General features: G+C 38.8%; 2 protein-coding genes across 2 annotated transcripts; one reads left to right on the forward strand and one right to left on the reverse strand.

The window, feature by feature from the left end:
• Positions 1 to 12,375: 12,375 nt before the first annotated feature.
• LOC145051459 (protein RGF1 INDUCIBLE TRANSCRIPTION FACTOR 1-like) lies at positions 12,376 to 15,052 on the forward strand. Its single transcript, XM_078999433.1, has 4 exons — positions 12,376 to 12,467; positions 12,601 to 12,846; positions 12,988 to 13,128; positions 14,450 to 15,052. Exons 1-4 carry the CDS (start codon positions 12,465 to 12,467, stop codon positions 14,795 to 14,797), a joined length of 738 nt encoding a protein of 245 aa, XP_078855559.1. The 5' UTR covers positions 12,376 to 12,464; the 3' UTR covers positions 14,798 to 15,052.
• Positions 15,053 to 18,176: 3,124 nt separating this feature from the next.
• Positions 18,177 to 21,137, reverse strand: LOC145050198 (uncharacterized). The gene is made up of 3 exons (XM_078998487.1): positions 21,038 to 21,137; positions 20,042 to 20,827; positions 18,177 to 18,541 (listed from the first exon to the last, which is right to left on the reverse strand). The coding sequence occupies exons 1-3, from the start codon at positions 21,135 to 21,137 to the stop codon at positions 18,177 to 18,179; spliced, it is 1,251 nt and encodes a 416-aa protein (XP_078854613.1).
• Positions 21,138 to 72,089: the final 50,952 nt, after the last annotated feature.

The raw sequence follows: 72,089 nt of genomic DNA on the forward strand, positions 1-72,089 counted from the left end.
TCTATCCGTACTTTCCTCAGGAATGGCTTTGACTCTACCAGGTCCCTTAACCACTACTACTGCTCCCAGCACTATCCCCAGGCTGTCTAAACTATGATGTGTGTCATGCGATCACCCCGAGCTCTTCCCTCCGCTACCGGAAGTACCTGAAACCAAAACTGAAAACCGTAAGCACGAAGCTTAGTGAGTTCCCCACCCTACCACATACCATGCATAACCACATACTGCACATACTGGGCCACGCCCGCTATCCTGGGCCTCGCCTGCTACAATGGCCCCGCCGCTCTAGGCCCCGCTCAGATACAGATCTGTTTCACTTAGGCCTCGCCTGTCACAGGGCCCCGCCCACTAACATATAATAGCACATAAACATATCTCATATGCTAAACACATACTAACGGATCTGGTCCTAAGGCCTCGCCTGTCTCTGGGCCCCGCCCCTGACCTGCTACTGATGAGTCACAGAACCCCGTCCATGCTCCTACTGGTAGTGAGATACGGGCCCGGCCCACAATCACTCTTTCCCTAACTTGGGCCTCGCCCCTGATCTGCTGCTACTGAGATGTGGAACACCATCCACACTCTTCTATTGGTGAGATACGGGACCTCGCCCATACTCACCTCCCTACCAGGCACATACAAGTATCACACAGACAACAAGTAAAAACTACCACACAAACCATTCCTTGGGCACCCGCCCTCTATCATTGGACCTCGTCCCGAATATCATACTAGCATACTGTGCCTAGGGCTAACCCCCGGGTCTTCTACTCATAACTACATGGGCCGACATTGTGGCCGTAGACCCATTCATACAAAAGGAAACTCACCTGCACTAGCTGAACTTGCTGATGATCCCACTAGCCGCTGCCCGACAACTCTCTGAACTCCTGCTCCACCCGCTCCCCGAGCTACCAATAACAATGCAACACTGAGTCTAACTGACCCCCGAAAGACAACCAAGTCAACTCTGGTCAAAGTCAAAGTCCTAGTCAAAGTCAACCTCCCAGGTGAACCCTACTCGCCGATTCACCCTATTGACTCGCCGAGTTCATATGTTCAGAGTCCTTCTATTCCCAACTCGACTCGCCGAGTCAATCCATGACTCACCGAGTCTACCGATTACCGAGTCCTGACCTGTCCAACTCACCGAGTCTCCATTCGACTCACTGATTCGAGTCTCAACTCGAAGGGTTTGGGGTTTCGCGACTTGACTCGTCGAGTCCAGCACAATCTTCAACAGGCTCGCCGAGTTGTTCTGCCAACTCGCTGAGTTCCTGCCCAACTTCATCTAACTCGACGAGCTGTTCATCCCACTCGTCGAGTTCCTCCAAATCTTAATGCTACTCGCCAAGTCCACTCAAAGGACTCGCCGAGTCCATTCAGATCTCCATACATGCAGAGGACTTTTGAGTCATGCATGGACTCCAAACTGTAGATCTACCCTTCCCAAGCCCATTCCTCAAGGGCTGCTACTTTATGCTTCTCAAGACCATAATATGCTTAGATCTGAAGTAGCAACTTCAGCTCTGGCTTCTAACTCAAAATAATAACTTTATGGCTAAAAAGCCTCAACATGTTGGAATAGTGTCTAAGGCTGCAACTATATTAGGCAAGTATTTGACCCGGTTGTGCATGGTCCTTTTGGGTTGCCTTCACCATAGCAACTTGATAGGATGATTTATTAAGAGAGAGTAAATATTATTAATATATTATGAGAATAATATAAAGAATAATATATTGTTATTTGATTAATATAAGTCATAGAATTAATTGGAATTAATTTGGTGACTTAAAGAGATTAATTAAATAAAGGGGTATAAACTATCAATTGTTTGATAGTTAAGCTTTAGACTATAAATCCTTATAGATATATATTGGACGGATTCTAGAAGCTAGGATAGCTTCAAAATCGTCCATGACTTATCTATGGACAGGATTTGGATAGCCTTAAGAGAAGATTATCCAATTAGGGTTTAGGTTGTAACCCTTAAGGAGTCTACAAGTATAAATAGACCCCATAGCCAAGGCAAATCGGCACCTCACCTAAAGTAAGAGAACCCTGGACGATTTCCTCCCCTCTCCTCTCTCCTAAATCATCTTTCTTGCTATTGGTGTTTGTAAGCCATTAGAGGAGTGACATTTGTGACTCTAGAAGCTCCAGGACTACAAGATCAACAAGGAATTCAAAGGTATGGTTCTAAATCTGTTTCAATGTTGTTATTTAACCTAATTAGCCATTAGAAGTCTTGGATTCAAAGCATGTTTAATTAGAAAGCCTAGATCCAAGCATTAGGGTTTTGCATGCGCACATAGGAAAGTTCTTATGGCTAAAACCCATCAGTGGTATCAGAGCCTAGCTTGGTTTTCATTAAATTGTTGCTTGATTAACTGAAACAAACCTGCAAAATTCGATTTTTTGGTTTCTGAGTCATGGACTCGGCGAGTCCCTTTGTGCACTCGGCGAGTCCAGGCGTCAGGAATGGCCAGATTCGGGATTTTTTCATAATTATCTTATGGAAACTTACCTTAATCATATTAGATCAACCCTAATCCGATTTTTTGATATATATGACTATTATCTTGATCTAATTGAAGATATTTATCAACTAATAAAATATTTAATTTCCTTATATGATAATTAATTAATTATTTTGATTATTTTGGTAATTATCTTAAAAAGAAATTTTGAATAAAATCGAATATAGATAATTAGGATATTAAATGTTAATTGGAATTATTTGTTATTTGATCCTCCATGTTTTAAATATTTAAAACTTGCCGAAGTTTTGAAATTTATATTTTGTAATTAAAAGTTCTAATTTAGACAACTTAAATTTCAAAACCCTAGATTTTAAAAGGTTTAAAATACAACCCTATACTAATATGATATTACTAGAATAATATATATATATATATATATATATATATATATATATATATATATATATATATATGTATAACTAAATGCTAGTCTTACCGTTAGTAGGCCTCATTCACGAAGCCGATCTATAAGGTGGGTATAAGGTTGCGGCCTATAAAATGGCGCTTAATGGGTGTACACTCACACCCACCGCTTGCTTGATTGGTGGAGGGTCGTTAGCCGAACGGGTAGGATAGGGCAACCTCATCCTCTGATTAAAAGTATAACAAGTAATACAAAGTAACTACACATATTTTAAAATTTCCCAATCTTAGTTACTTTAGGAAAAGTGAATTGATGCAATCCCATGAAATTACACTTTGCACCATTGCTAAGAAGTTAGTGGAGCGTGTGTGGTTTACCGGCACACTAATTGGTTCTAAGTAAAGGTGGCAAAGGGTGATTCATTGTTTATCATAGTTCGATGGAGCGTGTGTGGTTTACCGGCACATCGAATAGGTGATCGTTACAATGAAGGCACCATGTGAATTTGCATGGTAATTCACACCCGCTTTGTGATCCTCGGTATCCCAGTCACACACAAGAGGGGCATATCGAGATTTAAACATGCCATTGAATAGTTTCAATGAATCTCATCCGAACCTAGGAATTCTCAATACATTTAGGACTTATAGTTAGTTTTTATGGTGGAGAATTAGTGAATCGTCATTCACTTACCTTCAATTTATTTGCATATTAGATTACGGCATCCCTTTTCTAATATATAAATGTTGTTGTTGGATCCTAGCCCTAATTTTTCTTATTGGGTGATAATTAGGGATTCATATTCTAATGTATCTTTGTCCTTTCTACCTGTAGATGTCGAACGCAAACAACGCTGCTGCTAGTTCTTTCACGTTGATGAGACTTTGCCAAAAGGTCACCTTCGATGGAACGAACTTTAGCGAATGGATAAGATACATTCGCACCATTGCTCGCTATGAGGATAAGGAGTATGTCCTCGATGAGAAGCTCGAGAAGATCAACCCTGAAATCGCTAATCCGGCCGAAATCACCGCTTTTGAAACTCATGAGCGAGATGCAACGAAGGTACACTGCATCATGATTGCCACCATGAACTCCGAATTCCAAAAGTCCTACGAGGACATGTACCCGTACGAGATGCATCAAGACTTATTGGTGAGATACCACCGAAACGCGAGACAAGAGCGTTATGAGATTTTCACCAACATGATTTCCGCTAAGATGGGTCATGGAGAATCTCTTACCGTGCACTTGCAAAAGATGCAAAGGTATGTCGACCGGCTTCGCAAGTTAAATGTTGACTTTGGGGAAGACTTGGCGATCGACATGGTGCTTCACTCTTTGCCTCCGATGTACAACCAATTTAGGATGACCTACCACATGAACAAAGAAGAGGTCCCCCTAAGCAAACTCCAAGGTCTCTTGAGGGTTGCTGAGAGCAACTTCAAAGACAAGTCTGTTGCACCAACTCCCAATCCGCCTACTGCTCCTGTCTTGGCTATTGGTCAAGGAAAGGGAAAGAAGAGGAAGGCTTCATCGAAGAACTATCGCAAGGTCAAAGCCCGAGATGGTGCCTCTTCTAGTGGGACCAAAGTTGATCCCGCTAAGCCCTGTCCTAACCCGAAGGAGGCAGAGTGCCACCACTGCCACAAGATAGGACATTGGAAGAGAAGCTACCCAAAATACCTTCAAGCAATCAAAGAAGGAAAGATCAAGCCATCTTTCGTAGGTACATACACAATTAAATCTAACGATTCTAATCAAGCTATTTCTTGGGTTCTTGATACCGGTTGTGGTTACCACGTTTGTTCTAATGTGCAGGGACTAAGAAGAAGTAGGGATGTGGAGCAAGGAAGGATTAATCTAATCATGGGGAACAGAAGATCGTCGCCTGTGACTAAGATTGGAGTGTATTCTTTAGTGCTTAGGAATAACTTGTGTTTAGATTTGAACAATTGTTGCTATTCGCCAGAAATGGCTAGAAACATCATTTCATTTCATGGTTTATATAGACAAGGTTTTAGATTTTCTTTTAATAATAAGAATGGTTCTATTTTGGCTTATCTAAATGGTGTCTTTTACTTTGAAGCTATACCATGTAATGGAATTTATGAAACTGTTATGATTATTGATAACTTAGGAAATGATGTTTTGAACATAGATTCTTCCACTAGTATGGATAAAGCATCTTTGTGGCATTGTCGTCTTGGACATGTCAACAAGAAACACATAGCCCAACTCCAAAAGGATGGAGTGTTGGAGTCATTCGACCCTAGGGAAGATAACACGTGCGAGTCTTGTTTACTTGGAAAGATGACTAAGTCACCCTTCACGAGTACGTGTGAAAGGGGTGAGGGTCTATTGGACCTAATACATACCGATGTATGTGGACCGTTTAGATCAACCACGAAGGATGGGAACCGCTTCTACGTGACTTTTACCGATGATTATAGTAGATATGGGTATATCTACTTAATCAAGCAAAAGTCAGAAACCTTTGAAAAGTTCAAAGAGTTTAAGAATGAAGTGGAGAATCAATTGGGCAGGAAAATCAAGATGCTTCGATCCGATCGAGGAGGAGAGTACCTAAGTCTTGAATTCCACGATTATCTCAAGGAGTGTGGAATAGTTTCGCAATTGACGCCTCCTAGGACACCGCAGTTGAATGGTGTGGCAGAAAGGCATAATCGAACCTTATTGGATATGGTTCGCTCTATGATGAGTCGTGCTTCACTACCTATCTCTTTCTGGGGGTATGCCTTAGAGACTGCCGCCCATATCCTTAACCGAGTCCCTACCAAGAAGGTTGCCAAAACACCTCACGAGATGTGGACAGGGAATGCTCCCTCGTTGGCACATATCAAGGTTTGGGGTTGCGAGGCTTTCGTAGGACGAGATACTCACGACAAGCTCGAACCTCGAAGTGAGCGATGTATTTTCATCGGCTACCCGCAGACATCCTTTGGATATCTCTTCTATAGACCGAAGGACAATGTTGTCTTCATTGCGAGGAGGGGAGTTTTCCGAGAGCGAGAACTTATAAGCCAAGGAGACAGTGGGAGGTAAATCAAACTTGAAGAAATTCAAGAGTCGATAGATGAAGGAACCTCTACCGCTGGCACTCAACCCGAGGAGGAAACTCCGGTTGAACCAATTGACGAGTCCTTACCTCTTAGACGTTCCGATAGAGTTAGAGTTCATCCCCAGTTTTATGGTTTTCATATTACTACCGAAGGGGACACGTATATTAGTGATGGTACACTAGTAAATCTTGATGAACCTAATAGCTATAAGGAAGCCATGGCAGGCCCGGATTCTGCAAAATGGAAAGAGGCAATGGATAGTGAGATCCAATCCATGTATGACAACAAAGTTTGGAATTTGGTTGATTATGTGCCCGGACGTAAGACCGTTGGGTGCAAATGGATCTTGAAGAAGAAGACCGACGTGGATGGAAAAGTACACACACATATAAAGCACGATTGGTTGCGAAGGGCTTTACTCAAACTCCCGGAGTTGACTATGATGAGACCTTTTCACCAGTGGCGAAGATTAAATCTATTAGAGTGATGCTAGCGATTGCTGCATTTCATGATTATGAGATTTGACAAATGGATGTCAAGAGCGCTTTCCTTAACGGAAAGTTGGCTGAGGATGTTTACATGGCTCAGCCAGAGGGGTTTGTGGATCCGAAGCATCCAAATAGAGTGTGTAAGCTTGAGAAGTCCATTTATGGACTTAAGCAAGCGTCTCGCAGATGGAATCTTTGCTTCGATGAGAAAGTCAAAGAGTTTGGATTTGTACGAAGCGAAGACGAATCATGTGTATTTGTCAAAGCCAGTGGGAGTATAGTAAGCTTCCTCGTTCTATATGTCGATGACATACTACTCATAGGAAACGACATCCCGACTCTGCAGGAGGTTAAGTCCTGGCTCGGGAAGTGCTTCGCTATGAAGGACCTCGGAGAGGCTTCTTACATTTTGGGAATAAGGATAGTAAGAGAAAGAAGTAAGAGACTAATTGGACTTAGTCAGAATACTTACTTGGATAAAGTACTGAAACGATTTAGTATGGAAAACTCGAAGAAGGGAGAATTACCAATACAAAGTAATGCCAAGTTGAGTAAGACTCAAAGTCCGAGTACCGAAGCTGAGATAGCAGAAATGAGCTGAGTACCATACGCTTCCACAGTTGGCTCAATCATGTACGCTATGACTTGTACTCGCCCTGATGTAGCCTTCGGTTTGAGCATGGTTAGCAGATATCAAGGGAACCCTGGCAGAGCACATTGGATTGCGGTGAAGAATATCCTTAAGTACCTTCGGAGGATGAAGGAATGGTTTTTAGTCCTCGGAGGGAGTGATGACTTGAAGGTGCGAGGGTATAGTGACGCCAGTTTTCAGACTGATAGGGACAACTACCGTTCGCAGTCGGGCTGGGTCTTTACCCTAAATGGAGGAGCAGTGACATGGAAGAGTTCCAAACAGGAAACCGTAGCTGATTCAACGTGCGAATCAGAGTACATTGCAGCGAGCGAAGCGTCGAAGGAGGCAATATGGCTAAAGAACTTCATCGGTGATCTTGGAGTCGTACCTGCCATAAAGGAGCCCATGGAGATTTTCTGTGATAACGAAGGAGCGGTTGCCTTAACCAAGGAACCAAGGGATCATGGCAGATCAAGACATATCGACAGAAAATATCACTTCATTAGACATCATGTAGAAGAAGGACAACTCGTAGTGAAGAGGATATCATCAGAAGATAACCCAGCAGATCCGCTTGCGAAGGGACTGAGTAGGGTTAAGCACTTGCAGCATGCTAGGAGTATTGGGCTGAAGGATGATATTAGCATAGATTAGATAGTATTAGAAACGTGTAATAGATAAATGTAATTAACATTTGATGATTAAATAAAGGAGTTTTATTTATGAGTAATGTTACTGTCTTATGTTAATTGTTTAGCTATTGTTTCACTTTGCATGTTTTGACTTCCAGAATAATTAAGTTTATTAGGAATAATCAAATTGTTCAAATTGTCCACAATCGTTCATATGTTGGAAGTAGATATGAATGAAGATTGTCATGAATTGGTGTGTAGATTGTCTAAATGGTTTTAGACATAGCAAAGGGTTGCTGCAACGTTCATGAGTGCTTATGAACTAGTTTTGAGCATTGGAAAAAACCCGCGCTTGCTAGAATCACCTTATGGAATATGATATAAAAGGGTGATCGCAAGACGATAATATCATATAGTCTTAAAACCTAGATATATGGTTTGTTATTTGTTAATTGATTGTACATTGATAATGCAAAAACGCATCAGTAACTCGGTGTTATAAAAGGCATTGTTGTGTATAGTTGATTTGGATAGCCTTAAGAGAAGATTATCCAATTAGGGTTAGGTTGTAACCCTTAAGGAGTCTACAAGTATAAATAGACCCCATAGCCAAGGCAAATCGGCACCTCACCTAAAGTAAGAGAACCCTGGCCGATTTCCTCCCCTCTCCTCTCTCCTAAATCATCTTTCTTGCTATTGGTGTTTGTAAGCCATTAGAGGAGTGACATTTGTGACTCTAGAAGCTCCAAGACTACAAGATCAACAAGGAATTCAAAAGTATGGTTCTAAATCTGTTTCAATGTTGTTATTCAACCTAATTAGCCATTAGAAGTCTTGGATTCAAAGCATGTTTAATTAGAAAGTCTAGATCCAAGCATTAGGGTTTTGCATGCGCACATAGGAAAGTTCTTATGGCTAAAACCCATCACAACAACCATACATAGATCTAGGTGCAAAAAGGGTCCAGGAACTAGTTTATTACCTCCAAATGCTCAGAATGAACTCACAATCCCATATCTATAGTCCCTTCTTGCTCTTCCAAGTTCCTTCTTCCTTCTCCAAGCTTTAATGCACCTTCCAAGGAAACAAATGGCTCAAATAGAGGATATGGCGGCTAGGGTTTAATGTTCTGGGTGAAAGAGGCAGTAAAGGAACCCTAGGGGAGAGAACGGGGCACTTAAATAGGCTCCAAGTCCCGAATTTAGGGTTTTCCTCGCACAGACCAGACTCGCCGAGTCCACTTGGCCGACTCGCCGAGTAGGTCACTTACACCTCGACCCGGATCCCGCTCGGACTCGCTGAGTTCCTCCTTGGGCTCGTCGAGTCGCCCCTAAAAATTAGGGTTTTCTTTCCTTTCTTGTCCTTCAAAACTTTGGGTGTTACATCTGTAATGTGTGATAATTTATATATGTATTAAGCTGTGAAGGAGCTAATTATACACTGAAATATGAGATTATAGTTGTCACATATTAATATAATAAATTTACAATTTAATACACAAAAATTCCTCCAGATATGAACATATAGATATGAGTTTTAAGTTTTAAAATATGGCTTTGAATATATAATTTTTGTGTATTAATCTGTGAATTTATTGTATCAAGCTGTGAATTTTGTGTATTAAACTGTAATTGACTATATTAAGATGTGATTTTTTTTATGAATTTTGTGTTTACCTCTGAAATATGTGATAAAAAAAGAAGCATTATACACAATATTAAGCTGTGAGTTGACTACATTTTGCTGTGATTTTTTTATAAATTTTGTGTTAAAATATGAATGATTTATGTATGAGTTTTTGTATATATATATATATATATATATATATATATATATATATATATATATATATATATATATTGTGTTGTATACTTATGTAACAATGCTTTAGTTTTTATAATTGTTTTGTATTAAATTCAAATTGAGTAAATTAATAGGTTTATTAAACTATGATTGAAGTATTTAAGTTGTTATTGCATTACCTTTATATGCAAATCTGATTTTAAGGAAGAATAATTGTGATGCTAGCACATGTGGTTCGTGGCGGTGTGTGGTGGTTGAGGTTGGGTTTGACAATTCTCTAAATTTATGAATTAGTGTAAATTTGATTGTATTAAGTTGTGAGTTTTGTGTAGTAAAGTGTAAATGGACTGTATAAATTTGTGTTTTATATAAATTTTTTGTTAAAATACTATGAATGAATGCATGAATGGAAATATTAAACTAAAAAAATTTACAATTTTACCTTTTTCTTACCAAAAAGACAAAAATTTGGATTTTAACATATTTAGTATTATTCACAATATATATTTACTTATGAAATGAAGGTTCTTAGGGTTCTTAGTCTTTTATGGTTCTCATTTGAACCACTTATATATATATATATATATATATATATATATATATATATATATATATATATATATATACTAGGCGAATGTCCGCGCATTGCGAAGAAACACCTATATAGTTGAAGTATTTACAAATATATGATTTTTTGAATATAACAATAACGTTGTTGTTAAAGTTGATATAATAATTTGTATATACTAAATTGATATAGTATATTGATTGTTTTGAATTATATGATAATATATACATTTATTATAACTTCATAATCTTAATCGTTTGAATGACTTTTACCCGCGAGTTACACTTGAATAAAATTAAATATAATATATGATTTGATGTTGTTTATAGTTGTTTTTATTGTTAATTAATTTGTTAAAATTTATTTGCTTAATGTTTTAATTTCTATCATTATAATTATTTAAAACATCAAACATTATTTTTTGATTTTAAAGGTAACAATATAATCATATATATAGAGTTATTTTAACTATTGTTATTATAAGTTATTTTAAGCTACTTATTTGAAAATTTTTAACGATTATATAAATATATTTAGGAAATATTTTAGTTAAACTGATATTACAATTTAGTTTTTTGCATTTATCACTATAATTTATCACTTTTAACTATTTACAAAATATTATTTGGTTTTTTTAGTCCAACTGAAATTTATTTTTAAGTTGACACTGTAATGTTATATTTAAATTAACAATTTAAGTATTTTGTCCAAACCGTTTAAAAATTGTAGCTTTAAACTGATAATGGTTAAATGCAACAACATTTTAAATTTAATAAATTAAATATAATATGTTAAAATTTAAAGACATAATTTTATAAATAGAAGTAAAGATATTATTTTAAAATTGAAATTTAGTCTATTTATGATTACACTTTAGGTTTGATATTTATTTAACCTTATTAACCAACTTACAATTATTATTAGAAAGACACTACAATTTATCACTTTTAACTATTTATAAAATAATCTATGGGTTGTTTAAGTTAAATAAAATTTACATTTAGGTTGAGCCTATAATGTTATATTTTAATTAATAATTTAAATATTTTATACAAATTGTTCAAAAATTATACCTTTAAAATGATAATGGTTACATCCAACAAAATATTAAAACTAATAAATTAAGTATAATATGTTAAAAGTTAAAAAATATAATTTTATAAGTAGATTAAAGATATTATTTTAATAATGAAATTTAGTTTATATATGAATACACTTTAGATTTGATATTTATTTAACCTAACTACCAAATTATAATTATTATTATAAAGAAATTGAAAAGTCATGGGAGTTTCAAATTAATGTGGTGAAAGAAAAAAAGAATGAGGGTTTCAAATGCATGAAATTCAAGAAAAAATGCTAGCTTTATATATATATATATATATATATATATATATATATATATATATATATATATATATATATATATATATATATATATATATATATATATATATATATATATGAGAGAGAGAGAGAGACCGCTCGTAATCCAAGGCGACTACATTAATTTATATTAACCTAAAAGACTAGTTCAAGAAACGAAGCCAATATCGTGAAGCATGGGAACAATACCCACGTTCTCGCTCTCATATTTTACTCTTTCACTTAATTACTTTGCAAATCAAGTTAAGGGGTTTCCTTACCGCCACCGTAAAATTAACTAGAACAAGACTTTTGCATGTAGCTAATTTTGTTTCGGTTAAACTCAAATTTTACTCAACTGGGTAGTCATATTTATATATTTTTTGAACAGCAATATGAAAACGTAATAATTAATGATTATTTTATTAGTATACTTTCTTGTTGGGCGCACATACAACGTTAGCTAGATATGAAAGTTTTCTATTTTTTCTTAATGGTTTCTAAGCTTTTGGTGATTCTTATTTGAACAATTCCCCATATACATACATGTATGTATTTGCACATTTGAATATTTTGAAAATATATACAAATTACTTTTCACACATTGTCTATATTTCGAAAAAAAAAAACATAATTTATTGGAACTAGCACAACATATGTATACATTTTATTCAACAAAACTAATTTATTTAAGCGTTTTAGAGGTGAATAAATATCTTTTAACAGAAATTTTTAGAAAAAAAGTATTCTTGTTATGGTGAAATTATGCGTTTGTAAAAGATATCTTGAATTGAATATATATATATATATATATATATATATATATATATATATATATATATATATATATATATATATATATATATATATATATATACCCCACACACACTTCCTGTAATAAATACTCATCCTCTTATCACTTCTTTCTTTTGCTCAACACTATTCTTCGTATAACTATTGCTAGAACTACAGTTTATGTGATCATGGTATAAAGATATAGAAGTAGTTATATATATAAAAGTTTACTCAATTCCTATTATTTTTAATTGCTTATGTGTTTCTATCTTTTTTCATTATTGAAAGTTTGTATGAGTTGTGTATTATACTCTATGATTGCAGGAAAATCGCAAGCCGGCTTGGTTAGAAGCTCTCTACGTGCAGAAATTCTTCACAGCATGTTCAACTCATGAACACTTAAAAAAGAACGAGAAGAATATATGTTGTTTGGATTGTTGCATCAGTATCTGCCCACACTGTGTTCACTTTCATCGATTACATAGGCTTCTTCAAGTTCGTCGTTATGTATATCATGATGTGGTAAGGCTGGAAGAATTAGAGCGACTTATTGACTGCTCAAATGTTCAGGTATAATTCGAAAAAAAAAAAAAAAAAAACCCAAAACATATTAATTGAGAATTGAGCTTTCTAAGCTAAATTAAATTAATTAGAAGGGTTTACATCATAATTCAATCCAATATTTGTTAATTTGGCTCCTAATTTTTTTAGGCTTATACCATCAATAGTGCAAAAGTGGTGTTTATCAAGATGAGACCTCAAAACAGGCAACTTAAGGGCTCTGGGAATTTTTGTACTTCTTGTGATAGGTGCCTTCAAGAACCTTTCATCCATTGCTCTCTAGGGTGTAAGGTAATTTAGCTCCTATTTCCTCTATTTTAACTAAAATAGCATGCACAATTTTCATGATTCCAAACTCGAACAAATTTGACGGGAATCATTATTTTCTGATTTATTGTCATGAAAGAAGTTGATGGCCGTTAAAAATATGAAAGGAAGTTGATGGAACAGAAAATATTAATGATAAGTAGGAAGAAAATTGGACAATTAATGCTCTATTATTACAATTCTTTGATTCCGTATGGCTGTAGTTACTAAACGTTTCAAGTATATAATTTTTATTTTTTAATATGCACAATCTTTTTTGAACGTTGGATTTTGTTAAAAGTTACTTGCGAGATGCTAGAAGGAGGCAAAAGAAGCTGTTACCCTAATGGTAGAATTTAGATTTTGTACGTTAATTAAACCTTTAGATATTCTAGAATTCATCGATTATCAAAACTAAAAATTTTTCTAACTGGAATTATCCAGAATTTAATAGAACATATCATAATTAACCTTCACTATTTGCCTAGTCGGCATTGGAAAATAGTAAGCGCAATAACATCAAAATAATCCAATTCAAACATAAAAATCAACAATAAGATAACATAAATTAAATGTTGATGCATAATTAATCATACAAAAAACCATAAACTTTGACAAACAAAGATTAATATCACGTCAAAATTGAAACATTAACATGACACGGTTTGAGGTCCTGTTTTTTATACTAAAGACAAACAGAACATAAACACAAAACTGATTCAAATTTTAAAAAAAGAAAATTCTCGGTTTTGTTTCGTGTCATATATTTCTGTTGTGGGTTGTCATCAATAATCCCAATAATTTTACAAAAGATAATTAACATTGAGTTTTGACGATTACTCTATTATGCTAAGCTCAATAGTAAATGCATCCCTCGTTTTTATATGAGTGTATTGATTTTATATGAGTGTATTGATATAACTTACTGACGAAGTTTTCATAGAACTTTGACTTAAAAAATATTTGTGGCAATGAACGTTGCAACGTACTAAAACTAATACTATAACATTTAATTTGGAAATAGAGAGCAATGAACTTTGCAACGTACTAAAACTAATACTATAACATTATCAAAACTTAAAATTTTGATCATGGGTGTTGTGAATTGACAATTAACTTTGACATGGGATGTGTATTGTCTTTGTTTATATCAAATATTTAAAGGTAAACTCTAGCTCCAAATTGGAACATATACTAGCGATCTTACGAAGGCAAGAAAAGACGTTATAGGAAAATAAATCTGACTGTATAATTTCATCTTGCAAATTGAACTATATATGAACTTAATTGAATTTGAATGTTTTAGGTGGACTTTGTGCTTAAACATTATAGAGACCTCACACCATTCTTAAGGGTATGCAATTCCTTACAACTAGGTCCAGATTTCTTCATTCCAAATGACAATGGAGATGATGATATGACAAATGAAACGCCTCATTCGACCATCATGGATTATGATGACCCGATGAGCTCATGCTCAGGTTCATCGAGTTCAGAAAACATCAGCGTGATGTGCACCAAATTTGTTAGAAAAAAGAGAAGTGGACTCTACATTTGTGGAAGAATATCATCAAATCCCGTTCATTCTGAAGAGGATATGGCCTCAAGCATAAGTAGAAGAAAGGGCATTCCCCAAAGATCACCTATGTGTTGAGACGTGAGAGAGCTCTAATAAACTGAGGTGCTTCCATTATTTATTTATTTTTCTGAAGTTTTGGAATATTATTTTTTAACTACTGTAGCGTCCAGTATCTCTATAATTAAGATGTTTTATGTTATAGTTTATTAATTACTTGGTCGGAGTAGGTTTTTGTCTTAATCACATCACGTGATTCCCAATTCCAATCCATGGTATTGTACATTTTTCTAAGAATTTCTCCATATTTTAATGATGATTATGATTATAAAACTGAAACTTGCATACAATCGAGGCCCTTGTTGTTCTATTAATAAACTTTTTCCCATAATACATATAACAATTTCTTCATTTCCGTACATGCTCAATTATAAATAAATAAAAGGTTTATTTTATTATTATTATTATTATTATTATTATTATTATTATTATTATTATTATTATTATTTTGTAAAATACACATATGGCAAAAACAAATAAAACCCATATTATCATGAATCTATTCAAATTTGGTAGTTAAAATTGATTGAATAATTAAGACGACTTCACACGGGACAGTACTTCGTAAGTGCGGCTTTAATTCCCAATTCCAATGCATGGCTTCTTTATTCCAAGTGATTTTTTAAATTAATACAGGTAAGATCATAATAGGCACAACATGTGGGTTTCATTCTTAATTAATCTTGATTAACCATGTTATTGTATATGGTCATCAAAAAATATGACCTCCATATATACCATATTATATATATAAGGCTTTTGGAAGTGGTGACTCATTTCCACCTAGGAGTGGTACATTTTCACCTTAATTACAAAAGGAATAGGGAGAATACAAAGAAGTGGCAAGAATGGAAGAAAAGTGGAATGAGAGAGTAGGCATAAACATGCCGAGGTCGACATTCAGTGAGAGAAGGTGTTTGTGTGGCACATTACTAGAAAGGCCCCTTATGTCCGACAAATATTACGAATGGAAATTTATGTCGGAAAATATCAATAGGATTCTAACGGATTTATGACCAAATAGGAAATTCTAAATTACTAACACAATATTAATACCAACCGATTATCATGTCATAGCAAATCTATCGGAACTACCGATGGATATTTAATGAAATAATAATGTTTTTTTAGAAGTTCTCGGTTTTCATTCGGTAATTACCGATGAATCAAAAAATTTATTTCCAAATTTACATTATAAATAATAAGAAGAATTAATAAGAAAATAATTATTTACCACTACTTTAGTTTTTCATCTTATTATTAATTACAATTTATTAAAATTATTAATATTATTATTTTTATTATTACTCTTATTATGTACAGTTATCTTTATACTTAATAAGAAAATAGTTATGTACCAAATAATTTAATTCTTGATAATATTATTAATTACTATTGCTTTAAATAACAATAACCATTATTATTATTATTATTATTATTATTATTATTATTATTGTTATTACTACGTGTAATTATCTTTATAGTTAATCAAAAAATAATTATTTAACAGTAATTCAATTTTATTACTTGTTAATAATTACTATCTATTTTAAATATAAGTATAAGTATTGTTACAATTATTATTATCTTTATTATTGAACCTACAGATACATATGTGTGATCACTGGTATTTCATCAATTAGATACACATATAAAATAATAATAATAATAATAATAATAATAATAATAATAATAATTTTTGTAACCGATATATATTAAATAAAAAAGCGGACAGCCTAGCAAGGGGCTAGGCAGCAACCGACTGGAAAGAGTACAAGAAAAGAAACAAAATAGCCCTTTCAAATGCAAGAGAAAGGGCGGTCCAATCAATCCAATTACAGACTCTGTTTTTTCTCATATGTTTAAACCATAAATACACTAATGATTTAATTATATCCACCACTCTTTCTGGAAATGTTTTTATGTTGTTGAACACCCTGTCATTAAGAGCTATCTATGTACACCAAAACATGCCAAAGCAAATGCTGATTAACATCCTCCTTCTCTTCGGACAAGTTCCCCAACTAAAGGCAAAATCCAGAATCTCAGAAACACACGAGAAACTAGAATGTTGGATTCCACACCATCTGAACACCTGATCCAGTATAGAACACGCAGCAGGACATCTACATAATAAGTGATCGGTGGTCTCATCCATTACACCACAGTAGCTGCAATTCTTATCCATACTGCTAATTCCCCGTCTGTGAAGATTAACTATTGTAGGGATCCGATCTAAGTTTGCACGCCAAGCAAAACATGATACTTTCAGGGGAACAACTTTATTCCAATGGAAATGACCCCAGATGGTAGAGGAGATTGAATTATCGATCGCCTGCGTCATGCTCACCACTATGTATCGCCCTCCATTTGCCAAATCAGACACCCAAGTAGCCTCCTTTGAGCTTACACCTTTTCTTACAACAACATTAAAAGGAATATTGTGCTTGACCAGATCGAGTTTTATCTTAGCAATAGAGCACCAGACACCTGACCTTGATCTACTAGCAAGAAAGTCGTCTGTTTGGTTTTCAAGCCTATGAATAACTCGAATCACCTTGACCCATAAGGAGTTTGGTTATGTTTTTAGCCGCCACCTCCATTTACAACATAAGGCAATGTTGAATGCTTTTAAGGAGCCAACATCAAGACCTCCCATCTCCTCCGCAACTGTTACCTTGTCCCAGCCCACCCAACGAATTTTCCTCAAGTTCTTCGTGCCACCCCATAAGAACAGTCTTCTAATCCTTTCCAATTCATTAAGAATTGCACCTGGAGCTACAAAAAGAGAAAAATAATATGAAGGTAAGAGTGATAGCACCGACTTGATAAGAGTAAGTCTCCCTCCAAAAGACAGGTTTCTTGCTTTCCAATCTGATAACTTTGCATTGAATCGGTCTACGATCAGACTCCAATGTTTCTTTAACTTCATGTTAGCACCCACTGGCACCCCCAAGTATGTAAACGGGAGGGTAGATTGCTCACACCCAAGAAGACGCACCCATCTATTTACTTGTAGCTGCGATGCACCAATGTCGAAAACCCGAGATTTGTTGAAATTTACTTTTAGCCCCGAAGAAGCATGAAAGAAACGAAGGATGCGAGCCAGGTTACTTATATTTGCCTTTGACCATTCACCAATGAAGAGCCCATCGTCGGCATAAAAGAGATGAGATATACAAGGGCAGTTTTCATGGAGGTTCACACCTTTGAAGATGACTTTCTCACATGCTTCGTTCAACACCACATTTAGCCCTTCCATAACAATAATGAAGAGGAAAGGTGACAGGGGGTCGCCTTGCCTTACACCTTTCATGATTTTAAACTGTTCCGTGGGATTCCCATTGACCAAGACTGAGGCTTTAGCAGTAGATAAACAACTGTGAATCCATGATCGTTACTTCATCCTGAAACCCATTTGATCTAGTGCCGAATCGATGTAGTCCCAGTTGATGGAATCGAAGGCTTTATCAAAGTCAACTTTGAACAGCAGAATTTGCTTCTTCAATTTCTTTGCCCAGGAACACACCTCATTGATAATGAGAGGCCCATCAAGGATGTTTCTCCCAGCCACATATGCTGACTGAGCCTCTCCTATGGTAGCACCAACCACTTGCTTTAACCTTGTCGCCAAGAGTTTAGAAACGATCTTATAGAGGCATCCGATCAAACTAATGGGTCTATAATCGTTCATCTTCAGGGGATCCTTGGTTTTTGGGACCAAATAAATAAACAAACTGTTACAACCTGGAGATAGTGCACCTACATGTTCGAAGTGTTTCACATAATTAATTATATTCGCCTCAAGGAGGTCCCAATGGGATTTAATGTATTTAAAAGTAGGCCTGGCAATCGTGTCGTGTTCGGGTTGGCGTGTTGCTGGTTGGCGGGTCAAAATATGCCAACCCAAACACGACCCATTTAAATATACAGGTCACGGGTTGGTGGGTTTGGAACATAAACCAATATATGACCCGCCAACCCATTTATTTATACGGGTTCACAGGTTGGCGGGTTCGTGGGTCCAAATTGTAGACATTTAAGTATTAAACATCCAAATGAAAATTAAAAGCATTTATAGAAACATGCTACAGACTTAGCCTTATAGGTTACGACTTACGACCTTAGACCATCCACTACGAGTTAAAATGTCAAAACAGTCAAATGATCTATGAATCAATGGTATATATTATATAATACTTATTAAATATTAATAGTTGATACATAAATACATTTAAAAATAAAATAATTTTTTTATTAAGAATATAAACGTGTTGGCGGGTCAACCCATTTATTTTTTAAGAAACCCATATATGACCCGTTTAATAAACAGGTTGGTGGGTTGGCGGGTTAGCGGGTTGGCGGGTTGAAAAACTCAACCCAAACCCATTTATTTCGTATCGTGTCGCGGGTCGTGTCGAGAATTGTCAGCCCTATTTAAAAGTAAATCCATCGGGCCCTGGTGCTTTGTTACTAGCGCAGGCCCACACAGCAGCTTTGATTTCTTTAGGAGAAAATGGAGATTCAAGGAATTGAGCATCAGCAAGAGATAGTCGTACAAACCGACTGCTTGAAAGTTTGGGACAGGAAGGATGCTTTCCATGGAATTTAGAACTAAAGAAACAAAAGGCATCCAATTTAATTACATCCGGGTTGGTAGACCAGCGCCCGTTAATCATCAGTCCTGTAATTAGATTTTTCCTGTTTTTATTAATAACATATGCGTGGAAGAATTTTGTGTTTTCGTCCTCATCCACAGCCCATCTAATAAGACATTTCTGCATTTGGAGTTGGTGTGGCATTACAGGTGAGCATGAGTCCATACAAACAATCAATGACTTGATAAACTTTGCAAGCAAATGGGGGAGGAATAAGAGGAAACGGAAACGGTTCGTTGCAATTTGCTATGACATGATTTGGAACTTATGGAGACTTAGAAACAAAAGACTATTCCACTGCGAGAGTATTTCAGTTCATAATGGTTTGGAATACATTAAGGCTATGACTTTTTTTTGGGTTAAACATTGGAGTAATAAGGGTATGTGTAGTTGGGAGGAATGGAGGATATCTCCATTTTATGACTTGTAACTTTGCATTTACTTGTACGTTTCTTACTTGGTCCCTCTTCTAGCTCCTTGCTAGGAGTGGGTTCCTTTCTTTAATAATATATTTGCCATTTCCAAAAAAAAAAAAAAAGAGATTTCTGCTTTAGATCCTTAACTAATGCCCTTTCCAAATCTCCGATTTTCTGGAATCCCTTGCCAATTTCAGCCTCAGTTAAAGGCCTAGTCTCGGCCAAAGTATCCAGTTCCCACACTTTATTTTTAATTTGATTAAGATTCTCCTGTCCTTTCCCAAATTCCTTCCTTCTCCATTCTTTGATTTCATTTTTCAAGTGCCTGAGTTTGGCGGCAAAGAAAGAGTCTGGACTCCCGATCGAACCCTTGAAGTTGGCACAAGCTGAGGTAATTACTTGTTTGAAACCATCTCTATCCATCCAAGAATTAAAAAATCTAAAAGGTAATGGACCAAAATTCACCATAACCGAGGAAAGTAGGACCAGAGAATGATCAGATAATTCCTTGTCTAAAGCTATCACGGATAAGGAGGGAAACGAATCAATGAAGTTTGAGCAACAAAGAAAACGGTCCAGTTTGCTAAGTTTCGGTACCCTCGGATAAGAGTATGTAAACTTATAGCCTCCCATTTTTAGATCAATAAGGCCCGCCTCAGCAATGAAGTTATTGAATCCTGCTGCTGTGATTGGACAAAATTGAGAAAATAATCTTTCATCAGGTCTGCGGACTGCATTGAAGTCCCCAAGGAAAACCCAAGCTCCAACTTTGCTGTTTTTGATAGTAATCAAGTCATCCCGTAATTTAGCTTTACCAGAGACCTGCTGAGGACCATAAATATTAGCAAAATTAATCAGGATTGAAACGTCGGCCCAACACCCTGAAACAATAAGAAAGTATCGAGATTTGACAATCTCAACGACTGAGAAGAGCTTCTTATCCCATATACTTAGGAGGCCCCCCAATCTTCCAACTGTAAGCATAAATATTGTAACAAAATAAATAGTTTTATATATTTTTAGTATGATTGTTAGGCTTGGTAATCAAGCATTTATACCCTGTAATTAAGGCAGGATCTTTGCCTTATAATTGAGGGTATTTACTTTTTTACCCTTGTAATTAATCTGTATATATTCTGCAGTATATTGATTGAGACAATCAAGTTGGGGGTTTTACTCTTCACTGTTATTGTTCTTCTTCTCCATACGCTTTCTGTATTGTCTTCTCTCCCTTATATAGTCTTTCATGGTATCAGAGCTGGTCATGGATTCTGAATCAACCATGACTAACGATTCTGGTTCATCAGGAATGACTAATTCCCAATCTCTTCCCGTTTTCTACAACCCTAATGCCATCATGGCTCACACTCATCTTACCAAAGAGAATTATGTAAACTGGAGTACCCTATTCAAAACACTTCTACGAGCCCACCAACTATTATTTGTTATTGACCCAAACCCACCCCCAAAAACCCTTGCTGATGGTAAAGAGAACCCTGATCACCACAAATGGAAGAATGCAACCGACCTGATCTGCTGCTGGATAAAAGGCACTGTTACCCCTGCCATCCAACCTTACCTAAACTTGTGTGACACTACACCTGCAGCGTGGAGTGTTCTAGCAAAGCGTTTTGGCTCCACATCGGCTATCCAAATTGAAAACTTACAGGACCGTCTCCACAACCTGAAGAAACCAACTGACCTCTCGGTTTCAGATTATCTTCTTCAAGCCAAAACTATATCAGATTCCCTCACTGCTGCAGCAAAACCTCTTGAAGACTGTGAACTTATTCAACGCATTCTTGGTGGTCTCGGTGCTGAGCTCAAAGAATTTCTCACCTCTATGTCCTCATCACATATCCGACAGTCACTTAATCTTGATGAACTGACGGAATTGCTTCTTAAAGAAGAAATGTTACAACAAAAATTTATAATTCCGGTTGAGCAGACTACAGCCCTAGTTGCAACTAAAACCTCCCCTTCTTAACCTCAGTCATCATCTCGTCCCAATAACAGTGGGAATGGTAATAGGGGGAGCCATGGTCGTCGTAACCCTAATCCTGGTAGAGGCGGCAATCAGGGAAGAAATAATTGGGTTGGACAACAATGAAGCAATAGTTATAGACGAAATTATAGAGGTGGACGGTGGTGGTCGCACAAGAGGATCATTCAGAGGAGGAAGTTCTCATGGCCGGGGAATTTTACCCACTCCATCTCACCAGGGGCACTTTCCTGACTTCGATTCTCATTGCCAACTTTGCTACCAGTATGGTCATGATGCGAGAGTTTGTGCACAACGTAACAATGCTGCATACTTCTCACATTCTGAACCTTATGTCTTGGACTCGGGTGCTACAAACCACATGACACCGGATCCCTCTAGCCTGTCCGATTATTCTCATTATACAGGTAAAAATTCAGTGATTTTTGGTAATGGCACAAGCTTACCTATCTCTCGTATTGGTAAATCTGCTTTCCTTCATAAGAATCGTTTCTTTAAATTGAATAATGTTTTGTTTATTCCAAATTTGCACAAACCTCTATTGTCCATTCGCCAATTTTCTAAAGATAACAATTGTTTCTTTAAGCTTGACTGGTGTGGTTTTTGTGTTAAGGACATTCAAACGCGGGAGATTCTTCTTTCTGGTCATAGTTTTGGAGGTCTATATCAGCTGTCATTCAATCCAAATACACCTCACAGTCCAGTTGCTCTCTTAGGCGAACGGTCAACTCCCAACACCTGGCATGATCGCTTAGGACATCCCTCTTCTAATATTCTTAAAGTTCTTTGTAGCAAGTTTAATTTACCAATAAATGGCAAACTTTCAGAAACACAGTGTTGTCATGTATGTCCCATGGGAAAATCAACTAAACTAGCTTTTGTTCCTAGAAATTTTAATGCTTCTCATCCTCTTGAATTGCTTCACCTTGATGTTTGGGGCCCTTCCCCGGTTCTTTCTATGAATGGTCATCGTTTTTACTTATCAATAATTGATGATTTCTCTCGCTATGTGTGGCTTTTTCCATTGTTCCATAAATCTGATGTTACTAATGTTTTTGCCACTTTTAAAACACAAATTGAGAATCAGCTATCTAGAAAAATCACAGCTGTTCATTCTATTAAGACTATACAAACCGATGGTGGTGGTGAATTCACTAGTAGGCAATTTAAAGCTTCTTTGTCAAAATGGGGAATTAAACATCAAATCACTTGTCCCTATACACCTCAACAAAATGGTGTAGTGGAATGAAAACATAGACACATAGTCCAAATGGGTATGTGTCTTATGACAAAATCACACGTTCCATTTAAGTTTTGGCTCGAAGCATTTAGCATTGCTGTGTACCTCATCAACAGACTCCCAATGCGTCAATTAGATTTTTTCTCCCCCTATCAAAAACTTCTCTTGCGTGACCCTGATTATCGCTTTCTCAAAGTCTTTGGATGTTCATGCTTTCCTTACATTCAACTGTATAATTCTCACAAGCTTATGCCAAAATCAACTCACTGTATTTTTCTTGGCTGTGATAATACTCGCAAGGGCTATAGATGTTTGGACTTAAAAAATGGTCGTGTTTATATTTCACGACATGTTGTTTTTGATGAATTGGATTTTCCTTTGAGAAATAAAAGTGCAGGGTCTGTACCTGGTCAAACACAGCAATAACTGCGGGCCAACCATATGGCTGAAGATATGCAACACTCGTTTTCAACCTCACCTGCAACCTCACAACCCAACGTTGCAACAACCCAAAACTCTACAGAAATCCACCATCCAATTATTGGTAATCAAGCATTTATGCCCTGTAATTAAGGCAGAATCTTTGCCTTATAATTGAGGGTATTTCCTTTTTTACCCTTGTAATTACTCTCTATATATTCTGCAGTATATTGATTGAGACAATCAAGTTGGGGGTTTTACTCTTCACTGTTATTGTTCTTCTTCTCCATACGCTTTCTGTATCGTCTTCTCTCCCCTGTATAGTCTTTCACCAACTGCATTAACTCATGCATGCTCAAACTCATTGGAACGCTAACACCTAACAACATCAATTACCTCAGCGATTGACATTTGGGTCTCTTGAATTCCAAAAAACGAGATTTTATATCTGTACTTAAGTGCTTGAATCCAATTCACCTTGTGGTCTTCCCCTAGACCTCGCACATTTAAAGTGATGCAATTCATTATAAGCCCAAGCCCTCTCCAGACTCACCCATGAACTCATTGAGGATTGGATCATCTGAACTGATCTTGAAACCTACTTTTTTTTTCCAATTTCAACTGTTAGTTCCTTTTGTTTAGAATAGGAGAAATAGTAGATGATTGAATCCTCCTGAGGCGTTAAAATAACTAAAACATTTAGGTCAATGAGAGAAAATGTGTGGGGATAGCAGCAAAATTGTAGGTAGAAATAGGGAAATTTTGAGATGTCTGATTCCTTGGAGGGGAGATCACACGACGTCTCTTCCTGAATAAGTTGCCATTCTCTTTTGGGGAGACAGGCCTTGAATCACCTGTTGTTGCAGAAAAATTAGCTCCATTTGGCCTAGTAGATAGGAGTGGCCCAAAACAACCATTCTCTACTAGAGATTCAATAACCCATTATGCGCATTAGGCGATGCAAGACAAGTACCTAGGTGGGTCTCCATTCCAACATTTAAATTATCATCGTCCATATTAATTACATTAAATTTTTGTGCCTGCGAATTGAGGTCCCCATGCACCGATTCTTTCCCTGACCGTTTGTTCCCAAGAGCATCCGCGTCGCTTGATATTCTGTCGGAATTGTCACCAGACTGAAACAAGTTCGATTTTCTGGTGTCGACATCCTTCACTTCTGGAATTTGCTTACTAAGCTTCAATAGAAAGGGAAACGAGGCATAACCTCTTACATCATGTGTACTCTAAGGTTACGCCTAGCGTACCCTCATGATGCTAAAGATCCATTTTAAGTACTTAATACCTAAAGTCTAAATGTCCAATTCACATATCAAACCCTTGTGAAAGGTCTTAACAAATATAGTTCACAACTGTAAGTTTTTACTTGGCTTAATAGAGCCCAAATCCAAACCCTAACTTCTTAACTTCATTAAAAGGTCACAACTCATGAATAGATGAAATATACCCAATAGGATTCAATTTTATGACTTAATAACCCCAGAAATGGCTAAAAATGATGCCCAAAGGTTCTAGAATAAGTCCTACTCACAAGATCCAAATCGATAGGACCAAAAATTCCCAAACATAATGCAAATCTAGATCTAAACTAGGGATGAGCATTAGAACCGCCGGAACCGGAATTGGTAATAGGTCCGGTTACCGGTTCTCCATTTTTATGAAAAGCGGTCCCGGTTCTAAAAACCGGAACCGGTTTGACATTTTTTTCATTTTTTAAAATGCGTATAACTCGCTCATATGAAGTCAAAATTATTTGATTTTTTTTCCAACATGTAATTTGGAGTTTGTAATTCAATTTTGACGGTACAACCATATGTTTTTGTTAGATATGGAATCAGACACATGCCCCGAAAGAAAGCATATCGATGTTGCGTTTTTTTTATTTCAGCATTATTTTTTTGTTTTTTTGAATATGTCCCATTTTTTAAATGTGTATAACTCATTCATATGACGTCGGAATTATTTAATTTTTTTTCCAGCACATAATTTGATGTTTGTAGTTCATTTTAGACTATAAAAACACATATTTTGGTTAGATATTGAATCAGTTATAGACCCCGGAAGACAACATATCAGTGCTACGTTTTTTCTGTTTCGGCATTTTTTTTGGAATCTGTCACCGCTTTTAAAATGCACTTAACTCACTCATATGAAGTCGGAATTACTTGATTCTTTTTTCATCATGTAATTTAGTGTTTGTACTTCAATTTAGAATGTAAAAAATTATAATTTGGTTAAATATTGAATCATTTACAAGTTCTAGAAGATAGCATATAATCTATAGTATTTCAACCGGTTCTATTTTGAAAAATAACCAAAAAACCGGGATTAGAACCAGAACCGGCGCTAGAACCGGCGGTCCGGTTCCAAAGCTCATCCCTAATCTAAACTAATGAGCCATAAAGTTTAGAGCTTTATACCTCCAGTAGATGCTAGATGAAAAACCAAGTGTAGATCTAAAAGCTCCAAGCTTCCCAATACCTCTCCAATAGACTCCTTCACTATGAACCAAAACATAGAAGAATCACCATAAGAGAACAAAAACCTCACAAGGTGGCTTAGGTTTTGAAATGGTGCTTTGGGACATTGGGGGTTGGTGATGAGGGAGGCGTCAAGGGATTTATGGTCCTTAAATTGGTGTTCAACCCTAAATTTTAGGTTTTGGCGTCTGCATAGGATGCCCTGCATACTCCTTGTGTATGCCCAATGTATTCAATGTAATTCGCGTCCAATATAAGTGATGTATGCCCCACATACCCATCGGGTACAACAAATGTACTACCAACCCCCATTTTCATCTTAACTTCACACGACCATAACTTCTTCGTTCCAAATCCGTTTTCGACGTTCTTTATATGACTTGAAAGATATTGCGAAGCACCAAAATCATATCTAATGACTATTGACTTAAACAATATCGAATTAAGATTCCTAATTCATGCAAGAAGCCCATTCTATAACATTTCCCTTGTCTTCCCTTTGGGTCCAGCATATGAACCAAGGGCTAGACCTTAAAACCAATATTTTCAACCTTTAATAAGGCCCAAATTTACTTTCTCAAATCATAAATCCTTTAAATGATCGAATTCCTATCCATAAACTTGAATTTAGAAATGGCCCGAAATAGGGGATTACAAATCCCACCCACTTAAATGAGATTTCGTCCTAGAAATTTTTCCTTACTACTTGCACTGTCATACTAGTCGACCCTCTTATAATGCTGCTATTAGAGCCGATTCTTAGCATACAATCACACATGTTGGCGAAGAAATTAACCTTATCATTTTTTCCTCCACAATCGAAAGAAAACCCAACTGCTCTACCCTAACACTAGGAACCCTAAATAGTGTCTGTCTTCTCGAAAGATAAAATTATCACATACTACATCCATAAAATATTCCAATTCTCAATCCAAACCAAATGAAACTCTTCTGACCTTGAATTATATTGTTACCAAACATCCACATTTTCGATCTACTAAAGATCTCCCGGGTCCCGAGCTAACCTACCATTTAACCGATGTATTGGATTTTCCAATGATTTGTTGTAGCTGATAGCCTTTCACAAGATTGTACTACGAGGTTCCATCCAAGAGTCTATCTGACAAAAGTTACCCTTGCTTGTTCGCCAACATGGCTCCAACAGTCCTCAAGGGACGACATAACCGACCAACATACGAACATAAGAAAGTCCACTTCATTCTAGGTGAATGGTACCAGCCATATCATGGACTTACCAAATTCCCACAATCGCCTACGAATCTAGTGAATGCAATATCTACCTCGCAGTCTTACAACACTTCAATTACTGCCTACCGGCTTGGTGAACTCTATGACTACGTTATAGTCTTACAACACTTCCACAACTGCCTACCGACTTACTGAATGCTATGACTACCCCATAGTCTTACAACATTGCCATTACATCCTATCGGTATGGTGAATGCGATGGCTACCCCATAGTCTTACACACTTCCGATACTACCTACCGGCCTATTGAATCCCACAAGTACTCCATAGTCTTACAATAATTCCATAATTGCCTATCGGCCTAGTGAATGCTATGGATACCCTGCAGTCTTAAAAAATTTCCATAACTAAGATGGGCTCATCCCATGATCTGGTCACTACCCACAAGGATACTTAAGCATAGATCATTATAAGCCGAATTCCCCTAACCTACTAGACCCTAATCAGGTGTTTGGATCATGCCTTAGCCTTAAAACCTTAATAAGACAAGAATATCCAAAGAGGTTCTAACATAACCCTAAACATAAACCTAGTCACAAATTATTCCTACCCTACAATCACTGCTTCTTATCCTCCATTGAGATAAACCTTAACCTTTAGCCCTTGCTTCCCTAATTACAACTAGCCACTGACATTATCAATTTCATAGTTCTTTACTTATACCCCAACCTAATTGACTACTCACTTGTCCTTATTTATTGCATTCTATGTTGACCCACATTTGGAAATATTTCCATTAATTCCCTAACATTTTTTCCCTACTTGGGGTCAGCTACATTCTAGCAATCTTCATAACTATTCGAACTTCCTAAAAAACCTATGACTTCACCCATTTAATCCTTGACACCTGCCCTACGAATACCGTTCATAAGAGGAACCGTAGTCCTCAAGCACTTTCAAAAAGATTTTAATACACGACTGCTATCCTTAGTGATAAAACTCCAAGATTCCAACTTCCAACCACAACGTATAACAATATGGAACCTAACCATAAACCTTCTAAACTCAAACATTATCCCAATTGCAAGTAAATGAATAAATTCTTTATAATTACAACTTATAAAAAAAAGTCCTTAAAGTGAATAATGTAGTTTCGACACCCTAAATCGAAATTTAGAAGTCTACTACTCCATTCCTACGAAAAGATCGACGCACTTGAAGCCTCAATGACTGATACAACTACAACACCTTCGAACCATCCCAAGAGTTGAACAAGTCCACTAAAAAATGAACCACCCATACTAGAATTGATGGATCACAATAGTTCATATTCTATTAGTGATAAGAATCGATCCAATAACCTAACCAACCTTACAACCGACATTTAACCTGAACAACACAACACCTATGAACTCTATTAGTGTTGTCTCTGCATGGACAACTAACTATGACAAGATCCTTGCCTGGAAGTTTTTGATATGTGGAGCACACATACGCCCCTGAAAACGTGAATCTGACAACAACTCACCCTTTGCGTTATATTCAATACTTTATACCAATCAACCACAAAAGATCTCAACCTTCTCAAATTCTAAAATCCAATGGGACTATATTGTAACTTCCTTCGTCCCATTGTGCTAAACCACCAGATTTTAATTTGGCTGATGACCTTTGAAGTGGAACACTCATTCTTCCTCCACGTAGGGCTTGCCATTTTGTTTTTCGATGTCTTCCACATTAGATTCATAAATTGGTTCACTTGAATACCTCTACACATGGCTCTCAATATGCAAAATGGCATATGAAAATCCTTGAAATATCATAACTAAAATATCATAAGGAAATTATGATTCTTAGGTAGAGAATTAAGTTGACTGAACATAGCGTCTCGCAAACAATTGTATAATCACATACATAATTAATAATAACAACATCAATATGACGGAAATGAATACTATACATACATGTGATGTCACCTAATAGAACTCGGATCTCCCTTGTATGAAATTGAAACGCTCGACTCCTTACCACGGGCGCCCCAACACCCCCCTTTCGACCATCTAAAATCCTAAGAGTAGTTTCGGTTGATGCTCACACTGCTCTACCTGACAATCACCGATGACCGGCCTTCTTGTGGCTGAAGGATTTTGAGCATTCTAATATTCCTAAGGTGTACATGCAACCCTAAATACATTGGATCTATGTTTTCTCTATTATACATGCAAATAACCAATATTCCAAGGTTTTAATCCTAACTAGCATACTATGAAGCAAATATACTACAAAGCGTAGTTAAATGACATACCTTTTGATGGAACTTGAAATTTTGAACCTTTAAGAGCTTAGTGCCCCTGGTGTTGCACCTCATATGGAATCACACAAGACCAAAAACAACTTGGAATAACTTGAGAATAAGGATACTTAGGTTCACACTTGAAATTGACCCATTCTTGTTTTCTCACACACTAGTGTCAATTTCATGAACCAAAGACCTCTTTATATAGTGTGGAGGATTAGGGTTACATTCATGTAAACCCTAATACCCATGACCTTTCATTTCCATAGGATCAATGGGTCAAAAACTCCATGGACTATCCATGCAAGCTTAGCCCAACCTAAATGAACTTGACCCACCATATATATAAGAGTCCATATTTAATTAGTTCCTTTTTGATCAATAAATTAATTCTAAGTTAATTCTTGATCAATACTAATTAAATAATATGATTTCATATTAATATATTAGAACTTATAATATATTAATATAAATCACTAGTATCCTTTTTCTCATTTTGTCTATCTAATTATTCCGATGCCATGCAACACAAATGGACCATGCCAAATTGGGTCAAGTACATACGAGTTATAGTTAGGGACTTAGACACTAATCCAACAGTCTCCCACTTGGATAAGTCTAAAACACTTATTGCGTATGACTCCAAAACCCGACTAGCAATCGTAGCTCTTAAAGCCGTTGTCGAACTCTGACCTAGTCAATGACTTGTCCATTAGATAAGGGATCATATAGTCCTCTATTCTAGATATCATATGAAATGAGACATGGATTATAATCATTCTCCCTGTCCATTTGTTGTTTCCTGATTTCTGATTTATGACGACTGACTAATTAAACAAATCACATCAGTCCAGGCTTGGCCAAATACTTAGGGGTGTCATCACTAAATCATCGAGGGGCCCACAAATATCGCTTTTATCCCTCCAAGGGTAAAAGGAATGGATATACTTAGACTCATATACTTGTTCTGCTACTTTTTGAATCATACATAAAGGAACGTTTTATAACATCTAGTTACCAATGCATTTTCGTACAATCAATGTATAACCAACTCATAGTCAACAACTCATATCTCTAGGTTTGAAGAATATAAGATATTATTGTCTCATGATCACTCGTGATAAAATCCATGAACTAATTCAAATGAGCATGAGTTTAATCCAATACTCAGCACTTATGAGCATGCATGAATGTTGTAGCAACTCTCGCTATGTCCAACACCTTAGACATCTACAAGCCAACTTCATGAGATTCTTCCCTTAATACCTACTTCCAACGTACTATCAACTGTGGCTGGTTTGAATAACTTAGTCATTCGGGAAGAACGACCTAGTTATTGTGGAAGTCAAAACATGCAAAGTGAAACACAAGAATAATCGAATCCAATATGGTCTCAGAACATATGAATATAAATAAAACACCTTTTATTTATCACCATATTGATTACACAGTATTCATTGTATAATGTTTCAATTAGTCAACTTTATACTTGAATCAAAACAATAGTCATGCCATGCTCTAAGCATGCACACAATATTTGTCCAAACAATAGTTATGTCATACACCAAGTATGCACACTATGTTTGTCTATGATCTTTACTTTGTGGAATAGATCGATTGAACATAATTCCAATGATTCTCATTTCACAATCACAAATCCTTACTGCAAATGTAAGAATTTCAAATTCCTACCATTTACCGAAATCTGTTAGATTTTAAACTTATATGCACTGATCCTCTTGTAATGATTATGGACAAAGTCACAAAGACTTGTCAACATACATTACATAGTATTCCAACGAAGATCAATCCCATGGAAACGAAGTCTCACATTCAAAATACATTGATTGGAACATCCTTCTTGCATTAAGTTTTCTAATCTTACACAAATTTAATAACTTCCACCTATGGAGACATCTCCATATTCATATTTTGACTATCACTTCTAAACAAGAGTTGCCTATTTTCAGAATATGCCAATATAGTCCTTAAACAATTTACATTATTCTTCCAACTGTCCATGAGCAACCAATCTTTGGTAAACCTTAGATTGCCCTCGACAATGGCTTAATCATTTTAGTCATATCCAATTCTAGATTTTTCCCCTCTTAATTCCCCTGGCCTTTAGAAAATTTAGAAAGGATGAATATTATAGCACATATAATCGATCCTATATCAGAAGCATATGGGACACGATTCATGATGTCTCACATAAAGACATGATCCTAGATCAGTTTTTTTCCTAAAATATTTTTTATTTGCCATGTTTCCATAATTCGAATATGAAGAGGGATGTCGTTATCATAATCGAATTTTGAGAACGCAATATATATATATATATATATATATATATATATATATATATATATATGTGTGTGTGTGTGTGTATATATATATATATATATATATATATATATAAATATATATAATTTCCTTAAGTTGAGCCATTCCAACATAAAATTCATATATATATCCTTGACTAAAGATGATTAAAATCTAAATCTATGCTTTTTAGAATTGAAATGAAGTATAATTTCCTCTCCCTTAATTATAGGAAAACAAACTTTCTCAATTGACACTTTTGTTTTCTATAATTAATATTGCTAACTTGCAACACTTATCATAATTATCATTCTCCCACTGACATGATAATTATCAACATTATGCTCCCACTAGTTTTGACATTTACTAAAAATTAGCTGGACTTCTAGAAATCAATACTTTATTGACTTTCTTCCCAAAATTCAGACTTCTAATACGAGATGATTTGATTAAACTTTATCAAAATGATAAACCTTTCCTTAGATAGCACACATGTGTGTCTAAACGATTTTAGAACTATGAAAAGGGATAACATAATCATAGTCTCAATTTTTTAGACCTTTGACATTCCTCACAAGTTCATGTTAGTGTACCGGTTAACAATACATGCTCCACAAACGACTTACAGAAATGTAAATATCACCATTTCTATCTACTTAAAATCACTTAGTGAAAGTGTTTCCTCACCATCATTTTCATGAATAGGAGAGAACCCTTATGACACTTAGATTTTATGGTGTATGTGTTCCTATCCATGTGAATTTGTCAAAACCATAATCAAAAGACAAGATTAGTGACAAATCTGAACTCATATGGACTGAACTCGTGCAGTCTTAACTTCTTGCCACCTAGCAGCACAAGGGCTTGCCATTGCTTCCAAGTTGTTATGCAACCAATTGAGAACTCTCAGAACTCATATGCAAAGATAACTTTAACTAGAATGGGCACATAAATAGGAATATGTCAACATGATAGTTTATAAACCTCAATTCGTGATAAACTACATGTTTTATCCTTGATTAGATCTTGAAACTCTTTCAGGATATTTTAGACTCCCACTGTTCTCTTGACATATAAGACTCTCTTGCCAAGATCCATTCCTTGACAAACAAATATTCAAGAGATAGTGCAGATTCCTATCAAGACAAACACTTCACACAATTGGCCTTAGTTGGTCTTTGTTTTATCTAAAACATCACAGCTTACCAAAATTCAAATGTACAAGAGTAGAACACAGTTTACTCTTACATTTGACAAGTGTTAATAAACCTTCTTTAAGATCTGTCTCTCAAGTTACGATCTTGGAATATGACTCTAAGCTTTGTTTTGGAATGAAGTATGACTTATCTTCTTGATTTAACCATTTCAACAATTCATGACTCCTCTTCTTAGCCAAAAGAATGCACTAAGATTTCCTTAGAGGACTAATTATGATATGGTCTCACAGTCGTTAAGATGATCATAAAACATGATTCTAAAGTACTCTCCTATCTTTTTAGATTTGAGAAACTTTTATCTTCCTACTAAATTTGATTCTTCCGATTCGTTCTGCCATACATTGAAACTTTTACAATGCTTCAGAACTATACTTAAACTTGTAAGTATAACCATATTTACTAAACTCTACTAAATGATGGCGAATAGTCTTATCGATCTTTTGTGGTGGACTTGACCGGTGCACAAGAATGTGTACTCGATCCCTTCTTTTGACAATGAAAACATATAGACTCTTTGGGAATGGTACACAAGACTATCACATACTTAGCCTTTCCCTTTACCTTTTGGTCAAATGGGTTGACCAAGGCCGATTCCTTTCCATTGGGAAGAGAAATCTTTTCTGGACTTCCAATGTTACCTTTGTCAATGTCCATGGAAGTTTGAGAAATAGACCTTCCACCCATATTTGCTTGACCATTGCACCAAATCATTTCTGATTCAGTAGCAACAAGGAAATAAGATAGATCTATTAGGGTCTTGTCGTGATCAATCACATAGTAGTTCTTAATGAAATCACTATACGACTCAGGAAGTGACTGAAGAACCAAGTCAATAGCCAACTTTCTTAGGACAGAGACGCCCAACATTCTCAACCTGTCAATGTGTGACCTCATTTCCATGACATGAGTACACAGGTCTTCCATTTTTACGTTTCATTGCTAGTAGGGCTTGAGTGACCTTGAACTTTTCAAGTCTTCGAGCTTGTGGGTCAGGGAGAATAAATGGAGGAGATGGAGGAAGAGAAGTATGATTTCCATGAGATTTAGGAAGATCATAGTTGTCTAAACCAGACGTCTGCAATGGGAGAAATTCAAGTTAGTTGATTTAAGTCATTAATAGAACACCTAATATGAAATATTAAGGTTAGGACCCAACACAATATTTTATACCTTGGAAGAGGGATGCCGTAATCCAAGCTATAAAATAATTGAAGGTAGGCGAATGACGATTCACCAATTTCCACCAAGAAAAACGAAATAGAAATTAGGTTTTAATAGGTTTGAAACTCCTAGATCTTTTGAGATTCATTGAACTTTTCAATGGCATGTTTCAATCTCGATTGTGCCCTCTCATGTTTTGTGTCTGGGATGCCGAGGATCAAAAAACAAGGTGTGAATAACCATGCAAATATACTTGGTACTCTTAATTTTTATCACCTGATCGATGTGCTGGTTAACCACACGCACTCCACAAATTCTATGATTAACCTTAATCCATTGTTTGACAACCTTGTTAAATCCAGGTTAGTGTGCTGGTTAACCACACACGCTCGACTAACGACTTAAGCAAGTGCAAAGTGTAATTTCAAGGGTTAGCACCAAATTCACATTTTCCTAAACTAACTAATATTGGGAATTTATAAAAGGTTTAGTTACTTTATATTTATCATTATACTTATAATGAAGGGAGAATTAGAGTCCTGTCAAAACCGTTCAGCAAACGGTCCTCCACCAGTCAATGAAGCGGTGGGTGAGAGTGGACACCCATTAAGCTGCCATTTTATAGCCAACAACCTTATACCCCCCTTATAGACCGACTTCATGAATGAGGCCTACTAACGGTAAGACCGACTTGATCTTATATATATATTATTAACTTATAATACTATAAAGTATAAGGGTTGAATTTTAACTTTTAAAACTCTACGGTTTGGAATTAAAGTGTATGTGAGACTTTACAAATTCCAAAACTTGAGGGCAAGTTTTGAAAAATTAAAAAAAACCTTTGGATATTCATAAATTATGAGTTTAATTAAGGTTTTAAAACTTTTAATGAAGAGACTTTTGAATATCCATAACTTGAGGACAAGTTAGGGAGTCCATAAAACTACTTATAAGAAAAGACTCTTCAATTATTTAACCTATGGCTTTTTAATGGATCTTTAAAAGAAATGACTTTTAGTAATCCATAACTTGAGGTCAAATTATGGACTCCATTAAAACACATTTAGATTAAGAATTAACTAACAACAATTTGCAAATAATTTCTACGATCTACCAAAACTCATAAGTGTATGAAAAATCATATAAATAATTTCAAGAATTACATAAACACATATAAATCATGAATTTTTGATAATAACCATGAAATTGGTTTACCATAATCATTACCACATCAAAAATAGGTTTTATCAGTCGAAAACAGTTTAATGTAATGATTCTAGATCAAATTCTAGCCATAAAACTCGAAGATATGCTGTCAGGGGTCCAACTTGTCGAGTGAATGAGCCAACTCGACGAGTTGGATGAATTTGCACATAGACTCGTCGAGTCCCTTAATGGACTCGGCAAATCAGCTGACCAGACAACATATAAATTTCGATTCTCAGCAATTTGTATCAAGTATAAATGAAAACAAGCCTAGGCTCTGATACCACTGATGGGTTTTGAGCATTCTAACACTCCTACAGAGTACATGCAACCCTATAAATCGTCGATATATGTTTTCTCTATTATACATGCAAATAATCAATATTCCATGGTTTTAATCCTAACTAGCATTATATGAAGCAAATATACTACAAAGCATAGATAGATGACATACCTTTTGATGGAGCATGAAGTCGTGAACCTTTAAGAGCTTAGTGCCCCAAGTGTTTCACCTTAAATGGAATCACACAACACGAAAAACAACTTGGAATAACTTGCGAATAAGGATACTTAGGTTCACACTTGAAATTGACCCACTCTTGTTTTCTCGCACACTAGTGTCAATTTCATGAACCAGAGACCTCTTTATATAGTGTGGAGGATTAGGGTTACGTTCATGTAAACCCTAATACCCATGACCTTTCATTTCCATAGGATCCATGGGTTAAAAACTCCATGGACTATCAATGCAAGCTTAGCGCAACCTAAATGAACCTGGCCGACCATATATATAAGAGTCCATATTTAATTAGTTCCTTTTTATCACTAAATTAATTCTAAATTAATTCTTAATCAATACTAATAAAATAATATGATTTCATTTTAATATAATAGAACTTATAATATATTAATATAAATCACTAGTATCCTTTTTCTCATTTTGTCTATCCAATTGGTCCGATGCCATGCAACCCAAATGAACCATGCCAAATTGGGTCAAGTACATACAAATTATATTTATGGACTTAGACACTAATCAAACACTATTATGGGCCATGGATATATTGGTTGGGCCTTATTGGGCCAATAGGCCTATTAAGGATTTTGAACATGGACTTTTGGCCTATTAACAAAGAAAGAATAATTGGGCCTTATGGAAGGATTTGGGGTTTGGGTTCCCTTTTCATTAAGTAGAGTCCTAACATTGATTATTATTATTATTATTATTATTATTATTATTATTATTCAACACGGGAGGCTACAGATTGTTAGGAGAAAAACTTTCGCATTCAGCAGACAGAGGTGACTTTCTTCACCATACCAATAGGTATAAGGCACCAAGGCCGGCCCATTTCATGATATGTGGTGTCCTAGCTGTAATAGTATTATTTTGTATGATAGTTGGTATGAGCTAAGAAGTATGCTTGTATTATATGTGGCAAGTTGGTAATGAAGACCATGGGAGAGCCCATGACACCTGGATGTAAGACTATGTGGAGAGCCCATGGCTTTCTTAACGAAGACTATGGGAGAGCCCATGACACTTGGATGGAAGACCATGCAGAGAGCCCATGGCTTTCCTATCAAATACCATGGGAGAGCCAATGGCACTTAGGTATAAGACCATGTGGGGAGCCCATGGAATCGTGGAGTAAGACCCTGGGGACGAGCCCACGACATCCCTATCTGTTGTATGCATGGCTTATGTGATTTTTATAACTGTTTAGGTAGCACGTTATGTTATATATCATTGTGTGTGGATATGCTCAGGGGAACTCACTAAGCTTTCAAGCTTACTGTTTGTTGTGACAACCCGATATTTCGAGACAATGTAATGTAAAACCAATCAAATCTAGGTCAAAATATAAGTTTCCTAAAATCTTATTTGGGTTAAATAAAGTAGTAGGAATCGTACCAAGTTTTTCGTACATATAAGGAACCCTAAAATCCGAGTTATAACGAAGAAGTTATGACCAACCGAAGATTCTCGGCAAAACCGGCAACACCGATTAAACGAAAAATGCAAAGTTTCAATACAATAGTTTTTATCCTTAAGTATCTAAATGAAAGTTATAGATAACCTCAAACCGTGAGCATACATAAAAAGAACGTCCAAATCTGACTTCGTATGAAGAAGTTATGATTTTTCCAAGGTTCGGGTATAGCAGTAGACAGCTAAAAACTCGAAATAGAGCTCGAGATACTTTTGACCAAAACAACCTAAATGAGAATCTAAGGTCTCAACATTAGTAGCGCAACGGCGAAAAGTCTGACGAAAACGGACATCGGATGAAGAAGTTATGGAATTTTAACGGACTTTTCGTGTCCCGGCCCGTTAAAAATAAATAATTAAAAATATATCAAAATTTGCCGATGAAGTCTAAACGATAGTTGTAGATCATATTTTTAGCTACGCGTGCATATAAAGAACGTCGAAAACGGAGCTCGTATGCGAAAGTTATGGATTTTACAAGTTCGGGGTCCAAAATCCGATGCTGTCAGGCCCCACGACGTGATACAAGCTTGCCGCGACCCGGCAAGTGACTGAGGGCGTCCAATCAATGGAAGAGGATAGGTTTGACTCCCCACGACGTGGCCATCACTTGCCACGATGTGGCACACCCCAAAAATGCCCCTATAAGTAGATTTCAAGGGCTCCGAGTTCCATTGTTCAGTTCCTTTCTTTCTCGCGCTGAAACTCTGCGTTTAAGCCCCCGATACCCTCCCAAAGCCCCGGTTTTCACCTTCAAGTCCCGAAGGAAGGTTTTGTGTTCTCGAGATTCCCGATATTCCCGAGAATCCCGATATTTTCCCGCGTTTTCAACTCTTCCTGTCGAAGTTCTGCTCGATTCTTCTCTCGACTACTTCAAATCAACCACTTCAATCAAGTGAGTTCATACCCCTAATCAATGTTTTAAATGAGTTTAAATGCTTCAATGGGGGGGGGGATACAAGTACAAAAAAACACGTTATTAAATCATTGATATGTATTTTATAACTGTGTTTGTCATTTAACAGATTTCACATGCTACAAAATGTGATGCATGAAATGGTTTTACATCCTAACAGCACATTGTTACCAAATGTTTTACTTTTGAAATGGGTATTCAAATGACATCAAGTCATTGTTATTTATTGTTCAAAATCCATGAACTGTTTTACAAAACCATTTTTCATTCTTGAACTAAACTATGCATATACACTTATGTTCCTATATAGGTATTGATGTTATAGTCGCATCTTTCATTTAGTTTCTCACACCTTTGATTTGTAAGAGTGTGTAAACTTACATGAGCAACTAGTTATATTATAGTAGATTATCATAGGGATAATTTGAAGATATCAAACATTACTTCTATTACAAGGAGTCACACAAGAGTCAGTTCATTCATGAGTCTATACTAGTACATTATCTGATACATGAGTACTTACAGATGTTTACCTGATACATGAATATGTTTACATATACTTACATGATACATGAACACGTTTACATGAACACATTACATGAGTACCTTTACGTAGATACACTTAACTGTGTACATTAGCATGAATACTTGTATCTCGAATTGCGAGGATGATTTATTAGTACCTTCTGTGTAAATCTTCCTGCCTATTCCACAGTACCTCGGAATATCTAAGATAGGACCCTATCCCATAGTACCTCGGGATACCTAGATGGGCCTCTATCCCACAGCACCTCAGGATATATGTACGGGACTAACCATTCCGGAACCCATCTGTTAGCAACAGTGGGTAATGAACATCTACGGATGCCTACGGTTATTATTTATACTAGGAGTACCTTTACAGGGACTAACCATTCCTTCCACCTGCTGCTGCTACAGAGGAAAAATTGGACAATCTTCGGATGTCCATTAGGTTATATGTAATATGTTAGCCCTAGTACCTCGGGTCAACATTTACATTCGTCTTGTTAGCACCAGTACCTCCGGCTAACACTTACATGATTATATTTTTCCTGTTTACTTTATTTTGTGATACATTCACATAAACGATGAGTTAGACTAAGCACTTTTAGTACTAGTCAATACAAAGGAAAAACTATCATTTTACAAACAGAACATTCGAGTCTTGGTAGAAGACTACACTTCATACGTATATAACATTCGGGTCTTGGTAGAAGACTACATTTCATACTTATAGAAAATAAGGGTTTTCTAGGGATTTCATACTTACCTCAACATTTACATTCGTCTTGTTAGCACCAGTACCTCCGGCTAACACTTACATGATTATATTTTTCCTGTTTACTTTATTTTGTGATACATTCACATAAACGATGAGTTAGACTAAGTACTTTGGTACTAGTCAATAGAAAGGAAAAACTATCATTTTACATAGTCATAACAAAACATTCGGGTCTTGGTAGAAGACTACACTTCATACTTACAAAACATTTGGGTCTTGGTAGAAGACTACACTTCATACGTACAGAACATTCGGGTCTTGGTAGAAGACTACATTTCATACTTATAGAAAATAAGGGTTTTTCTAGGGATTTCATACTTAACACAACATTTTCATTTAAAGGTTTACATGGCTTTCATAACAACTTTTCACAAACAAGGCAATGACACTTATATACTTATGAACTCACCAGCTTTAAAGCTGATACTCGCTTTCAAAATTACTTGTATCCTCAGGTCATCTTAGACAGGTACCGATGCAAGGAGAAAGGAAGATGGAGCTTGTTCAAGACTTATCTTTCATTTTGATTTATGCTTTAGTGTTTATCAAAATTTGACAGAATACAATTGTATAATAATTATTTTATTAATGCAATGGATGATGTTGTTGCTTGTTTACTACTTTACATTGTTGTTGATATTATACATGACGTCCTCCGCCCCAGAACGTTTCCGCCGTTCTCGGTTTTGGGGTGTGACATTTGTGGATTTGTTTCAGGTACATCTGAGCCCAAGGTCAAGGGCAAGGCTTGATGGCATGGCGTGCACTCTATGACTCTTTCACTGATATGTTTTGGGACACTCTGGTGATTTAAATAAAGTCTTACTGAATGTTGATTTGAAAACAATTATGTTGGGATTTTATGATTTACGCAAATGTGTTTTATTAATTAAAAATGAAAAATTTTCTTTGTAAAATTTGGGTCGTTACAAGTTGTTATCGGAGCCTTGGTTTGAGGGATTCGGGCACACTCTTAAGTGTGGCAGGACTCAATCTAAGGAAATGGTAAAATTGTTTTCAAAAGTAACATAAAAGGGTTTCTAAAAGTAATGAAAAGATGAGAGTGCAACGCGCGTGATCAGTCGAGCCAAGTAAGTAGTTCCCCAATATGTTAGCCATGTTATACTGATATTTGAGTTTTGCTGATTATATGGAACTTGCTATGTGTATGGTTTTAAAATTGTATTCGGTTAGGAGCTTATAGCCCCAAAATGATTGATTTGGGCTTATTTCCTGTTTCTTGTTTGCTTGTGGTCCTAGGGTAGAATCTTTTATTCGAAAGTCTATTTGATCCTTTTCTGTGTACAATTTGCATGCATAAAGGTAACTTGTTATGATTGGTTTGATTGATATGAGTAGAGTAAATCTTAGGACAACCTGATATTGATATATGTGGTAGTTGTAGGGTACGGTTTGGTTTTGGGACGAATTGGAGTTATCAGGTAGACCAGTAGGGAAAGGTACAGGTTGGTGTGGAAGGTAGTATTAGGCCTATACTACTGGAAGCACCGGACCTGTACTCAAACCAATGTTTGATCTGACGACTTCAAGAAGGACCGGTGTAGGAAGATCCCTTATATGGAAATCCTGAGCATTGTGATTTATGATATTTTCAGTTCAACATGGTGGTGTCACGATTTGGAGCAGGGGGATCCGGATCGGGATCTGGATCCGGGGCGCGATCAAGAGACACTACTGATATCATTGATGAGAGGCTATGTGATCTTATTTCAGCCGAGGTAACCAGGGGCATCCTTGACGCTACCCCAATCATTTTTGGGACGGCCAAGGAGGGAATTATGGAGATCATGGAGGAGAGACTCAGATCATTCATGGCTGAGATTGCTGCTGGTCAAATTGGGGCCCAAACTCCCTCATTCCAGGAGTTCAAGGTGTGTGGGACGCCAAAGTTTTTCGGGGTCAGGGACCCCATTGTTAGCCGATGCTAGGTGGCAGATATCGAGAACGCCCAGCGCAATAGTTATTGCCTCGATGCGGAAAAGGTTGGGTTTGCTTCTTGTATACTGAGGCACATGACCCGAGATTGGTGGGTTGAGCTTACTAGCCAAATAGGACAAGCCAAAGTGGCTGAGATGACACAGGCCGAGTTTGTTCAGCGTTTCGACTTGGAGTTTGCATCACTTATTGAGGTGCAACGGCTAGTGAGGGAGTTTCATGATTTGCACAATACCATCGAGACTGTGGCAGAGATCACTACCAAGTTTCAAGAACGGGCTTTGTTGATCCCACAATATGCTACCGATAAGGAGATAAGGCGGACCCAATATCATTCCATGCTGAGGGATGATATTTGGGATTTTGTGAGCTTTACGGGGTGCAAATTCCTGAATGAGATGGTGGAGAAGGCCCGTGAGATGGAGATGGATTTGGATTTCCGCACGAAGCAGAAGCCTGAGCAGGCTCAAGCAGCAGTAGGTCAGGATAAAAAGCCTAAGACCTTAGATTCATCTAGCAGGGGCAAATAGGGTTGGGGCCGGTGTGCCATGTGCGGTCAGCCGCGCAGTAGAGCCTGTCGGACGAGTGGCTCGGGTTGTTTCGGGCATAATCAGACAGGCCACGTGATCAGGGACTACTCCAAGAAAGGATTGATTTGTTTTCTTTAAAACCAGACCAACCATCAACGAGTCGATTGTCCAAGGTTGCTGGGAGGGGGAGGAGCAATGGCAGTTCCTGCACCCCCACACTGAGGATCACCGATGGTCTCCCTGCTAAGGTGGATGCCCTGACGGTGAAGAACCGCACATTTCAGCTGACTACCGAGGAGGCTCGGGCTGCGCCATACGTTGTGGTTGGTACGTGTCTATTATTCTCTACTCTTCTTATTTGTATGACTTATGTGTATATTATGCTTGTATAGGAACCTTTCTGGTCATAGTATCTCTGCTCATGTCTTGTTTGATTTGGGTGCTACCCGATCATTTGTGTCACTTGCGCTTAGCATGAAGTTTAGGGACGCGTTGGGGACCTTAGATTGCCCGCTTGGGGTAGAGATTACAGAAAACTGCACCGTTAGTGCTATGAGGGTATTTAAGGGTTGTATCCTGAATATATGGTTTGAGAGGTTCCGTGCTGACCTAGTTTTGATACTGTTCTGAGGGTTGAGAGTGATTATTGGGATGGACTAGTTGGCGGCCAACAGGGCCATGATTGATTGCGAGCGCCAGTTGGTCAGGGTTCGAACCCTAAGTGGGGGAGAACTGGTTATTCATGGTGAGAGGGCCTCACAAGAACCGACCCTCTATTCAGTTGTGAGGGCTAGGAGGTTTTTATAGCGGGGTTGCATGGAATTTCTAGCTTATATCTCGGATATGAGGGTAGGGACCACGACAGTCATGGGTAGTGTGCCAGTTGTACATGATTTTTGGGATGTTTTTTCCTAAGAGTTACTGGGAGTGCCTCTAGAGAGGCAGGTGGAGTTTTGCATTGACTTGGTGTCGGGTGCCACTCCGATAGCAAAGGTATCGTACCGGTTGGCACCACTAGAGATGCAGGAGTTATCTAAGGAGCTTCAGGAGCTGCTACATTGAGGGTTCATACGTCCGAGCAATTCCCCGTGGGGAGCACCGATCCTTTTCATGAAAAAGAAGGACAGATCCTATAGGATGTGCATCGATTAAAGGGAGTTGAACAATCTAACGGTAAAGAATCGTTATCCGATGCCGATGATTGATGATTTTTTTGATTAGCTACATGGTGCGTCTTGATTTTCAAAGATTGATCTTTGGTATGGATATCATCAGATGAGGATTCAGGATGAGGATATACCAAAGACAGCTTTCTGGACTCGGTATGGGCACTATGAGTTTGTGGTGATGCCGTTTGGGCTCACCAATGCCTCAGCAACGTTCATGGATCTCATGAACAGGGTGTGTAGACCGATGCTGGATTGGTCGGTGATCGTATTTATTGATGACATCCTGGTCTATTCTAAGACTAGGGAGAAACATGAGCAACATTTTAGTGAGGTATTGGAGACCTTAAGGGCGGAGAAACTTTATGTAAAGTTCTCCAAATGTGTTTTCTGGCTGTGGAAAGTATAGTTTTTGGGGTATGTCATTAATCAGGAAGGCATTTCGGTTGATCTAGCCAAGGTTGAGACTGTGATGCGGTGAGATGTACCAAAGAATGCATTAGAGATTCGTAGCTTCTTAGGCTTAGTGGGCTATTACTAGAGATTTATCTAGGATTTCTACAAGATTGTTGTGCCATTGACCCACTTGACCAATAAAAATGTGACCTTTCAATAGAGTACGGACTAACAGATGGCTTTTGAGACCCTTAGATGGAGGTTATGCGAGGCTCCGATTCTAGTACTACCTAAATTTAGTGGTGTACTGTGATGTATCGATTTTAGGGTTAGGTGCAGTATTGATGCAGAGGGGGCACGTGGTTGCTTACGCCTCGAGGCAGTTGAAGCTTCATGAGGCGAATTACCCCATTCAAGACCTGGAGCTGCGGGCAGTGGTGTTTGCCCTCAAGATTTGAAGGCACTATTTGTATGGGGTGCGGTTCACCGTTTATACCAATCACAAGAGTTTAAAGTATTTAATGGTTTAGCGGAACCTCAACATGTGGCAAAGAAGATGGTTGGATGTACGAAAGTATTATGATTGTGAGATCATATACCACCCAGGGAAGGCCAATGTGGTGGCTGATGCATTGAGCCGCAAGAGGGAGGGGTCCCCGATTAGGGACATTTGTATGAGGATGACGGTGATTTCCCCTTTTTTGGATATGATTAGAGAGGCTCAAGTCGAGGGAGCAAAGAAAGAGAATTGGAAGATAAAGAAAATACTGGGACAATATTCTTTGTTTGTTAAGGATAGTCGCGGCCTTTTGACGCAGTGTGGCCGAGTATGGGTACCAGTGACAGGGGGAGTGAGGCAAAGGCTATTAGAGGAGGCGCACAAGTCCAAGTTCTCTATACACCCTGGGGATATGAAAATGTATAGGGACTTGAGGTTAAGTTATTAGTGGCCATGCATGAAGCGGGAGATCACCTGGTTCATGGAGCCGTGCTTAACCTGCAGGAAGGTCAAGGCTGAGCATCAGCGGCCTCATGGCAAGGTACAACCACTACCCATTCCAATGTGGAAATGGGAAGAGATCACTATGGACTTCATCACGAAGTTGCCTAGGATGGCAAGGGGAGTAGACGCCATATGGGCGATCGTGGACAGATTAATGAAGAGTGCCCACTTTATTCCGATTTCCGAGGGTATATCTGCGGAGAAGTTGGTGGATATTTATGTACGTGAGGTGGTGGCTAGACACAGGGTGCCAGTGTCTATAGTCTCTGACAGGGATGTCTGGTTTACATCTAGGTTTTGAAAGAAGTTCCACGAGGAACTGGGCACTTAGTTACATTTCAGCATGGTGTACCACCCTTAGACTGATGGTTAGAGTGAGAGGACGATCCAGACACTGGAGGACATGCTTCGAGCATGCGTGCTGGCTTTTTGTGGGAGTTAGGATACATACCTTCGACTGGAAGAGTTTTTGTACGCCAAAAGTTATCATGCCAATATCGACCGAGCTTCATTCGAGATGTTATATGGCCGGAGGTGCAAGACCCCAGTGTGTTGGGACGAGGTTGGGCATCATGTAATGAGGAGCACTGAGGTAGTGTTCAAGACCACCAGACTGATTTAGCAGGTGCGTGACCAACTGTGAGTTGCATAGAGCCGTCAGAAAAATTATTCTGGCCGAGTGCGATTGGATATCGAGTTTCAAGTGGGGGATTTTTTATTTATGAAGGTGTCGCCCTGGAAGGGGATTATCAAGTTCCAAAAGAGGGATAAGCTGGGGCCTCGGTTCATAGGCCAGTTCATGATTACTGCCCGAGTGGGCAAGGTGGCATATTGCTTGGAGCTCCCATAGGAGGCGAGTCAGATTCACAACACCTTTCGCGTGTCTGAGCTTTGGAAGTGTGTAGCTAACTAGTCCGCAGTTATTTCATTAGACAATAATCAGGTGGATAAGAGCCTGAACTATGTCGAGAGGCCGATCGCCATCTTAGACAAGAAGACAAAGGGTGTTCGGAATTAGGAGGTAAAATTGGTAAAGTTGTAATGGCAGCATCGAAAGGGCTCCAAGTGGACTTGGGAGCCGGAGGAGGAGATGCGAGAGCATTACCCCGATCTATTTATAGCTACAGACTTTGAGGACGAAGTCTAATTGAAGTGGGGGAAAGTTGTAATGCCCTAATCAAGGTATGACTTGAAACCCTTGAAGAATTCACATTTTTGACATAATTGGTCCTTTAAGTATGCTGGGCTTACTTATGTGTATACTTAGCGTACTATGCATGGGTGATCGTGGAGGAGTTGGACATATGCATGGGTGTACCAGGTGTGCGCTGGGCGTATGTGTCGAGGGTGAAAACCCTAATTTGTAGACTTGTGATCTATTTAAACGCCCTTAACACACTTGAGCCTCATCCTCACCAGCTCTTTTCACGTTTAAACGTTCTTGGAAGCCCTAGTATCATTTATGAGTGCATTTTGAGCCTTAAGAGTGAAATTGTGGTCCTTTTAGTGTTCATCCAAGAAGAAGAAGTGGTCAAAGAAGCTTGGAGTGCCTTTTGGCTTCAAGAATTTGCACATAGACGACCTTGAGGAATCCCTAGAGGTAAAAAGCTTGCATTTTTTTAGTTAATTCTCTAGATCTAGCTAGGGTTTTCTAGCTTTGTCCTTTTGGTTGATTTTGGACCTCCATTTGTGATTTAAGCAACTCCAAAAGATGGGAATGATAGATCTGAGGTCCCTTGGTCCTCTAGTAACATAAAAATGGAGTCTTGATGAGAGCTTCGACCTCATCCATGGGTTAAGAATCTTAAAAAGGTCTTAATGGGGGTGTTGGGTGCTTATGGGGCATGCAAAAGCATAAAGTTGCCAACTTTATGTCTTAGGACGTCTTAGCAAACTTAGATCTGACTTTTGGAGGTAAAGGAATCGAGTATTAAGCACCTAATGGAGAAAGTGCTTAACCTGGTAGTACACTGGGCGTAACCTAGTGTATGTAGCGCGTAGTCCTAAGACCCCTATACGCTGCGCATACCAGGATGGTACGCCAACATACGCATCACAGATGGACCCGGATTTGTTTTAGGCCTTTGAGCTATTAGGCCTCATTTTATTATTAGACTTGGTTTCATTCTGATAGTTATGGTCCATTTCATCTATTATGGGCCATGGATATACTGGTCGGACCTTATTAGGCTAAGAGGCCTATTAATGATTTTGGACATGGACTTTGGGCCTATTAACAAAGAAATAATAATTGGGCCTTATGGAAGGATTTGGGGGTTGGGTTCCCTCTTTATAAATAGATTCCTAACACTGATTATTATTATTATTATTATTATTATTATTATTATTATTATTATTATTCAGCACCGGAGGCTACATATTGTTAGGAGATCAGCTTTCAAATTCAACAGACAGAGGTGCATTTCCTCACTATACCAATGGGTCTAAGGTACCAAGGCAAGCCCATTTCATGATATATGGTATCCTAGCTATAATTGTATTATTTGGTATGATAGTTAGTATAAGCTAGGAAGTATGCTTGTATTATATGTGGCAAGTTGGTATCGAAGACCATGTGAGAGCTGATGACACTTAGATGTAAGACCATGTGGAGTGCCCATGGCATTCCTAATGAAGAACATGGGAGAGCCCATGGCACTTGGTTGTAAGAACATGTGGAGAGCCCATGGATTTCCTATCAAAGAACATGGGAGAGACCATGGCACTTAGGTGTAAGAACATGTGGGGAGCCCATGGCATCCTAGAGTAAGATCCCGGGGACGAGCCCACAAAATCCCTATCTATTGTGTGCATGGCTTATGTGATATGTATAACTGTTTAGCTAGCACGCTATGTTATATGTGATTGTGCATGGATATGCTATGGGGAAGTCATTAAGCTTTTAAGCTTACCGTTTGTGGATTTGTTTCATGTACCTCTGAGCCCGAACGCAAGTGCAAGGCGTGATGGTGCAGCATGCACTCTATCTCTCTTTCACTGATATGTTTTGGGGACACTTTGATGATTTAAATAAATTCGTAATGAATGTTGATTTGAAAACAATTATGTTGGGAATTTATGATTTATGCAAATGTGTTTTATTAATTAAAAATGATTTTTTTTTAAAAATTTGGGTCGTTACAGTTTATATGTGTACCGAGCGGGGCCTGATGATTTATAGATCTGTAAACTGAGGGGGCTCGATATCAGGCGGGGCCCGAGGCCGAGTGGGACTTGATGACGGTTGAGGCTCGATAAAGGGTGGGGGCCTAGTATGTGTTTATTATGGATGCTATGTGGTAGTTTGGGGAACTCACTAAGCTTTATTCTTATGATTTTTAGTTTGTGTTTTAGAAACTTCTAGTTCGAATGGGAAGAGCCTGAGATGATTGCAGATCATACACCACCTTATTTTGCATTTTGTGATTTACACTAATATTTTATGGTGTAATGATAGACTTTGATCCATCTTGGTTTTATGATAATGTTATGGATTACTATTTTACTAATTTAAAAATAAAATTTTTGGGACTTATTTTTAGGATGTTAGACTTGCCATGATCTCTCGGTTCTCTAGTCAAAGCAACTACTCCTTTATTATTGTAGAAAAGTTCAATAGGCTCCTTAATGGTTGTAATTACTCCAAGATCTCCAAAAACGTTTTTCAGGCAAACCGCTTCCTTTGATGCTGCTCTTGTGTTATGTAACATAATTCGCACATAGAATCAACCACTGTGTCTTGCTTGAAATTTTTCCAAGTAACAGCTCCACCTTTTAATGTAAACACCTGGCCAGATTGAGAATGAAAGTTGTCTCTGTTTGTTTGAAATTTGGTATCACTATACCGAGTTACTTTCAACATTTCACTGCATCCAAAGGCTACAATCATATCATTTGTCCTTTGTAGATACTTGAGAGTGTTCTTTACTACTATCCAATGAGCTCTACAAAGATTTCTCTGATAGCAACAGACCATTTTTAAAGCAAAGGACACAACAGGATGAGTATATGTCATAACATACATGATTGATCCTACAGCTGAAGCATAAGGGAATCGACCCATGTCAGATATCTCTTCATTCGTACTGGGGCTTTGAGTCTTAATCAATTAGGAATTGCTCTGAATAGGTAGCTTTCCTCTCTTGGAATTTTCAATACTAAACCATTTTAGTACCTCATCTATGTATGTACTATGAATAAGTCAAATTAGTCTTTTCTTTCAATCTCTCAAAATTCTTATCGCGAGAGTATAGGCAGACTTTCTTAGATCCTTCATAGCAAAACACTTTCAAAGCAAAAATTTTACTTCTTCCAGGGTTGGAACGTTGTTTTCTATAAATAGTATGTCATCAACATGTAATACGAGAAAAGATGCCATACTCCCACTAGCGTTGACATACACACATGACTCATCTTCACTTCTAGAGAAACCAAATTCTTTGACATACTTCCACTAGCCTTGACATATACACATAGGGTATACCGATGACATGTCGCCAGTACTAAGTGGTCGGCATAGGCTGGCCGGGATAAGTCAAAATAGTCGTCGGCATAGGTGTCGTCAGCATAGGTTCCCCTTATTTCGATGACATATCGTCGGAACAGGTTTCCCCGAGGATAGTTTTGAAAAAAAAAGTTTTGTTAATTAGCGGTGGCGACAACATGTCGTTGGGATATCTTAGCGACAACATGTCGTCAGGATAGGTACAATCTATAACGACGACTTGTCATTGCTACAATTTTTTACAGTTGTCGATTAAATACATATGGAGACGACTTGTCATTGGGATAGCCACTGGTTGTGTTTTTCTTAGTTTTTACAGTTTCTATACATTACTATTCCTGTATTTTTAATAAATCCAAAAACTTTGCAGCATATATCGTTTGAGATACAATAACTAGCTACCATTGTTCAAATTCAAAACAATAAATTCAAGTTTAATATTACAATAAGTACTTAACATTGTTCAAAATAATCCAAAACATCAACAATCATTATCATCGTCATCATTATCATCATCATCTTCATCATCATCATCATCATCTTCTTCTTCTTCTTCTTCTCATTCTTCTTCCATCCTCTTGGAATCGACAAATTGTTGAGAGGTACTTCATTGTGTGTTAGAGTTGAATAGAAAGTTAAAGAATTGGTGGTGGTTGGAAGTTAGGAATACATGTCACCAATGATGTTATATTGTTGCAAGTATTCTTGAATTTGTTGCACATCAAATTGGGATTGAGATTGGGAAGATTTGGATGTGGAAGGTTGTTCATTTGGAATTAAACCGAAGTCGGCGGTTGGTCTCCTAACCACTCCGTGATCATGCCCGCGTTTTGTCCCAATGACATGTTCTAACATTCTTCCTCATCTACATCTCCACCTTCCCCGACCTCGCTTTGCATTTTCTCATATTCTTCTTGAAGTCTCTCATAAAATAAAGAAAACAATAAACATACTATAATTAAAACACACAACTACATTTTAACATTAAAATAATAAAAATATTGCTTAAACAAAAAACTATAATTAAAAAATACACGATAAGTAAAACACACAACTACATTTAAACATAAAAATAATAAAAATATAGCTTAAACAAAAACTATAATTAATAATAGTAACTTAGTTAAACAATGCATTCATTTTGTTTATCACTTACTCAATCTTGTTTTGCTCGACTTATACACCAACCCGAACCTTCTTTATAGCGCATTTGTCTCCAACCCTCAATATGTTGCGGCTTCAATCCCATTTGTTCCTATAATAAGTTAAACACAATAAATATATGTATTCAAAATTAATAACAATTTCAAATAATACTAATATATTTTATCACCTCTAAATAACATCGTTGACCTTAGGACCTACATCCATGAGCACTTGTGTGCGGAAGTTTAGACCTAGTAAATTTATTTTTGGACGACATGTGTTTATATTCATCGGTCAAAAATAACAAGTTGATCATATTATTCTAAGCTCCAACAGTACAATCAGTCGATGTCTTCTTGCCCTTTCCACCTCATCATGTCCATCTCTATCAATATATTTTTTTCATCTGATACTTGCGATGTTGATAAACTCTTTATGTATCTTCTTGGATACCCACTCGAACGGGTCCCCACAAGTCTCTGCTCCGATACATGTCAACATCAAAATAAGTCTGCAAGAAGAAAAAGATATTTGATTAGTAACAAAAATATATAATAAGCGTAAAATTCAATACATATAAAATATATTGTATACTTACTTCTAGCTCGGGATATTAATCATCTTTGTACTTTGTAGGAACACGATGCCAAGTATGATAATGCAACGGTACCTCTGATCCCACCAGATTTGAGAAAAATCTGACAAACAATTGTCCGTTGTCCCCCACGAATCAATACGCCCACCAGGGGGTATCAAGTCTCATGCCCAAAGGATTACAACCGTTATTTTCAAACTCATCGAACAAATTCAAATTTCTCCCATTGGAACGTACATTGACATTCTTCGATTTTGCTAGATTTACACATAGAATTGGAAATTTATAAATTTCAAATTTTAAAAATATATGTAATACTTAATAATTTCATGTAACTTACAAGATTGGCAACCCGATGGTACACCACGTGCGACCCCATGTGGAGGTCTATCCCTATCGTCTCCACCATGTCCCCTCGCAACTTCTGTCATTTGTTTAACAAATATTATAAACAGTCATAATATATAATAAAGCTACTTATAAATAAGCAACATTTGAAAATTTAACAAATATTATAAGCAATCATGATATACAATAAGTTAATAACTATCAGTCAGAATCATCACTAAAACAATATGCATGTACAACATCATCAAAACTGTCATAGTTGGTCAAACAACTCATTATTTGGTCAAATGAACTAGTTTTCCATTTATTGATTAGTTTAATATGCAATAACATTGCCAGAAAGTTTAAAGAAGAAATCTCACACTCAGGGTATAACCTAATATTGAGCTCCTCAAACAAAGCATCAAATTCAGGGTCCATGCTTATTCCTTCATTATCTATATTTTGTTCTGCCATAACATCATCAATTACATCAACCATCTCACTTGTTGTTGGAGTGTTTATTGTAGCCGAATTGTAGCCCAAATCCGAAACAGAACGTTAATTTTGAAAAGTAGTCCCAAAACGGGGACAACTAAAATTTTCTTAAACAAACAATCATGCAATACAGATTCACATCCTAAATGAGATAAAATATTTAAAAAAGCAGTCCCAAAATGGGGACAACCTGAAATTAATTTCGAAATCAATTTCAGACAGGTGTTTCTAGGCTCTTGATGATTATAAAGAAGAGATTTAAACTAAAAATCAAGGATTCGATGTACTTTTATTATTTGGTTTTCTGTTATAACTATAATAAAGAAATAAAAATATAATGCTTTAATACACAAACTAATAAAAGTACGTTGCTATTAATAACCTTTATAGTTAGACTATCTTTTATAGCAATGTACTTTTATTAGTTTGTTTACATCATTCTATTTTTATTTCTTTTTCATATTTATAGTCTATATAGCATCTTATTTTTTTTTCAATTATAGCATTGTACTTTTAATATTATTTTATTTTTTCGTTTATTATATCATCATACTTTTAATAGCAACGCAGTTTTATTTTATTTTCTTTAATAACAACGCACTTTTATTAGTTTGTTTATGAAAAACATTCTATTTCACTTCTTTTTATATTTATAGTACATCTAGCATCTTATTTTTGTTTTTTACAATTATAGAATCACACTTTAAATATTTTGTTCTTTTTTTTTTTCTATTATAACAATTTAGTTTTGTTTCTTTTTCAATTGTAACATAGTATTCTAAACTTTCATATTACCTAATTAAATACAAAAACTTTAACTTATCACTAAGCACATATCATGAATTTAAAGACAAACATGTGAACTTAACAATTAAGCACTTTATCACTTCATCCACCCAAACTAATAAACCTAAACAACCAACATGCGTATACAAATTTTACATTTTATACATAAAATTTCATATGAACTTAAAAAAAGAGCATAATTATCCATATTACACAATCATATAAAATTTTGATTTCATATAAACCTAAACAAGGAAATTAACATTGTATACATACAATTTCAATTTCATATAATATTTTATACACAATTTCAATTTCATATAAAAATAACCAAGTAAATTAACATTTTATACATACAATTTCAATTTCATATAAACCCAAACAAATAGCACAATCGTACAAATACCAAGCAAGTAACACAATCGTACAATCATACAATCATATAAGGATCAATTTCAGTTTCAATTTCATATAATGTTATACAAAAAATTTCAATTTCAACAAAAACCAGAGAAAAAAAACTAACATGTTTCGTTCTTCTTGCTATGATGGACGGAATCTAGTGGTGAGATTTGATGGTGGTCCTCCGATGGTGCCTGCTGGTCATCCGCAAAACACAAAATGAGAAAAAAAAAGGATAAAACCCGCTCCATCCATACCTACTCTGTAGGCGAAGGAGAGAAGCTGGAAGGAGTTTCCGGTGGCCGAATGTGGTAAAGGAAAGACGGTGGTGAAGGAACCATGGTGGTGAACAGCTGTGACAGCCAATCACCAGAAAACCCTCAAATTTAGAGTTGAAAACATGAACAATCACTAAGAAAATAGACATCAATGCCCAAAAACGAACCTTGTTGGTCTTCGCCGATGTTATTAATCGGTTTTCGTCTTCGCAAATCGAGAGAGAATAAGGATTATCCGCTGCTGCAAATGACGACACAATGGTAAGTTCTATAAGCACTACTACAAAAACGCTTATAGGTTCCGGTTATTTCATTTAAATAACTCGGTCTTGAACCGGGTCCTAAAGACAGCGAGACCTATGTGGAAAAAGGATTAGAACCCGGTTTTAAAACCGGCTCCTATCTAACACAAAAGAACCTGGTTGTTCATAAAATCGGGACATATAAGAGGAACATAACACCTAATACTTGATCGTATATGCAGATTAGGACGCGGTCCAACGATACAAAACTGAGTCATATATGGCTAAAAGAGCCCGGTTCCAATCCCCAAACGGGGTCATATAAAGATTAAATATGGACCGTTTCCATTCAAATAATCGGGTCTTTTTCAGCCTTCCAAAAACGACCAGCAAGCATGGTTATAAGAATTCAATTGGTGCCAACTTTATTCAAATAACCATAATATAAAGAAAACAATTGATAAAATACACAAACTGATACTTGCATCCAAAGCACACATTCAAAACTAAACAAAAATTATGCATTGATGAACAAATTATATTTTTATAAACATGTTACATAACCAATCATTATAGTCATCGATAAAAACATGCTTAAGTGCTGCTAAAAACTCCTTGATTTGGTCATTTCATACTACATATAACTTACATAAATAAATTCAAAAATAAAATTATTTTCCCATCTGTTGTCTAATAATAAAATGTTGCAGCTATCCTCCAACCTCACTTCAAACCAAAACACAATAGCAATCCTTCATCCCCACTGAAAAAACAAAACACAACAAATAATTAGTTTTTTGTCTAGCATTTTAAAAGAGTTGAATTTAGCAAACAATCATTAAACTAAAAGTAGGATGTTATAAAGATTAACAACTAACCTTATATGCACTTTTAGACAACCACATCATTCATAAAAAATTTCAGAAATTCTCTGGCCCATGTAGCTACAGTTGTAACCAACGCCTTTTCCGCAAATGCGGTTTTGTCATTCCATAGGGTACCAAAGTATATGAAAATAAAATTAAAACTACTAAATAACGAAACAATTTGTTTCTTGCTTTAGAATAAAAGATTTTTAAGAAGTACTTACTATACTCGGAAATCCATGTTGTCTGTTCAACACAAAATCAAAGATCAAATTCATTACATAATGCCCACTTAGCTCACGTTCCAATACACCAACTTGGTTGCACTAAAATTGTGATGGAAGGTAAACTGTAACAACCCGAAATTTCATATCACTTCTTGTAACTCAAGTTGTAATTCAATTCGATCAACCAAACGCTGTTTCCAAATCCGTTTCTGATTTCGCTATTTAATTAAGTCATTAACTTGTATTAATCTAAAATGACTTAATGGGTGTCTTAATGCCATTTGAAATCATTCTAACACCCCATAATAGTCATCAGAATAATTCTAGAATCGACCATATCGGGTTACGACAACTTGGTCGGGTGCGACCAAAAGCCCCGCCTAACACCGATATCGGGTAGAATTCCGTCGTGTCCAATTCCCAAGCACTATATAAAGGATTCAAAGCTTCCATTTGAAGCTTTTGGCCATCTTTCCTTAATCACTCTCCAACCTCTCTCCTCATCCATAATCAAAGGTCCAAAAACAAAGATTTAAGGCTCCAAATCAAAGAGGTAACATCCCTAACTTGTTATCTAGCCTCTTTAGCCTTCAAATTGATGTTTAATTTGAGTTTTAGGACCTGGAACATGTGTTTACGGCCAAGGATCAAGCTTGGTCCGTAAACACTTAAAAATGGGGTTTTTAAGCCAATTAACCCTTCCAAATCATTGTTGGGACATAGATACGACTTTGAGGCTTTCAATCTTGGACTTGTAACACCTTAAACATGAATTTTGTGGGACAAAAGAGAGTTTACGGCCAAGGCATGTGCTTGGGCTGTAAAGTCCTCAAACATAGGGAGTAAACACATTTTTACATGTTAGTTTGCCTAGAAACTCAACCAAAAGCCTTGTGGTAAATCCTAGAACCATCTAAAACTATTTTGGGGGCCTTAAGCATAACAAAATGCATCATACAAGAGTTTACGGCCATGGCACATATTCTAGGGCCGTAAACTCCTAAAATTGTGTCAAATGATGCCCTTAAATCACCCCAAAGCATGGAAAATTACTAGAATCACATATGATTGCTCTAAGTGCCTCAAATCAATTTCTCTTGACCATAGGAGAGTTTACGGCCGTAAACATAAAGTTTACAGCTATAAACTCCCTTTTAAGTGATATAAATTCATTTAATCTATTCCAAGGCATTTTAGTAATTTATTCCAACAATCCCCAAGTCCAAACAAGCCATTAATCTCTCAAAATCACACCCACATGAGTTCACGGCCGTGAACTCATGTATGTGTGTGATATTTGGCCGTAAACTCCCTAATATGTTTACTCTTGGGGAGTAAACTCAAATCCCAAGTCCCTAGTGTCATTATACGTCCGAAGATGTCACCCGGATCACTCCAAACGCTCGTTTTGAGGTGTTTAACCTCGTTGGAGTGCAATGTTCCATATAATAAGTAATTGTAAATATAATTAGATATATATGGGCATTATTTCATTTTACATAGGGACATCGCGAATAATCAAGCCCAGAACCAACGTCTAGTGTCCGAAACCGTCGCATTTCTGAGTCTGGTGAGTTCATACCCCTACCCTTTTTCACTGTTTTTCACTGTTTTCAGGGGGGAACACAAGAAAAGTACAAGGATTTATTGTACTCAAAAACCTGTTTTTGTGTGTGTGTTTCACATTTTATATTCTTTTAATACTGATTGATACAACAGGTAACCATTCGAGCGTGCAGATCACGTAAACATTTATTTGTGAAATGGGTTTTATAAACTGTTATGTTTTATATATTTCAAAAATGCTTTCCACATTTTATCAGTTAAAAGCATAACATTAGAACATATGAACATGAAACTTGTACACTGTTTGTCCTCGGTAACACTCCACAGAGATACGCGAGTGGAGGACTATCATATTATTACTAGTAAATTTGTTATTCCTGTATGATTGGAGACACGTCCTTGGCGAACACTCCACAAAGATATGCGAGTGGAGGACTACACCCGTAACCAGGATCTCTGGGATTCAGAGAGCGTGACTTGAGTGTATCTATACGGGGCTGACTACCCCACACCTGGGTGCTAGCTACAGCCGAACTGAAATGGTTCAAGGGTGACGAAAGTCATAAGGCTACTTATTGCCATAGGTTCTGTCTATAGTATGGTTATGGAACTCGCAATTAGGATAACAGAGATTTACTTATAGTAATAATGAATAACTTTATACGTTTCACAAGATAACCAGGTTTCGGAATACATCTTTTACATTGATAACCAACATTCAGGAAAGTATGGGACTTTCCTGGGAAACCTTATACATAACCAGGTCTAACCAGAATACATCTTTTACATATTTTACAAATGGTAACCAACATTCAAGAAAGCATGGGGCTTTCCTGGGGAAAACATTTACATAACTAGAAAAGTGTAACAAACTGGATAACCTTAGATTGTTTACAACTGGTAATATACAATCAGAAAAGTATGGGACTTTCCTGGGGATCCATTGGTACATAACCAGAACAGAATAACAAAACAGATAACCTAAATGTACATTTTCACAAGGGTAAACATGATTTCAATGTACAACTTTACTTTACATAATGTGAAACAACCAACCAACCTTTTTAATAAAATATGGGATTTTCTTGGCGTGTGTTACATTTTCAGAAACAGAAAGGAAACATGAACATTTTTACAAAACAAAAACCGCTTATGAACTCACCAACGTTATGCTGATTTTCAAACCGCTTGTGTTCTCAGGTCATTGATAGAACAGGTACCCGAAGATCCACTTGATCCAGGTTGGAGTGCGTACAAGACCCGTTCGTTTTGTTTCTATATATATACTATGTATCACAAACTGTACAACTTTACTTTTGAAACAATTGTAAAACTTTTTATATGTAATGTAATGGTTGTTCTACTTTACTTACTATGTACATTGGATTTGATACTCAACGTGGAGTCAACCCTGGAAATGTTTCCGCCTTCGGTTTTCGGGGTGTGACAGATTGGTATCAGAGCCCTTGTTTATAGTGAATAAAGTATACCAAACCTTACATGGTATAAAAATATAAACACTAAAGGGCCTAAGTGCTCTGAAATAAAAGTATCTTCAAACTATAATTATTTTCAAAAAGTATATAAGTATACCAAACCGTCGAGATCCGTAACTACAAGTAGAACAAAACATAAGTAAATGGGTGTTGTGTACTGCGGTTAAACCTGGGCAGTTATGTAGTCGTGTCTAGGATCAATATAGCCTGGCCAACTATATTCATTCGAGACACGGCCAACATGTGCTTGGGAGTGACTGTGGTACGTGGCATGCCTAAAAACTTACCCTAATACCACAAACATCGCGCCAGTGTAGTATCGAATCATGAAATACTATGGGAGTATTTCTTGAGCCAATTCTTCGTAAGAATCCTCGTTCGTGTATAGATCCTTGATCAATCCATTAGCGATAATTTACCTGCTTTGATAACTCTTTCCTGCTTTATCGCTTATTTGGAATAAATATCTGTCATATCTGTCATATCTTATTAGATCAAGATGCCTCCCAGAAAGAGACCCAGCTCAAAGACCAACAACCCTCCGCCACCACCTCCTCCTGAAATTGATCCCATGTTATTCCAAACAGCTGTTACCGCCGCGGTGGCAGCTGCCATGTCCCAATTGAACACCAGTGGTTCCGGTGGTTCAGGGGGTAGCAATCAGAATCAAGAAAGTAATCAGGAACACCGAAAGGAGGGTTCCTACAAAGACTTCATGAATGCGAAGCCTTCATCCTTCGATGGCACTGGAGGTGTCATTTCCTTATCCCGGTGGCTCGAGAAAATCGAATCCATTTTCGAAATCTGTGCCTGTGCTGAGTCCGATAAGATCAAATTTGCAGCCTGTACCTTCAGTGATAAAGCCTTGACTTGGTGGAATGGCCAAGTCAAATCCTTGACCCTACCCGTAGCTAATGCTATGGGCTGGGACGCCATGAAAGAACTCCTCCTTGCCGAATACAGTCCCTGTGGCGAAATGCAAAAGCTAGAGCACGAGCTCTAGAACCTGAAGATGAAAGGTTCCGACATTGTTGCATACATTTCCTGATTTGATGATCTTGCCCTTCTCTGTCCTGGTCTGGTCACTCCTGAAAGCAAAAAGATCGAGAGGTTTATTTGGGGGTTAACCAATCCAACAAAAGGTCATGTCTTAGCTGCTCGCCCGGACACATCTGATAGTGCTAAGACTTTAGCCCAAGCCATAATTGACCACAATGATGATGTCGAGGAAACCACCACCGCCCCTGAGTCGACTAAAAGCAGTGGTGAGAAAAGAAAATTCTGGAAGAAGAAGAAGGGTCAATCTTCCCAAGGATCCTCCAAAAGACAGCAAACAGTAGCAGTCCATGCTGCTACTACCCCCGTTGTTGTTGCTTCTGTTGTGGGATCCATAGCTCCAACTCCTACCAGCCGGTATGCTGGTAATCTCCCTCTCTGTGACAAGTGCAAGTATCACCACAACCCTGGCCCCTGTCGAGAACTTTCCTGTACCAATTGTGGTAAGAAGAGGCACACAGTCCGATTCTGTAAAGCTCCGGCCCAATCGGCCAATCAATCTTCGGGATCAGGCGTTGGTCAAGCCTGCTACAACTGTGGTGAAGCTGGGCACTTTAAAAGGAATTGCCTAAGAAGTCTACAACTGACAACGCCGGAAGGGTCCTCGGCATGGGACGGGAGGAAGCGGTCGCCGATCCCACTGTTGTCTCGGGTACGTTCCTTCTCGACAACTCATATGCTAATATTCTTTTTGACTCGGGTGCTGAGAGGAGCTTTATTAGTCATGCATTCAAACATAACCTAAAGCATAATTCCCGATCTTTAACCGAAACGTTTACCATCGAGATGACGAACGGTGAGAAAGAAAGCGCGAGCGAAGTATTCGTAGGTCGCACCCTTACCCTGAACAACCATTCATTTCCTATCGATCTCATTCCAGTATCCATAAAGAGCTTTGATGTCATCATTCGCATGGATTGGTTAAGTCCCAATCATGCGGACATCCTTTGTTTCGAAAAAGCAATCCGTCTCAACCTTCCTTCGGGTCAAACTCTAGTAATCTATGGCGATAAACTCAGTTCCAACCTTCGTATCATTTCCTGCATCAAAGCTCAGAAGCTCCTGCGAAAGGAGTGTATTGCATTCTTGGCCCATGTAATCAACGAGAAGCAGGAAGTTAAAGACCTCGCGAGCATCCCCGAAGTCTGTAACTTTCCTGATGTATTTCCTGAAGAGCTTCCAGGAATTTCTCCCGAGCGTCAGGTCGAGTTCCGTATTGACCTAATTCCTGGAGCTACTCCTGTAGCGAAGTCTCCGTATCGCTTAGCTCCAGCAGAAATGCAGGAGTTATCCAGTCAAATCAACGAGTTGCTCAGTAAAGGATTCATTAGACCGAGTTCCTCACCCCGGGGAGCTCTGATATTGTTTGTCAAGAAGAAAGATGGATCCTCTAGACAAGTTGACTGTCAAAAACCGATATCCTCTTCCACGAATAGATGACCCCTTCGATCAACTCCAGGGAGCCAGTTATTTCTCCAAGATAAACCTTCGATCAGGGTACCATCAACTACGAGTTCATGAGAGTGATGTTTCCAAAACAGCTTTCAGGACTCGATATGGACACTACGAGTTCGTAGTGATGCCCTTTGGTCTAACCAACGCACCGATAGTGTTCATGGACCTGATGAACCGGGTGTGTTGTCCTTATCTAGACAAGTTTGTCATTGTGTTTATTGATGACATACTCGTCTATTCCCGAAGCGAAGAAGACCACAAGCAACACTTGAGGCTAGTGTTGGTAACCCTGCGATCCGAGAAGTTGTACGCGAAATTTTCCAAATGTGAGTTCTGGATTCGGAAGGTAACTTTCCTCAGTCATGTAGTAAGCGAGGAGGGTATTCATGTAGATCCTTCCAAGATAAAGGCGATAGAGAATTGGTCAGCACCGAAGACACCCATAGAAATCCGGCAATTCTTGGGTCTCGCTGGCTATTATCGAAGATTCATTCAGAACTTTTCCAGAATCGCCAAACCCTTAACCATTCTAACATAGAAAGGTGTACCCTTTTGTTGGAGTGAGAAGAAAGAAAATGCATTCCAGACGCTGAAGAAAGCCTTGTGCAGCGCGCCTGTTCTGTCCCTACCTGAAGGGACAGAGGACTTCGTTGTCTACTGCGATGCGTCTAATCAAGGCTTAGGTTGTGTGCTTATGCAAAGGGGAAAAGTAATTGCCTATGCTTCTAGACATTTGAAAGCACACGAGGTCAACTATACCACACACGACTTGGAGCTAGGAGCCGTAGTCTTTGCGTTGAAGATTTGGAGACATTACCTCTACGGAACCAAGTGCACGATCTTCACCGATCACAAGAGTTTGCAACACATCTTTGACCAGAAAGACTTAAACATGAGACAAAGGCGATGGGTAAAACTACTCAGTGATTATGAGTGTGAAATCCGTTACCATCCCGGCAAGGCCAATGTGGTAGCAGATGCCCTTAGCCGAAAGGAGAGTGCAGGCCGTAAAGTAAAGAACCAGATGATAACCATCCATTCCAACCTACCCATGCAAATCCGATAAGCCCAGTTAGAAGCCTTCAAACCTGAGAATGTGTCGACCGAAGCCCTGAGAGGAATGGAAAATAAATTGGAGATTAGAGGTGACGGAGTCCATTGTTTCATGGATCGGATCTAGATTCCCAAGTTCGGAGGATTCAGAGAGATAGTTATGGAGGAAGCGCACAGAACCAGATACTCTGTTCACCCGGGCTCTGACAAGATGTACTTAGATCTCAAGAAACAATATTGGTGGCCAAACATGAAGGCTGAGATAGCTACATTTGTGGGCAAGTGTCTGACTTGCGCCAAGGTAAAAGTTGAGCACCAGAAACCCTCGGGTCTGCTCTAGCAACCTGAGATACCCGAATGGAAATGGGAGATGATCACCATGGATTTCATCACCAAACTACCCAAGTGTCCGAGTGGGTATGATACCATTTGGGTGATTGTCGATCGTTTAACAAAGTCTGCTCACTTCGTTCCGATCAAAGAATCATAAAAGATGGATAGACTCGCGCGGATTTACATCCAAGAGGTAGTCCGACTGCACGGTGTACCTGCGTCCATTATCTCTAATCGAGATAGCAGGTTTACCTCCCGATTTTGGCAGTCTCTTCAAAAAACTCTTGGAACCAAACTAGATATGAGCACGGCGTATCATCCTCAGACCGATGGACAAAGTGAGAGAACAATCCAAACCCTAGAGGACATGCTTAGGGCATGTGTCATTGACTTTGGAAAGTCGTGGGACACACATCTACCTTTAATCGAATTCTCGTACAACAACAGTTACCACACCAGCATTAGGGCTGCCCCGTTTGAAGCCCTATACGGTCGCAAGTGCAGATCCCCTCTGTGCTGGGCCGAGGTGGGGGATACATAGTTAGCCAAGAGTCGAGTCCCGGACAGTGCTCTCACTGGTCCTGAAATAATCCGTGAAACCACCAAGAAGATCATCCAAATCCGAGAACGACTGAAAGCTTCACGTGATCGCCAGAAGAGTTACGCTGATAACCGTCGGAAACCACTGGAATTCTAGGTTGGAGACCATGTCCTATTGAAGGTCTCGCCTTGGCAAGGCACTGTACGCTTTGGTAAGCGTGGGAAACTTAATCCGAGGTACATTGGACCTTTTGAGATCCTCGCCAGGATTGGTCCGGTGGCCTATAAACTTCGTTTACCTCACGAGCTCAGTAACATCCACCCCGTCTTCCATGTTTCAAACCTCAAGAAGTGCCTATCCGATGAAACCTTAGTGATTCCTTTAGACGAGATCGAGATCGATGAAAACCTTAACTTCGTGGAGGAACTGATCGAAATCATGGATCGAGAAGTCAAACGTACGAAGCAAAGTCGCATCCCATTAGTGAAGGTTCGCTGGAATGCCAAGCAAGGACCGGAGTTCACTTGGGAGCGGGAAGACTCGATGAAACAGAAGTATCCACAACTCTTTCCAGATCCATGATCTGTATTTTGTCTTGTATCTTGTCTTGAATTTCGGGACGAAATTCCCTCTAACAGGGGGATAATGTAACAACCCGAAATTTCATATCACTTCTTGTAACTCAAATTGTAATTCAATTCGATCAACCAAACGTTGTTTCCAAATCCGTTTCCGATTTCGCCATTTAATTAAGTCATTAACTTGTATTAATCTAAAATGACTTAATGGGTGTCTTAATGTCATTTGAAATCATTCTAATACCCCATAATAGTCATCAAAATAATTCTAAAATCGACCATATCGGGTTACGACAACTTGGTCGGGTGCGACCAAAAGCCCCGCCGAACGCCGGTATCGGGTAGAATTCCGTCGTGTCCAATTCCCGAGCACTATATAAAGGATTCAAAGCTTCCATTTGAAGCTTTTGGCCATCTTTCCTTAATCACTCTCCAACCTCTCTCCTCATCCATAATCAAAGGTCTAAAAACAAAGATTTAAGGCTCCAAATCAAAGAGGTAACATCCCTAACTTGTTATCTAGCCTCTTTAGCCTTCAAATTGATGTTTAATTTGAGTTTTAGGACCTGGAACATGTGTTTACAGCCAAGGATCAAGCTTGGGCCGTAAACACTTAAAAATGGGGTTTTTAAGCCAATTAACCCTTCCAAATCATTGTTGGGACTTAGATACGAATTTGAGGCTTTCAATCTTGGACTTGTAACACCTTAAACATGAATTTTGTGGGATAAAAGAGAGTTTACGGCCAAGGCATGTGCTTGGGCCGTAAACTCCTCAAACATGGGGAGTAAACACATTTTTACATGTTAGTTTGCCTTGAAACTCAACCAAAAGCCTTGTGGTAAATCCTAGAACCATCTAAAATTAGTTTGGGGGCCTTAAACATAACAAAATGAATCATACAAGAGTTTACGGCCATGGAACATATTCTTGGGCCGTAAACTCCTAAAATTGTGTCAAATGATGCCCTTAAATCACCCCAAAGCATGGAAAAATTACTAGAATCACATATGATTGCTCTAAGTGCCTCAAATCAATTTCTCTTGACCATAGGAGAGTTTACGGCCGTAAACTCCAAGTTTACAGCCGTGAACTCCCTTTTAAGTGATATAAATTCATTTAATCTATTCCAAGGCATTTTAGTAATTTATTCCAACAATCCCCAAGTCCAAACAAGCCATTAATCTCTCAAAATCACACCCACATGAGTTCACGGCCGTGAACTCATGTATGTGTGTGATATTTGGCCGTAAACTCCCTAATATGTTTACTCTTGGGGAGTAAACTCAAATCCCAAGTCCCTAGTGTCATTATACGTCCGAAGATGTCACCCGGGTCACTCCAAACGTTCGTTTTGAGGTGTTTAACCTCATTGGTGTAATACCCAAAGTTTTGAAGACCAAGAAAGGGAAGAAAACCCAAAGTTTAGGGCTCGACTCAGTGAGTCCAAAGAGGGACTCGGCGAGTTGGAGCGGGATCCGGGTCGAGGAGTAAGTGACAGACTCGGCGAGTCGGCCAAGGGGACTCGGCGAGTCTGGTCTGTGCGAGGAAAACCCTAATTCCGGGAGTTGTATCCTATATAAAGGGTGTTATGTCCCTCCCTCAGCCCCCATATCACTCCAGAGGACCTGTAAACCTTATAATTCGTGTGAGCTTCCATTATTGAGAGAAATAGCTTTGGAGGAAGGAGATTTTGGAGAGGAAACTCGAAGATCAAGAAGTTTGCTTCAAGGGAGAGGTGTGTGCTCGAGATCTACTTCAGTTTGTGTTCATCTTGGAGGTATTAAGCTGCCATTTTCCCTTCTTTGCATCTAGATCTATTTTGCCATGAGATTTGGGGGTTTTATGGTTGTTTGAGACCCAAATCGGGTTAGGGGCTTAGATATGTTGTTGCCATTTAAGATCTATGGTCGGGTGAGTCCATTATGTCATAAAGCATCAGGAGATGAGTAGTTGGTGAAGCCCTTGTCTCCTTAAACCAAACCCTAATGTGTTTTGAGTCTAGATCTCTTTAGTTATACGTAAAGTTTGCAACTTTACGTAGGGATGGAGTTTTGGAAGTATAGATCTATGGATTGGAGTCCCTGCATGACTCAAAAGCCCTCTGCATGTTGGGAGATCTAAATGGACTCGGCGAGTCCTTTGAGTGGACTCGGCGAGTACCATGAAGATGGGGAGGAACTCGGCGAGTGGGATGAACAGCTCGTCGAGTCGGATGAAGATAGACATGAACTCGGCGAGTTGGATGAACAACTCGGCGAGTTGTATGAAGATTGTCGTGTGCTCGGCGAGTCTATTCTTAGACTCGGCGAGTCAGGTCGCGGAGTCCCAAGCCCTTCGAGTTAAGACTCGAGTCAGCGAGTCGAGCAAGGACTCAGTGAGTTGGACAGGACAGGAATCGGGAATTAGTAGACTCGGTGAGTCAGGGGCTGACTCGGCGAGTAGAGTCGCGAGTGGAAGGACTCTAGACTTATGAACTCGACGAGTCAGTAGGGTGACTCGACGAGTAGGGTTGACCTGGAAGGTTGACTTTCACCAGGACTTTGACTTTGACCTGAGTTGACTTGGTTGTCTTTCGGGGATCAGTTAGACTCAGTGTTGCTTTGATATTGTTAGCTTGGGAAGCAAGTAGAGCAGGAGTTCAGTCAGTGGACGGGTAGCGGTCAAAGGGTTTAGCAGCAGCAGTTCAGCAGTATCAGGTGAGTCTCCTCACTGTTTGTATGGGTCTAGGGCATCAATGCCGGCCCATTTAGAATATGCATGAAAGACCAGGGGGCAGCTCATGGCACACAGCATGTTATTATGGATGATAGGAAGACCCGGGGGTTAGCCCTAGGCAATATGTATGAAAGACCGGGAGGTGGCTCCTGGCGCATTGTATGCTATAGATATGAAAGACCAGGAGGTGGCTTCTGGAACACTGTATGCTGTTTAGCTAAGTAGAGTAGTATGCATGGTTGTCTTTGTGATACTTGCATAGAAGACCAGGGGGTGGCCCTTGGCATTTGTTTGTAAGACCAGGGGGTGGCCCTTGGAACACGTCTGTAAGACCAGGGGGTGGCCTTTGGCACTTGTCTGTAAGACCCAGGAAGTGGCCCAGGCTTGACCAGGAAGACCACGTGCGGCCCGTGGCATAAAGGCAATACTATGTTTGGCACATAGCACCTTACTTGGTTATGGATAAGTCGGTTATGTATGGTTCTTGGCTATGAATGGTTTGTATGGTATGTGGTATCTGGGGAACTCACTAAGCTTCGTGCTTACGACTTTCAGTTTTGGTTTCAGGTACTTCCGGTAGCGGATGATGGAGCTCGGGATGATCGCATGGCACACACCATAGATTAGTCAGCCTGGGAATGTTTTACTCTAATAATGAAGATGTGTTTTGAAAACTAACACTCTGTTTATGTTTTGAAATGATGATTTTACTTTAAGTGATACTTTATTAAAAGAAATTTTTAGTCTTGAATTTTGGGACGTTACAAGTTGGTATCAGAGCCTTGGTTTGAGAGATTCGGACATACTCTCGGGTGTGCCTGAACTCAAACTGAGGGGTCGGATAAAGAGTTTTCAAAAATGAAAAGACAATTTTGTAAAAAGAATTTTGAGAACGAAAAACAGTTTCAGAAAAGCAAAAAGAATTCAGAAAGAAAAGAACTTTGAAAAGAGAAAAGAGGTGTGGTGCATGCAATCAACCGAGCTCAAGTAAGTACCCCAAATTACCCATACAAGTTTATGTTATGCTTATCAGTTGATAGAACAGCATGCTAGAATAGGACTAAGGATCTAGGAATGATGCCTTATGTGCCTGTTATTTGTGCTTTTGAGTTGCATGATAGTGCTGATTAGACAGTAGTAGGATAGCCTGTTTAGGTTATGCCTGAGGTTTTGAGTTTGTGTTGGATGCTGGTTCAGATTCTTGCTATGTGGATATGATTGCTTGAGTATGTGGTGGTTAGATTTTCCCCTTGTCCGAATGCTGCTTGCTTTGTGCATTGTGGGATTTTAAGTGATGGGAGTTAGCCATTAGGTGGATATGTCACGTTACATGTGATCAGGGTTGAATAATCTCAGAGTGCTGGATTTGGCCCTATTGCGCAGCTCTCTTTAAGTCTAACCGTTGTAGGGATGAGTCTTTTACTTGAAGGATTATCTAAGCCTCGTCGCATGTGATGGTATCCAGGTGATGGCTAATTGGCATCACAAGGAGACCTTCTGCAGCTGAGGACTGGTTTGAGTTGAGTCAGAGGTTTCCCTAGGGTAAGCCTAGGATAAGATAGTGTTGGGAGCAATATTAGTGGATAAGGGACCTGGTGGAGTCGAAGCAGTTCCTGAGGAAAGTACGGATAGATGTGGAAGGTAGTATGGGCCCGTACTACTGAAAGCAGAGGATCCGTACTCGATTCGGGAAAGGCCGAGACAAAACCGGGAACCTAGCAGGGTATGTTTGGTCTCGCATCAGTGATGAGTATTCTGATAGTGGTTGTGGTATATTTTCAGCATGGTGACTTTGCGAGAGAGACCAGCGGGCGGATCAGGCGCCGGAGAGGGATCAGGCTCGAGTTCAGGGGCCGAGCAGCTCGAGGAGCGAATGAGAGAGTTGATATCTGCTGAGGTTACGCGCAGTATTCTAGCTCAGACTCCTGTGATCTTTGGCACGGTCAAGGAGGGTATACTGGAGATTTTGGATGAGAGGTTGGGAGCCTTCCGTACTGAGATGATGGCATTAATGGGAGCGCGTACCTTGACATTTCGAGAGTTCAGAGCCTGCGGGGCACCAAATTATCATGGGGCTAGGGACCCCATTGCTAGCAGCAGATGGTTGGTCGATGTTGCCAACGCTTTTCGTACCAGCAAGTGTCCCGAGGGGGACAAGGTTAGACTCGCCTCCTGTCTTCTGAAAGACAGAGCGAGGGATTGGAGGGAAGAGATTGGTCATGCTCTGGGAGATGATGCCGCGTTGGACGCGATGACTTGGAGCGATTTCTCGGCCAGGTTCAGGGCGGAGGTTTCGCCAATGATTAAGGTGCAGCAGCTGGCACGAGAGTTTCAAGATTTGACGCAGACTACTAAGACTGTGGCGGAGATCACCGCCAAGTTCAGGGAGAGGGCTCTTCTTGTACCGCAGTATGTCGCGGATGAGGAAATGAAGAAGGCTCGGTACCATGAGATGTTGAGAGCCGACATCAGGGAGTTCGTGAGCAGGTCCGACTGTAAGACGCTGGAAGATATGATTGCTAGGGCTCGAGAGAGGGAGATCGATCTCGAGATGGAGAAGAAGAGGAAATCGGAGGCGGTTTCGGGTTCAGAAGGTTCGGGCAAAAGGCCCAAGGTTTTAGATCACAGATCCAGGATTCGGCCGAGCCGAAGTCAGTGCAGCATGTGCGGGAAACCGCACGAGGGAGTGTGTCGTTCCAGGGGTTCCGGCTGCTACAAGTGTGGCAGTGATGGTCACGTCAGCAGGGACTGCCCTCGGGGGGCAAGCCCATTATGTTTTCACTGCAATCAGGTGGGCCACAAGAGGACCGACTGCCCGATGATGAAGGGAGGAGCAGGGAGTGCGCCTGCCCCAGCGACTATGAGGATTACGGATGGGCGAGAGGGTAGTGACATGCAGTGACAGGTGCGGAGGATCCGGACTACAGGAAGGAATGTTGCAGGTACGTATCTATGGCTATTTTCATTCCTATAAGAATTATGGAAGTTTTTGCCCTGGAATCAGGCGATTTTATGTATGATTTGTCTCTCTGCTTGTATGTGGATTGTATTTTGGAATTGTCATATGCCAATTGCATACCAGGAGTTATTAGTAGCTAGTGTAGGTCATCTTTCACTTCGGGTTCGAAGTGTTCCGTATCATCTCGGTTACGGTTGAAAATGATTCGGGAAGTGGTCAGCCACCATCATCGGGATTTGACGGTTCTAATCTGGGCGTTCGGGATGGCTTTCGGAAGCATCAAGGAAAGTGGCTTATCACCAAGGAGTCTGTGCCCAGTTATTCAGACTGTAAGGACAATAGTCAGAGCTTAGAGGATTTATTTAGCATCAGAGATGCGGGCGGTGTTCATCTAGTATTCGGTAATCATGCGGTAGTTGGAGTGGACTAGAGACGGATCGCTAGCAGTGATAGGGCGATGGTGGTTACCATGCCTATCGTGTAAGGAAGGAAGGAATGGAAATCTTCGGGTTTTCGTAGGCAGTAAAGACTTAGCTGAGGCTAAGTGGGGGAGAAACAATCAGGTTATGGGAGTAGAAGGGGTCTTGAAACTGGGATAAGTTCGCTCTCTTGTTAATAAGAAAGGCGGCTCAGGTGACTATATGGTTGGAGGATAGAGTAAATTGGAAGTTTGGAAAACTTGCCAATTGTGAGATCTCATTCTCGAATTTCTGGTCGTGGATTACAAAGGAATCGGTTGGGAGTTCTATTTGGAACATGAGTACCATTGGGAGTACTTGGTGGAAAGGTGTTGTCAGACTACCGGATGGCCGTAGCATTCACCAGTGGCTGATAGTAAGGGAAGTATATTAAGACTGCAGTGTGGTCCGCAGCAATCGCATGAGAGTATGGTTAGACTGCGGTGTGGCCCGTAGCATTAGACTAGTAATACTACGGTGTGCCCCGTAGCATCATATTAGCAAGACTGCGGTGTGGCCCGTAGCATCAGATTAGCAAGACTGCGGTGTGGCCCGTAGCATTAGACTAGTAAGACTGCGGTGTGGGCCGTAGTGTTAGACTAGTGAGACTACGGTGTGGCCCGCAACAATCGTATGTGAGTATGGTTAGGCTACGGTGTGGCCCGTAGCACTGGTTTAGCAAGACTGCGGGGCGGTCCGTAGCTTTGATTGGCTGGCAGCGTAGAAGTGTTGTAAGACTACGGGGTGGCCCGTAGCATTCATCGATCCCTATTCGTTAGGGCGAATGTGTCAGGTGTATGATTTAGTGGCAGAATGGATTGAGCGGTTATTGGTAAAGTTTCTTTGAAAATCGCTGGAAGCGACTAGGAGTTGAGTTGGGGCTAGCCACCGGTGGGAGCCGGTAATCCAGATATTGGTAGATTGGTAAGGACCAAGGTGGTCTCAGTTCATCTGGAAGGCAGTTAAGGAATAGCAGAAATTTCCAGCCGGTAGCAGTGCTGGTAAGCAGTCTATGGTTGAATTCAGATAGTTGGTCGAGGGGTGCTAGGCACCAAGTTCTGTCAGAGAGCAGTGTCAATGGTGACAGACGGTGATGACCTGCTCTGGGATCAGCGGGGGTGATGGAGTTAGTGAAGGATAGGACCTTCACAGTGTCAGAGGAAAAGTCGGTTATGAGGCTTTTCCTTGTGAAGGCAAGAAATTTGCGCATGGAAAGAAGGGGTGAACCCCTATAGGTTCAGTGCAGTACTTGGTGAGTACCGGAAGGATTATCGGTTGAGTAAGTTGTTTTTCTGAGTTGATCAGTGTCAGGTTTGCCCCGAGGTTTACCCGCGAGGTTGATGTTAGTCACAATGACCAGGTGGAAGACCAGTGCAGGTAGGCAGCTGGTGTTGGGTATTGGAGACAGATCGCAGGCGGTGGGCTATGGCAAACTTCAAGGACGAAGTTTAATTTAAGTGGGGGAGAGTTGTAACACCCAAAGTTTTGAAGACCAAGAAAGGGAAGAAAACCCACAGTTTAGGGGTCGACTCGGCGAGTCCAAGGAGGGAATCGGCGAGTCGGAGCGGGATCCGGGTCGAGGAGTAAGTGACAGACTCGGCAAGTCGGTCAAGGTGACTCGGCGAGTCTAGTCTGTGCGAGGAAAACCCTAATGCCGGGAGTTGTATCCTATATAAAGGGTGTTATGTCCCTCCCTCAGCCCCCATATCACTCCAGAGGATGAACAACTCGGCGAGTTGTATGAAGATTGTCGTGTGCTCGGCGAGTCTGTTCTTAGACTCGGCGAGTCAAGTCACGGAGTCCCAAACCCTTCGAGTTAAGACTCGAGTCAGCGAGTCGAGCAAGGACTTAGTGAGTCGGACAGGACAGGAATCGGGAATCAGTAGACTCGGCGAGTCAGGGGCTGACTCGGCGAGTAGAGTCGCGAGTGGAAGGACTCTGGACTTATGAACTCGGCGAGTCAGTACGGTGACTCGACGAGTAGGGTTGACCTAGAAGGTTGACTTTGACCAGGACTTTGACTTTGACCTGAGTTGACTTGGTTGTCTTTCGGGGGTCAGTTAGACTCAGTGTTGCTTTTATATTGTTAGCTCGGGATGCAAGTAGAGCAGGAGTTCAGTCAGTGGACGGGTAGCGGTCAAAGGGTTTAGCAGCAGCAGTTCAGCAGTATCAGGTGAGTCTCCTCACTGTTGGTATGGGTCTAGGGCACCTATGCCGACCCATTTAGAATATGCATGAAAGACCAGGTGGCGGCTCCAGGCATACAGTATGTTATTATGGATGATAGGAAGACCCGGGGGTTAGCCCTAGGCAATATGTATGAAAGACCGGGAGGTGGCTCCTGGTGCTTTGTATGCTATAGATATGAAAGACCAGGAGGTGGCTTCTGGCACACTGTATGCTGTTTAGCTAAGTAGAGTAGTGTGTACGGTTGTCTTTGTGATACTTGCATAGAAGACCAGGGGGTGGCCCTTGGCACTTGTCTGTAAGACCAGGGGGTGGCCCTTGGCATTTGTCTATAAGACCAGGGGGTGGCCCTTGGCACACGACTGTAAGACCAGGGGGTGACCCTTGGCACTTGTCTGTAAGACCCAGGGAGCGGCCCAGGCTTGACCAGGAAGACCACGTGCGGCCCGTGGCATAAAGGAAAGACTATGTTTGGCACATAGCACCTTACTTGGTTATGGATAAGTCAGTTATGTATCGTTCTTGGCTATGAATGGTTTGTATGGTATGTGGTATCTGGGGAACTCACTAAGCTTCATGCTTACGGATTTCAGTTTTGGTTTCAGGTACTTCCGGTAGCGGATGATGGAGCTCGGGATGATCGCATGGCACACACCATAGATTAGTCAGCCTGGGAATGTTTTACTCTGATAATGAACATGTGTTTTGAAAACTAACACTCTGTTTATGTTTTGAAATGATGATTTTACTTTAAGTGATACTTTATTAAAAGAAATTTTTAGTCTTGAATTTTGGGACGTTACAGTTGGAGTCTAATGTTCCATATAATAAGTAATTGTAAATCTAATTAGATATATATGGGCATTATTTCATTTTACATAGGGACATCGCGAATAATCAAGCCCATAACCAACGTCTAGTGTCCGAAACCGTCGCATTTCCGAGTCTGGTGAGTTCATACCCCTACCCTTTTTCACTGTTTTTCATTGTTTTCAGGGGGGGAACACAAGCAAAGTACAAGGGTTTCTTGTACTCAAAAACTTGTTTTCGTGTGTGTGTTTCACATTTTATATGCTTTTAATACTGATTGATACAACTGGTAACCATTCGAGCATGCAGATCACGTAA

Source organism: Lactuca serriola, chromosome 5 (assembly GCF_051521515.1).
Source record: "Lactuca serriola cultivar US96UC23 chromosome 5, Lser_US96UC23_V15, whole genome shotgun sequence".
In the NCBI taxonomy this organism is placed as follows: domain Eukaryota; kingdom Viridiplantae; phylum Streptophyta; class Magnoliopsida; order Asterales; family Asteraceae; genus Lactuca; species Lactuca serriola.

Coding starts and splice junctions, on each gene's coding strand:
- LOC145051459 (XM_078999433.1), top strand. Junction 12,847..12,987: donor TTGACTGCTCAAATGTTCAG/GTATAATTCGAA, acceptor TAATTTTTTTAG/GCTTATACCATCAATAGTGC. Junction 13,129..14,449: donor ATTGCTCTCTAGGGTGTAAG/GTAATTTAGCTC, acceptor TGAATGTTTTAG/GTGGACTTTGTGCTTAAACA.
- LOC145050198 (XM_078998487.1), bottom strand. CDS start 21,137: ATGGTTGATTCAGAATCCATGACCAGCTCTGATACCATGAAAGACTAT. Junction 20,828..21,037: donor GGAGAAGAAGAACAATAACA/GTGAAGAGTAAA, acceptor TTATGCTTACAG/TTGGAAGATTGGGGGGCCTC. Junction 18,542..20,041: donor TTTAACTGAGGCTGAAATTG/GCAAGGGATTCC, acceptor TCGAACATGTAG/GTGCACTATCTCCAGGTTGT.